The sequence below is a fragment of the Rhineura floridana genome, chromosome 10 (assembly GCF_030035675.1).
Source record: "Rhineura floridana isolate rRhiFlo1 chromosome 10, rRhiFlo1.hap2, whole genome shotgun sequence".
NCBI classification, from domain to species: domain Eukaryota; kingdom Metazoa; phylum Chordata; class Lepidosauria; order Squamata; family Rhineuridae; genus Rhineura; species Rhineura floridana.
In genome coordinates, this window is record NC_084489.1 from 51,007,989 (window position 1) to 51,080,077 (window position 72,089).

Sequence of the window (72,089 nt, forward strand, 5' to 3'; positions counted from 1 at the left end):
GATGTGAGAAAACACAGCTAATACCTGATTGGTCCATCTCCATCCCGCCTGCACACCTGCTCTGGTGTGTGTGTTCATCAAGTGCTTCCTGTCTGAAATAATTACATCATGGAGTGTGAGTTGCAAAATCCCCAGAGTAGATCTTTCTTTTATTTAAAGTGTTAACTGCTGTAAAATGCCAGATAGTGAAATGAAGACTTCTAGATGCACATTTAAATCTCTCTTTTCTAAAATATATACGTAGGCATGAAACGGAAAAAAAACATGCTGCAATGATACAAATATATTTTAGCTACAGAAATTACAGTACATTTTTTTTGCTATGAACACAAATTGAGGCACTAGACACCAGATCAAGTTGGCGTTGGTAGTGAAGCTGATACAATTGCTATAAATTAACAAAAGATTTTTTTATTTCTTTACCACTTTTTTTAAACATTTGGTTTAAAATGTTTAAAAAAGAATATCTCTTTCACAGAACATATCAAATAATGTGCTTTGTTATGAAACACCACTGATTTCTGTATTCCGTATGGAGTTGTCATAGTAGAATTCATCTACCACATACCTGCATACTGCATGTATCGCTACCACAACAGAAAAAAAATCATAATTTTTTAAAATTGAATTTACAACTAAGAAAAAATGTTCAGACTTAAATAAATAATTCCTTACAATGGCTCTTTTATAATACACTAACTTGGCCACTTAAACAATTTCAACAAAGAATGGTCTGGAAGGTCTCATTTACGTCTCCTGTCATACATCTGTGCCGTGTTCCATTCAGAAGATCCTGGGAGGGAAACAAAACAACAATCAAGTATGACATGTTACTCTGAATGTAATTTGAATATATGAGTCTCATATACTACAATAAATTGGTCTAGAAATATAAAGTGCAATGCAGTCAGTATTCCTCGGTATCCTGTGCATGTTAGGCCAGTTCTGGGTGCCACGTTTTAAGGAGGACACTGACATTTAAGAAGGATGGGGAAGGGCTGCAGTTCAGTGGCAGAGCATCTGCCTTGCATGCAGAAGGTCCCTGGTTCAATCCCCAGCATCTCCAGGTAGGTCTGGGAATATCTCCTGCCTGAAACCCTGGACAGCTGCTGTCAGTCTGTGTAGACAATACTTAGCTAGATGGAACAATAGCCTGATTTGGTATAAGGCACCTTCCTATATTCCTATCACAAACTGGAGTGTGCCCAGAGGGTGATCAGGCCAGTGAGGGGTCTGGAAACCAATTCTTATGGAGAACGATTGAAAGTGCTGAGTATGTTTTGCCTGGAATTTGCTCCCACAAGATGCAGTAATGGCCACCAGCTTGGATGGCTTTAAAAGAAGATTAGACAAATTCATGGAGGACAGGGCTATCAATGGCTACAAGCCATGATGGCTGTGCTGTGCCACCCTAGTCAGAGGCAGCATGCTTCTGAAAACCTGTTGCCGGAAGCCTCAGGAGGGGAGAGTGTTCTTGCACTCGGGTCCTGCTTGCAGGCTTCCCCCAGGCACCTGGTTGGCCACTGTGAGAACAGGATGCTGGACTAGATGGGCCACTGGCCTGATCCAGCAAGCTCTTCTTATGTTCTTATGTTCTTATGACAAGAGGACATTAGAACATATGAATATATGAGGAGCACTGCTGGATTAGTGGCCCATCTAGGCCAACATCCTGTTCTCACAGTGGTCAAACAGATGCCTATGGGAAGCCCAAAAGCAGGACCTGAGCACAGCAAACTTCTCCCATTAAGGACAGGCAGACATGGTAGCTGTCTTTATATATCTGCACATGATTTCGTATGAGTATTAGAAGGAACCTCTTAATGGTAAGAGCTGTTCAATAATGGAACAGACTGCCTTGGAAGGTGGTGATTTTTCCTTTGATGGAGGTATTTAACCAGAGGCTAGGATGGTTATCTGTCAGGAATGCTGTGAGGAATACTATGAGGTTGGACTAGATGACCCCCAAGATCCCTTCTAAGTCCATGATTCTTTAATTCTATGGGTGCCCAACTCATACCGAAATCAGTGTTGTCTTTATAGCTTGGCACTTAGAGAGGCAAGCAATGGGACTCAATTCCTTTTTGCATGGTTCTCAAAGGTGATAAAAAGTAAAACCAGAGAAACAGGTGGCATCCTAAGGCTTTGCCATCACCTTTCTACCTGTTATATGCATTACACACACGCACGCACACACGCACGCACGCACACCAATGCTATTAGCATTTACTACAATAATATTTGGACTGGCACAGCTCTTTGACATCCTCCCTCCTGCACCTCACTGCCAGTCAGACTTGATGAAGTCCAACAAAATGTTGCACACATGGCTTTTAGGATCAATTGTTTTTCAGATGAGAGTGCCCTTCCCACCAGTGAAACATACTGTTCCTTGCATTTTCTTTTCTTTTTTTTACAATAATGTTTATTCAAATTTTCATAAAACATAGAAAACAAAATCATAAAACATTCAAAGACAAAAAACAAAACAAAACAAAAATGATTAAACAAAAAAAAATAAAATGTTGACTTCCCATTTGTCACATATCAAATCAGTTATAGGTCTACAATATATAACAATCCTGTCTCTTAAATCATATTATAAAATCACTTTCCTCCAGTAGTTATCTTAATTAATCATCAAATCTCATAAACATTACTTTATTCTTTCCACAAAAAGTCAAAGAGAGGTTTCAATTCTTTAAGAAATATATCAATTTTTCTCCAAATAAACATGTCAATTAATCCATCTCGTTAATAATTATAATAATCTTATTGTCATAACCATAGTCCAAATAAACATTTTGATTAATCCATCTCATCAGAATCTGTTAGGTCCAATAATTTCAATAGCCATTATTCCATTATCCCTATTAGTTCCATCTTCCATCTTCAATAGTCCTGTTAAGTCCAGTAATTTCAGTGTCCAATCTTCCATTATCAGTATTCCATAATAATCTTGCTGTTGTAGCCATAGTCATATAATAAGAGTCTGATGGGAATTTCCTCTATCCCAAATATTTTCTTGCCATCCATTCTGAATAAGTTGCTGAAATACTGTTGTAAAGTCATATCTGTGTTCTTCTTTTTTACAAAATGCACTGGCTCATCTCTTAAGAGTTTTTCCATTGTCACATGGCTGCAGTTAATTCCATAGATTTTCTCTATATCAAGCTCCATCACATCATTCCAGTCCAGAAGATTATCCAAGCCATTGATAACTTTATCTCTAATATCTTCATTAATTTCTTCAGAGATAACGTTAAATTCCAAACAGTAGATTTTATTTCTAAAATCCATAAACTCCAGATCTTTTTCCAATTCCACATTTGTTCCAATCTCCAGGGCTTGTATCTTCCCTTTATTTTTTCTTTTCTCATCTCTGATCTCATTCTCCTCTCTCACAGGATCCCCTATTTCTTTAAGCTCCTGCGTCATTTTGCTCAGTTCAATTTTCAGCTCCTTACTACCCTGTCGCAGGGTTTGTTTCGTTATCTCAATCTCATCCATTATTTTCTGAAACATAATTACTTCCAGATTCTCAGCCACTTTCTTGATTGCCATTTTTAAAACCACGAAAACAAAGCAAAACAAAAATAAAGAAGAACCACTTCTTATTTCAGCAACAATTGGGTTAATATTCCAGGCTTGATGACATCACAGTATAAACAGAGCAACCTGCCTTATCTCTCTATGTTCAAGAATGCAAAACAAATTTAGTTCCCAGCATCAAAACAGTTAGTGGCGTCGTGAAGAAGCAGATTCGTCAAAATAAAATAGACCAAAAAGAGAATAGTCCCAGACAATATAATATTCCTCGGAATAGAAATCAGGAATAGAAATCCCTCTTCTGTTTATTATCTTTAGAATGCACTTCCAGGACAGCTTTTTGCGACAGAAACAGAGATAAGCTGTTAATTTCGTGAATAACAGAGAAGAGCTATATCTCACCCAGAAGTTGTCCAAAGCCGATCAATCTGACAAATCTCCTTTTGCTGCAACAATTTAAACCAAGTAAAAAAAATAATAGAAAGAAGGGTGCTTGCCTGTTAGTCCGTTCTCTCTTTAAAGAAAAGATAAACGTATCGCTTAAGCAGATAGAGCTTGTTAGGAAGTCCGTCCGGCATTGTTGGCTGGACCTTATCTCATAAATTAATGAAATCCAGTCCTCCCAACAAAAACAGGCTTTGAGGTTGATCTCTACGTTTCTCCCTGCCCGGGAGAAATTTCATCAGTCAAAAAAAAAAATGTTCTGACTGATTTATATCTGAATAAGCTTCTTTTGAGGCGGGAGCCCGTCCCAAAAGCAGGCACAAGCGAAGTCACCCTTCCCGGAAGTCTGTTCCTTGCATTTTCTATCTGATATCTCCTCTGTAGGTCTCAAGTTGAGTTTATATATCCCAACTGAAGGGTGCCTTTTCCAGTATATGAATTTTCCTGTGAACCAGCCATAGAGTTATTATACCAGCTATGGCCCACCAGGTGCTGTTGAACTCCAACTCCCATGATCCCTGACTATTGGCCATGCTGACTGAGGCTGATGGGAGTTGGAGTCCAACAATATCTGGAAGGCCACAGTGTCCCACACTCCTGCAGTAATGCTTGCTCCTAAGGGTCTTAGCACCCAAGCTGGAGAAAGGAGAGGGCCCCAGAATGGGGAGGAGAGAAAGTGGAAGTCAGGCAAAGAAGGACTGTTGGGGCATCTGAGGATGAGAGACCAGACAGAAGAGCCCAGGGAAAGCCACAGAGAGAAAACTGTTAACTAGGGATGGGCAAATCTGCCAATTTAGACTTCTCTCAGTTTTTCATTGCCTCAATCTTAACTTCCTTTTTTCACATTTCCACATCAGTTTGTGATTTTTTTAAAAGAAAAACATTCATCGTAAAAATTCATCAGCATTTTAGTGTGAATTCTCCAAATGTGCACGTTATTGTGAATTAGGTAGGCTTGCCTCTAAATGCAAACCGAATCAAATATATCCCCCATCCCTACGGACGTAACATCACTAACTCAAGAAATGCCACTGACTTTATTCAAGAAATGCCCAGTAGCCCAATTACCAACATTGGTTTGGGGTTGGGGTACTATGGGGTAAGTAATTCTTCATTCATTGCTGTAGCTGTTCATGTACTGGTTGAGTTAGTTAGTTGTTTATGAGACAAAGAAATACTTCTATATTCCAGAACGATTGAAGTCTGCCACTCATTTCAGATAGCAAAACCCCCCTGAAGCATTACAATGTTGTAAGAGCAGCTAATTCCCTTTCATGCTTGTTTTCCAAATCATTAGCTTCTGTGAAAATTCAGTTGGACATCATAGAATTACGAGGGCAATGAGAACAATCAGCCGGCATGCAATAGGCTAAAAGTAATTCCTATTCTTTCTCTGACCCCTTTCTTTGCCTTTCACGGTTATGATGTGGATTTTTAGAATGTCATACATTTAATAACAGTTCTAAGGACAGAACACGTAGCAGTTAAATGTTCACTCCAGAACATTGGTACAGTTTTACTTAAACACAAATTGCCCTACCTTCAACATTTTACTGCAAGATAGAAAATAAGCCTTAATAAGGGTCTGTATAGTTAAGATCATCCACAATCACCCCTTTGCTCTTAACAATTGGAGGTCAAGTGTATTTTCATGATCATGATACAGAACCAGAGATGGTTGCGGCTGAAAGTGAAAGATTAAATTTATTACTATTCATGATGTTAAGCAGTTGGAACTAGAGGGGGCAGGCCAAATGAAGTGCTTTACATACTGCCTGGGATCTGCAAAAAGCCATGCAGTTTGCAATCCTATGTACACTTACATAGTAGTAAGTGCCACTGAATATGGTGAGACTTCTAAGTAAGCATTGCACAGCATCAGATAGTTAGCTCCCTGGCTGTTATATTTGCAAGGTGTTTCCCACAGATGCTTCTGGCAAGATGTTCAGTGATCCTTTGTTGTCAGATACTCTCTTGATTGTGTCATCCCACAAGCCATCTTGAAATAAAAAAGTCACCTAATAAAGAAATCAGGAGGAAAATGCTCATGAATCTTAAGCTGTGTTCAGCAGTTTCCCAAATAAACTTAAAGGGAAAGGGGGAGGAATCTGTGATTAGGGATGGGCAAATCTGGCCATTTGGTTTCTCTCAGTTTCTCATTTTTCCATTCTTAAGTCCAGTTCTCCACATTTCCACATCAAGTTGTCACTTAAAAAAAAAAAGTTGTTCTGAAAATTTGCCAGCGTTTTAGTGTGCATTTCTTCTAATATACACATTTTATGTCATTTTGTCTAATACACACACTTTTGCAAAGCACTTTTCCCTAATATAATGCATTTTTGTATGTTATTGTTACTAATATATGTACTTTTATGCACATTTCACCCTACTATATGCATTTCTGTACACATAACGTGGCTGGAGAACTGCACTGTAAAATTTAGAAAAGTGCAGATTTCAGAGGATGACTGTGTTTCAGTTTGCATAGTATTTCAGAAAGCGTGAGTTAGGAAGGGTCATCTTTAAAGGTGAACAGAATTGAACTCCCCCCCCACGTGGATCTCTGTGTGAACCACCACAAGAACTGCATAGTGACCAAGAATTCAAGTCCTTCAGCTGTAATGGAATCTTGGAGAAGGAATGGAGAGATCAGTAGTAAATATAAACTTTACAACTGATTGACTCACACTTTGCCCATTTACCTAGAGGTAAGCGCCACTGAACTCAGTGGAACTGAATTGTGAGTAAATACATATAGGATATTGGTGTTTGTGAGCCACATGAGTTTAGAATCCTCCAAGGGTGGGGGGATTTAGAACAGAAAAGCTGTAGGAAGGTTAAGCATTCCCCCCTCTTGCTCTGCTACTCCCAGGTTATGGTCTGAAGACACATGGGGCCACCACATTGCTGAAATTAAGCTGGTCTGAGCCTGGTCAGTGCCTGGATGGGTGACCACTTGGGAACCACATATATGCCACCTTGGGTTCCATGATGGAAGAAGGCCTGGATAGAAGTGTATTAAAATAAATAAACAATATTCTTCAGTTCTAATTCCCCCCCTTGGACTTGCTTTTTAAAAAAGTAGTTCACCTTTTGATCTGTTCCTTTTATTATTATTTTAAAGAGTATGTAGCCCTTCATGGTGCTGTTGCTCTGTACAAGATGCACACTGAGTGAGGCTACAAGGAGGAATTTTGCAATGTCTCTCTCATCTCAGTCTTCAGAAAAGGGTATGTGAAAATGTAGGAGGAGAAGCACATGCACCCCTAGAGATTTGGCTAGTGGATGGACTGGGGTTGTCAGGTCTGGAGCTTAGCTCTGCAACAGGATGCAGCAAGTTCTGAGTCTGATGCAGGTAGGTTCTAGTCAAATGAGCCAGCGTCAGGAGCCATGATCATAGCTGCAGGCCCAGCTAGGCAGCAGTTCAGACTGAGAAGCTGGCTTGGAAGGAAAGGTTTTATAGTGCCTGGTGCATCTCCATTGGCTAGCAGTCAAGCTGTTGGATCAGCTGACAATATTCAGGCCATGACTGAATCCTGGAGGATGCCTTTGGCTCTATCAAGCTGGCTATGGGACTGGAGTACTAGTAGAGGGTAGTGTGATAAAGGCTGCCTACTGGAGGTCCTGATTCAAGACTCCCCTGGTGCCTTAGAGGGGCAGATGAGAGGTGAAAAATTAGGGGAAGGACTGTAGTTCAGTGGTAGAACATCTGTTTTGCATGCAGAAGGTTCAATCCCTGACATCTCCAAATAGGCCTGTAAGTGTTCCCTGTCTGAAATCCTGGAGAAGCACTGCCGGTCAGTATAGACATTATAGAGCCAGATGGACCAATTGTCTCAGTATACAGCAGCTTCCCACGTTCCTAAATTTTCTTTGGTTCCTGTCAAAAAGGAAGGGTACCACATATTAAAAGCTAAAGGATGTCCGGAACTTTGAACATTCGAAAGAGTCATAGACAACCCATCCGATACATCCGTGGTAAGAGTTACTAGGAGACTGTTATTCCCCTCACAGAGCTCCAATTCCCAGAATTCTCTGGGAAGAGGGGCTGACTGTTTAACCACTCTGGACATTGAAGCTCTGTTGGAGGAATAGGAGTCTCCTAATAACACTCAGAGCCCTTCACAAACTACCCAGGATTCTTTGGGGGAGGCCATGACTGTTTAAAATGGAATAAATTTCTGGTTTGGATGTGACTGTTGCCTGCCATTCTCATTAGATAGAACGGGCCTAGATCCCATAGATAACAGCATAGTTCTCATGGGGGCAGGGCCTTTGGATTCAAACTTATTTTATGGAGAAAGAGAACGCAGTCGGAAAACTGGGGTGAGGGAGTGTGAATTGGCTTGAGTCCCTTCCATCTCATAATATAAGTGGGCATATTTATCCATTTGTCTGCCTGGAACCCTGTTGCAGGTCTCACTTGTGAGATCTCAAATGTCCATATGATATCTTTCTGAAAGGAGATCTCCATAAGTCTCTCTTAGAGTCAGGCTACTATGGGATGATTTCTCATAAGACACTGATCCCAGCGTTCTGATGTTGCACAGGGAGCTTGGAGCCAGGCCAAAATCCAGCTCAGATACTTTGAAAAGGACTACTCTGACATGAGAAAACTGTGAATTACAGGGTATGTAACTACTATTTCTGCTTCAACATTTGACTGAACTCAAGCCTGGAAAATATCTTTTTAAAAAAGAAGACACTTCCCATGCTGAATTTTTTGGCATCACACTTAGGGCTTGTTCACACAGTAAGTTAATGTGAGATTGGTGCTGCTTGCACCCCCATTTAATTAGCAGGGTTCAAATGACATTGCAGGCAAAGAGAAGCTAGGATGCAGTTTGTCCCTTTAGATCCTCATCAAACCAACCTGGGGATAATGCAAAAAGTGAAGGAAAAACCATCTCTGCTTCACAGTGTTACTCCCATGTAGGTGCTTTGCTCCAATGCTTTTTGCTGGGGGGTGGATCGTCACTTTCGGATACTCCCCTTTCTCTGCCCACTAAACTCTCCATGAATTCCATTTTGTTTCCATTGGCTTAACAAGCGACTTCCAACTGAATGCTCCTGAATTACTGCAGTCCCTCCTTTCCTTCTCCCCTTTCTCCCCCAGTAAACTGCCTTCCTTCACTCCTGTTCTTTCTTTCTTTCTTTCTTTCTTTCTTTCTTTCTTTCTTTCTTTCTTTCTTTCTTTCTTTCTTTCTTTCTTTCTTTCTTTCTTTCTTTCTTTCTTTCTTTCTTTCTTTCTTTCTTTCTTTCTTTCTTAAACTTCAGCATGGTTTGAACTCTTTCCACCCAAATTCCCTCGGCTTTGCAAAAGCGAAGCTGAACTACCCCCTCAACTTTTCCACACAGCGCCACAGGTCTACAGGAAGGGAATGTTGGACTGGGAAGCATGTGGCATCGGCGTCGTCTATGCCCTGGCGTGATGGAAACGGGGCCGCCCAGAGTGCATAATGTTTTCCACTGAAATCACTTTTATGACCCAAGCTAACAACTTCAGCAGCTGCACGCGAAGTGCTGCTTTTCCCTTCCAGTTTGCTGCACACCACCCCAGTGGAGGGGGAAAGGAGCAACTCCGGGGGTAGCCTGAGCCACCTCCACATCTCTCCAAAACCTACCTGCCAATTACCAGCTATGTGACAGGAGGCACAGTCTCTCCCTCACACACACACAAAACCTGTCTCCAACTAGCTAATTAAAAAAAAAGGAAGAAAGGGTTTTTCTTGGAGGGGGGGTCTAGTCAGTGTCATGTCAATTTCACTCCGAGGGGCTCCCCTGGCTTCAACCTTGAAGCCGGAACAGTCGTGGGGATTGCAAATTGTTTTCTCAAGGCAAGGGGAAAAAATTACTCTGGAAAAAAGGGACCTTGTAGAAATGGGGGGCAGATGATGACCCCACTTATTTTCAACTGCCAAACTTCCAGAAGCAGTTGGGGGCAGGAGGTAGTTAAAATACTGCGCAGGTGAAGGATTTTTGCACATGCCCAGTAACTGAGCAACCAGAGGGAGTACACAAGTAAAATTAGACGGTGGGGCCAAAAGGAAACAGCGATGCTAAACCTTTCCAGATGAACGCAAACTAGTGTGAATGCAAAACAGCGGATTGGAAGGCAGGAAGGTTGGAAGTGTGTGAACCTTTCAAATCTATTGCGATGGAAAAAGCTGCATCTTTAATCTGAAGTTTAGCTCCAATGTGAACCAGTCCCAAGATGCAATCAGAGTTTTTTCTGGAATAAATCCCTAGGATTGATAGACACCATGCTACTTTCATTCTAAATCAGAGCTATATATTTAATTGTCTTCAGTACACCAGGCTCTGTGGCAATGGAGGTTGGTCTGTTAGGGTGAATGGGGCCTTACCCCACCACCCTCATTTTGTCCTTAGCCAGCCCCCATTTGTCTTCCTTCTTACTTGCACTGGGAGGGGGCACTGTCTGTCACCTTCCTCCTCCTCTGACTCAGTGTGGCCCTTGTACAACTCAGAAGGGAGGAGGAGGGGGACAAAACTGGAATTAGTTGGCTTTGCCTGTCAGTGGCTCTGGTTTCATCTACTGTTGGGGTCCCTGCTTTCTGCCCCACCAGTCCTAGTGGGCACCAGCCACCACTGTTCTGTGAATTTCATCTGTGTCAGATAGAAGAGCAATGAATACCAAGACAACTGAAACTGGAAAGTAATATTTCAGTTTCTGAGTGTGATGATCACATTATAACTATTGTTCATGTTCACGTTAGGGAACAAGCTGGAAATTATTCTATACATTACAGCAATTGTGAAATAATAAGGATTTAAAAAAAAACAAGCATGGTTATTTGTACTTCTCATATTTTCAGATTACAATAGGAACTGAATCTCAACTCAAGCTTGAATCTGTCAATTGGTATTTATGAGTGCCTGAGTATTTTAATGGCTATTCCACTCAGAGATAAACCGTTTACTCAATTGCTCATGATTCATAGCAATTTGTAAAACTAAATAGGATATAGACATAATATTGCAGCTATGAATACTGCTGGGCTGGAAATAAAGTAATTGACAATTGGAATTTCAGAAAAACAGTTTACAAATGCTAGCTTAAATAATTGCAAATAGCATTAGACAATTTGGCTTCCCAATCCACTTAAGGAAATAGCAGAGGGTGTTCCTTTAAAATCATTCAATAGTCTTTAGAACCTATTTAAATAAACCACTTTTTTGTTATTAGCTAAACACACATCTTGTGGACACAATAGCAGACATCACATTTTCAGTGGGAAAATTAAGCCATAATAAACTTCCAGCAGAGGAATGCCAGCTGAATGTGAGATTAGGTTTGACTGTAGTGATATGTACTGGAAGGTAGAGCAGTGGCTGCACTGGGAATGAAAAACAAGGATTGCACTTGCTGAGTAAAAGGCAGGGGAATGGGAATAAAGGTGCCATTGTGAGAGATGAGCAATCTGCAGCTTACTGGGTATTCTAAGATTTTTCAGTTCCTAAAGCAGGGATGAGGAATCTGTGGCCCTCAAGCTGTTGTTGGATTCCAGCTCCCATGAGCCTTAGCCAGCATTGTCATCCAGGATCATCCAGGGTCCCCATCCCTGCCTAATGTTATTTCCTTATAATAGCGTTGATTGGTTGGGTGTCTGTGACATCACATAACACCTTTCCCTTCGGCAAGCAGTTTTGCCACCTAAAAACAGGAAACTGGTTGTTACAGTTTTTTGTTTCATTTTAAATCAGGTGCTGTTTGATTGAGGGAGAAACTGTCGCTCAGTGGTAGAGCTCATGCTTTGCATGCAGGAAGATCTCAGGTTCCAGGTTTAACCCCCCCTTGTAATTTCCAGGTAGAGCTAGGAAAGGCTCTAGTCTGAATCCCTGGAGACCTGTTGACCATCAGAATAGACAAATATGCAAGATGGTCTGATTCAGTAGGATGCAGCTTCCTATGTTCAGATGGAAATATTATTAAAATACTTGAAAAACAACATAACAGATAAGAGAGGTTGTGCTTTTAGTCTCGGCTGTAGTTTATACATACCAGAATCTAAAGATCTTTTGCCCATGAGTCCAACAAATGAATCTGTTTTATGTCCTGAAAAATATATTTGGGGGTGTTTAAATACATTTGAAATACATCTGTCTCTCTCTTTTTGTGGTAATGTGCTTTCATGATGAATACACAATTAGAAACAGATGAGAAATATTTGAGCAAATGATGACATGTGACACCTTGCTGGGTCTTAGTACAAGAAAAGACAAATGTACCCTTGTCCATTTCTTCAGGTTCTAACCTATGCCCTGCTCAAATAATTGCCAGTGTTCATTTATTTAATATGGGTTTGAATTAACAGTTAAATCATGGTTCCTGAGCTACCAACTGGAGTTGAAATCCATGGTTGCTCTCCAGCTGTCTTAAATGAGAGCACATGTTCTTGGAGGCATCTTGCCATAATGTTTTCTTTTAAAATACCTTGGAATTTCCTGGGGCTTCGCTTCTGTAACAGTTTCGACATTCTCATTGCCGAGAGTCCCAATCCAGTAAGGTTTCCAGATGTGGGAGCTCAGATGCCCACACTGAGCTCTTCTGCCCAAAGGGTTCAGTGGAGAAGACAGTCTGTCCTCACACATGTAGAGCTACTGCTCTGTTGAACTGTGTAGGAAACCTTGCACTAGGGGGACGCATTTTAGGATGCATTTACTAAGTTCTGTAAGACAATGTTCCATTGCAGAATCCTTTCTTAGGATGACATGAACACATCTTTGTGTGTGCGGAAAGTGAAATTTAGAGAGTCACACAATCAGGTTCTCCATTGGAGTGCTGGGTTTGACTCTGTGGGTTCAAATCCCATGAAGTTTGTTGCCTTGGGCAAATCATACTTTCGGCCTAGCTGTTCTTACAGAATGACTGCAAGATGCATGAATTATAAAATACATTTGTAACAATGAGAACTATCTCTATGGATGAGATCCAGTGTTTATCTATTTTCCTGTTTCTGCATGGTTTGTTTTTATGTACACTGCTTAGAGATGTGAATGAATAAGTGGTATACAAATGTCTTAAAGAAATACATAATAATATAGTCCACTATTCTGTTTTCCAACAGTGGTCAACCAGTGGGAAACCCACAAGTAAGGCATAAATGTAACAGCTTTCCCTTATTGAGTGTCCCCAGCAGTAGAGGTTTACTGCCACTGAACATGGAGGCTCTACAGCAGGGATGGGGGACCTCTGGCCCTCCTGATGATGCTGGACACTCAACTCACATCAGCCGCAGCTAGCGTGATCAGTGGTACGGATGGTGGGAAATGCAGTTGAGCAGCTTTTTGAGGCTGGCAGGTTCCTCACCTCTGTTTTACGCTGAAAAGTGCTAAAGAAATGACTGGTAACTAGGGGGCTGGAGTCAAGGTTCTTGCTGGCAAACCCCATCACATACAATGCTCCCACCCCAGATACCAGAGGATTCTGGGAGAATTTGTCTTTCACTCCTGTTCCCCCTCCCTTGCCATCCCTAATGCATCCTCTTTATGTCATCTGACTCCTCCCCTGTCCCTTCTGCCTGTCTCTCTCAATGTCTGTCCTTTTTTAGCTTGCAAACTATCTCTGTCTCTCTCATGCCATCTGTTCCCCCCTCTTTCTGTTTTTCTCATGCTACTCCCCCTTTCTCCCTCTCTAAACATTAGAAGAATTCTGCTGGATCAAATTAAAGCTCCACATAGCCCAGAATTCAGTTTCAGTTCCCAATGGAAGCCAATCAGAAACAACCTTGCTGTGTTGTTTGACAGTGTTCCAGGGTCTGTTATGCCAAGGTATGCTGCCTCTGAACATGGAAGGTTCTATTTAGTCCTATTTTATTTTATTTATTTCTTATTGCATTTATATCCCACCTTTCCTCCAAGGAGCTCAAGATAGCATACATGGTCCTACCCCTTCCCATTGTATCATCACAACAACTCTGTGAGGTAGGTTAGGCTGAGAGGTGGTGAGTGGTCCAAGGTCACCGAGTGAGCTTTGTGGTCAAGTGGGAATTTGAAGTCTGGTCTCCCAGGTCATAGAAAGGTGCCAGCATATCTTGTGGCAGCGATTTCCACAACTTGTATGAAGAAGAACTTTCATCTGTACTTACTGAACCTACTGCAAGAGCTAGAAGTATGTATTTTGATTCTAGCAAGCTACTGCAATTCTCTCTTTTGCACAACTATTAAAGGTGCAGGAGCCTTGTCCTCTTCATTTGGCCACTGTAACCTATGGTCACACACGCACCTGCTAGCCTAGGACAAGGTTGGGGGACCTGTAAGCATTCCAGATGTTGCTGAATGACAACTCCCATGCTGAGAGATACAAGTTGTGGCATCCCGGGATATTGATGCTGCTTCAGGGCTAATTGGCTGGCTTCATGTTTGCTTCTGCTCCTAGTGAAGCCTGTGAGGACACTATCACTTTAAAGAAGGTTGTGCTTAAATGTACTGCTAAGCCCCCTAGAATCTCCATAGGGGATAATCTAGAAGCTACAGTGGTTGCTATAGTATTTCTCTCTTCTTCTAATTATGACTTCTAAGTTATGCAAATAGTTAATAAAAGTTTAGCTCTTGATTTACTGCAGCTTGGAGCTTGGAAGTTAGAAATACAAGGACACAGCAAAGCCTGCACATTTATCAACAGATTACTACAGAGGCACAAAAGTCTCTATTGGTCTTTCCTCCCAAAGGAAATGTATTTTGTAAAGGCTCTTCTGGGTTTCCCGCTGCTTACAGAAAAGAGACATTGCAACAATCTGAAACAGGCTAAATTGACCAGACTTTATAAAAGACTCTGCCATTTAAAAAAAAAAAGTTTTGGTATGAGTGACAACCGTACATTCCTCTTTGGGGAGAGTTTTGCCTATTGATCAATGCAAAAAAACCCTCAAAGCTTCCAGAATATTTAACTCAGCGCATCTCTCTGGGAAAACACAATTTAACTTTTGTAGCATTGACTAATATGTAATGGCTTGGGCATTAATTGGATAGATACTCTCTAGAATAACGCAAATAGAATGACTAGTCCAAGTTAGATTTAGGCTGCAATCCTACAATCCTCCCTACATGCTTATTTGGGAGTAAGTCCCATTGACCTCAGTGGGGCTTTATTCTGAGTAGTCATATATAGGATTGTACTGTTTGACCTGAAATCACAATTCGATCAGTTTTCATTAAAGTGTTGCAATTGCAAGAATTCTTTATGGTTGCAAGCTGCCCAGAAAATGTGGCATACGAATAGAGCAAATAAATACTTTTCAGCATTTTATCCTTATAATGTATTATTTTATGTATCCACCTGCAAACTCTAAAATGAGAGCCTGGGGCTATAAAGTTAAAATCTAACCTGTGGAGGCTGCTCCATTAGGTCAAATAGAGCACTGTCCCACCACCCTCAATCTGCTCTCAGCCAACCCTGCTTGCCTGCCTTCTTACATACAACCAGTAAGGGGTGGTGGCCCTTGCTGTCAGATTCCTCCTCCTTAGTGTGGCTGTGTACACACCATACGTTTAAAGCACTGGACTTCCCCCAAAGAATCCTTGGAACGGTCGTTTGTTAAGGGGTGAGGGGATTGTATCTTGGTGATGGGTAAATGACAGTTCCCAGGATTCTTTGAGGGAAGCCACATGCATTAAATGTATGGTATGGATGTGACCTGAGCGACAGCCCAGCCCCATGTTGGTATTTCCTATGGCCTGTACTTCAAAGCAATGTGCTTTCCAAGTATGAGATATACATAGCCTGAGTTGCCCTTGTAGAACTCAGCAGGAAGGAGGACGGGGGCAAAACTAGAATTAGTTGGCTCTGCCTGTCATTGGCTCTGGCTCCATCTGCTGTTGGCCTCCCTGCCTTCTCCCCTACCAGTCTCAATGGGTAGCAGCCAGCTACTGTGCCATCCTATGAAGGTCTACTCAGACGTTAGTCTCATTGAGACTTACTACTAGTTCAGCCTGTTTAGGATTGCAGTTTTAATCAAACAAATTTAAGAGGAGGTAAAGGACAACCTTCAAAGCATGGGTAGCCTGTCAGGAGAGCTGATTCTGCTCTCTCCCTCGGGGGTAGATTTTCATGTTTGAAGTTCTGATTCTTTCCCCCAAGTTAAAGCTGTGACTTTCTGAGTGACAGTGAAATAATGTCGATAAGGCTGTGCATAGGATGGTCAGGGTCATGAAAAGGACAGGGCTCCTGCACTTTTAAAAGCTGTGTAGAAGACAGAATTTCAGTAAATATAGCTTGTCATGTACATCATACCTGGTTAAATTCCCTCTTCTACCCAACTATTAAAGGTGCAAGAGCCCTATCCTCTTTCAGGTCTGATCACTCTAGCTGTGTAAACCTAAACAGGGATGGGAAACCTGTAGCCTTCCAGATGTTAATGGACTTCAAATCCCATCAGCCCTAGCCAGCATGGCCAATGGCCAAGGATTATGGGAGTTGTAGTCCAAAGAAAACCTCTGGAGGGCCTAAGCATTACTTTTGAGGTGCATACTGACATTCATAGGTACCAATAAGTGATACTGTGATTACTTTTACAAAGTGCCCATGATCCAATGACCTACTGGGGCACATTTGTGCCCCTATCCAGCTAAAGATAGTCATGACTAAGTCCTGTTGAAACCAATGGGGCAAGTTAGTATGAATTTGTGTTGTCATCGGGGGAAACAAAGCTGCAATCCTATGCCACTTACCTGGGGTAGGCCCTGTTGAACTCAATGGGACTTACTTCAGAGTAGGCAAGCTGTTGCCACAATGGAAATCACAAGAATCTTATGTGTACTTACTTAGAAATAAGTCTCACTGTGTTCAGTAGGGCTTAGGGCTACTTAGGTGTGGACAGGATTGTAGCTGTGTAGTCATCATCCTATTCCCTTCAGTGTTGGCAAATATTCTTTGTGAATATCATTACAATTACATGAAGTTGCTAACACAGAAAATAATGGAGCCCCTGAAAGCACACCAGCATTTTCCTGTGCTCACTGGAGATGGAAGCATTTAGAATGAGCTGTAAAATTGCAATCCTGGATATAAATAGCATTGAAATCAGTGGAAAATTGTGACCCGGGAAATTACTGGAGGGGAGGCAATCGGCATATTTCCAATAAAACCAGGTTCAACTTACTTTTATGGGAGAGAGGGCCATATCCTAGAAAATAATAAATAAGAAACAATTATCTAAACTAGTAGAGATGGCATTTTATTGTGTCATTTTCATGAAAAGAACAAAAGCATCTAGCACTAGCAAACTGCCATTTCATTGCAATTAATGTACTAATTATTTTCTGAATAATTCAGTGCCACAAAACACTTTTCAATACAGGCATGACACACCAGGTTGTTTCTTGTAGAAACTTCATTAAAAAATGCCTTTATACAATTGCCATCCCCACCCACTGCAAATACTTCTGCAAGGGATTTTCTTGATACCATGTATAGCAATCAAATGGTTTTTTTAATGCCTAGTTTTGTAAAATATCATTTAACAGTTTCACTGAGGACATTAATAGCATTGTTACAACTACTCCAGGGTGGGGTGGGGTAGGTTTTTTCAGCCTGGGGTCTGCATTCCTTTCCAGAGATTACATGCTTTCCAGAGATCATCAGTGATGGGAAGGGGCCAGAGACAAAAGTGGCTGGAGCAACAACTGCATATTTATCTTTATGTAGTGGGCTAATTTCTACACACCCCTTTCTATCCTCCAGTCAAGCAAGCAAATGCATAATCAGTGTTCAAAGACAGCCAGACAAAACACTCAAAGTGCAAAGCAGGCCTGCTTGGGGTGTGGCCTGGAGAGAGGAGGTATGGTTGGGGAGTCCCAAAGGCCAGAAAAAAGAAGCTTGGAGGGTCATGTTTGGTGCCCTGTCCTGAGGTTCCCTGATATCATGCACAAGAGGGCTGCAATCCTAACCCCAACTCATGCTACTGGAGGGGGTTAGGATTTAGCAGACAGCCCTGTCTGCTGGCCTCTGCCAGCTTCTGCCAGTGGAGAGGGTGGTATGTGTTATTTAGAGTGTCCCTCCTATTAATCCCATATTTTAATGCCCTGCAATTTATGAAAATCACAGGATCAAATTCTTCAGCCCAGCACTGAAAAGTACCTTGATTTCACGCACCAGGGACTTATTGTAATGAGAGCTCCCAGGGCAGGAAGGAAACCAGTCATGTCAGTGTTCTCTACAACACTTTGCACTGGGCTGTGAAATGTTAGTGGTGGCAGTTTGTTTGTTTTTTAAGTTGGGTTTTATGCATATACAAAGAGAACAAAAGTAACAAATACCAAATGAACAAACCAGCCAAAACAAGAAAGACAACAACCAATTCTATGTATATAATTTTGTCCCATGGGTGCATAATCAGAAGTACATTGAATTTTATTCATGCACCCCAAATTTCTAAGGATACTGCAGACTGCTGTTGGGGAAAGTTTGCACTGTTAGCTATATACAATAAAGTTCCACCATGTAATGTGGCAGTTTTTAAAATGATTCCTAAGAAAGGGAAGTTTAAAAGATGTGGCTAGACATATAAATCAAGTGAGCTGCATTAAACAGAGAGGTCTGAAAACAGTTCTTACCAGCATCTCGTTTGCCCATTAAGCCATAGAACTGCTGAGGTCTGGGTCGCCTGGCAATTCTCCGCAGAAAGTGTTCAAAGGGTAAAGGCAGCTCCTCCTGAAACAGATATATTATACTGTTAGTAGAGCAGTTAGTGTACATGATAGACAATGCAATATTGGGTGAACAAGAAAGAAAGAAAGAAAGAAAGAAAGAAAGAAAGAAAGAAAGAAAGAAAGAAAGAAAGAAAGAAAGAAAGAAAGAAAGAAAGAAAGAAAGGGGGGCAGTAAATCCAGAGCTCTTAGGTATCATTCAGCACATGATGCTTCTGTTTCCTCACTTTTCTTGCCTGCTACTTTCTAAAATCTCTGGGAAGAGATGATCCTATCCAAAAGAAAAAGGTATTTTCCTCCAAAGCCAGATCATGAATCCAAACAGAACTCTGCATTATAAATCCAATCTAGAATCAAAAACCCCTATGCCCTGTTACAAAAAAGCCACTAGGGGGCAGTGGAAACACAGAGCCAGAAAATATCAAGATTAGGGGTTAAACCAACCTGATACCAGAGACTGGTGATCAGCATTTTAAAACAAACTCAAAACAGGTGCAGGGAGCTCAGAATTTGGTCAGAGCCATGGCATTGGGCAGGTGTTATTTAACCCCTTTCCCCTGTTGTGCCTAGAGATGGCTGAGAATTTCTCAAAAATCAAACTTGGTGCTGGACTTTGATACAGTTGGCACATTTGCTAGCTTTATGGAACAACCTTGTTGCCTGTGACCTTCTGTAGATTTTTTTGACACTGGATTTTAAAAATGCATGGAATAACCAGCCTGTCTTGGTTTGCTAACGTGAAATTGACTAGTGGTGGGTGGGGAGAGACTGTGTGTGCATGAAACTGATTAGCCCATCTTTCCTTGCTAATGTGAAATTGACCAGTAGAAGGAAGGGAGACAGTATGTGAAACTGAGGCTGCAATCCTAAACACCCTTAGTAGGGAACTAAGCCACATTGTGTGTGTGAACAAAATAAAGACACTCTTTCCTTCTCTTTCATCCCCTTCCTCCCCTCCACTTCCTACTCTTCCCCCTAGCAACGTTGGTGTGAGGCACAAACAAATTGGCAGCCACATTATTCCTGGCGCAAGAGCCTTTTGCCTGGAGAACCAGAAGGTGGCATATGTGGTGGTGGTGACACAAGTGGAGGTGAGGCCTGCCCACATTTGCCTCTGCTTGTGAGCCTGCCGCTTTCTCTGTGTGCTGCTCTGGCTGTCCCTGGAGAAGAAAAATAGAAGGAGGCAGTATCCCCCCCCCTACTATTTCCTCCCTTGGCTGAGGAGCAGCCTGGAGGGAGAGCCAGACAAGTTCCAAAGGGTCAGCACTTGTCTGCCTGCCAGCTCTGCTTTGCAAGGATGTGGTTGTGGCGGCCCTGATGCTTTGACAGGACAGGAGGGAAGCTTTGTTTCGCCTTGCTGCCACTGAATCCACTCTACACCTGCTTCCTTACCCCTGAGGAGAGAGAAAGAGAAAACACCACCATGTGAAGTGGCAAGGCCGTTGGGATTTTGCCCTCTGAAGCTGAGTAAAGGTATCCTCAGCCTGTGTGCAAAGGGGTGGGAGTTTGAGGCATGTGCGAGCATACGCTCCATAGGCACAAAGGCAGGCGGGCAACCTCTCATTTTCCATGGCTGGGGGATATGATTCAGATAGAATAGGGAGGAGACAAAGGGGGGGGATTGGGTGGGTGACACCAGCCACTAGAGAGAAAGCTACTTTCCGTTCCTTTGTCAGAAATATTGATGGAAATATTGATATTTTTCCAGGAGGAAAAAAATCAGGACAGTATAAGCGGAATAGAATGGAAAACAAGCTAAAATGAACCACGTGTCAGTCTGATGGGGTGTAGTCAGATCGGCTGCAATAAGCAGATCCCTTCCCTAGACTTGTGTTCCTTATTCAATTCTCATACCGAAGGAATAAACTCATGGGGTGTGTGTGTGAGGGGGAGAGACAATTTCAATTAGGGGAATGTGTGTGTTTTAAATTTCACCCAGGGCTGCTGTTTCAGTTAAATTTAGAGCCTTGTGAAAATATCAAACTGTTTACAAGAACAACAAGAACTGTTGTATTTTGTGTTGTGATATAATGTTATTATAAAAACAGAAATAAAAACACTGATTGTAAAAAAGAACAAGAACTACACCTTGTTTTAAATCCCCAGAGGGTGATCTCATGCATCACCTGCGGTTTGGCCTTAAGGGCCCACATTCATTTTGGGACAAGCTGATGGTTCTCATAAGGAATTCTTACATGAGAAGCTCACATGTGCCTTTGGGCCTCTCTTGCACTGTTTCTGCCATATATGGATGTTGTTTATGTGGGTATGAACATGGAAGAGAATCAAATGGATGAGCTTTGAAATTCAGGTGCCAGGCTGATTCAAACTCAAATTATTTTCACATGAGGCACTGAAAAGTCACCACTACTCCACATTTAGGAAGTTTTATTCTGGTATGCCAAAAGCTGAGTTCAATACATAATGGTGGATATGTGCAACATGGCAGATGACAGATGCATGCAACATGATGCATACAACATGTTCCCTGGACTGAAGCTGTTGGCAGTCAGACTGAGCTAGACTTTTCTTGGAGCTGAAATATGCTGAAATGGTCTTGAGAACAGACTCTTAAGCATATCAGAAGGAACTGGTTATAAAACATGTAGACTTTCCTTTGGAAATATGAAGCGGCATAGAAATGATTTAAATAAATGAATAAATTGCATGACTGTGTTAACAGGTCCAAAACTCATAACCCACTTTCAGCATATTTACAGCACCATATGGAATGTGTAGGGTTCAAAATCATAGCTCAGGGATAAAGCACATATTTTGCATGCTGAAGATCCCATATTCAATTCCTGGCATCTCCAGTTAACTCAGCCAAGAGAGCAGATGACAGGAAAAACCTCTGACTCAGACCATGGTGAGCTGCTGTCAGCCATAGTAGGTGATATTAATCTGAACTGCTTTAAGTCAGCTTCCTGTGTTCCTATGTGTGAGCTATGTGCAACGATGCTAAACACTACACACGAAACCCTGCAAATATAGACAAAACCATTCACGCTGGGAATTTTGTTTCTAAAGAGAGAGAGTCTGCTGGGTATATAATGTTTTCTAACCTGAAACCTCTTCCTCCAAATCCCAGCTGTATTGTTGCTCAGCATAGTGGAAGGGGGACTCTATAGATGCATAAAGGAACTTTTCATAATTATTTCAGACATATCCAAGATCAACCCAGACCTTCAAAGCAAGTTCTGGAACTAAGCTGTGATTCACATTCAGCACTCAACTCACCATTTATATTTGAATTACTTCTTATGATCAGTGTTAGGAATATTCAACACGTTAAAAACAACAACACCAAAGGAACCCATATTCGGCCCCCCTCATTTTGTGACCTTTAAAATGATGGAGAACACACACACACACACACACACTTGACATCATTCTCTCTATTCCCAATATTCAGAGGTAAATGCCAATAATTATGTAGCCAAAATGGCACCATCCATGCTTATGTACAAGGTATCGGAAGGAACCCCCAAAATATTGTAAAAATACAAAAAAAGGAAAATAAAAAGCCAGGTGGTGGAAAACTGCAAAAATAGCCCAATGAGGACAGAGCATGCTTAGTGTCTTGGAATGCTAATTGAATGGCCGGGGGGAACAAATGTGGAGGAGAGAGGGAATGGAATGGAATGGAGTATTGTGGAAGAGGCATGGCCGGCTGAGTAGAACAATGAACACAGAGCTGGTCCACATGACGTTTGCTATCTGGGGCAAAGGAAAAGATTGTGTCCCTACCTGTTCTATGTACTGTGAAGGTGAGCAGATTAGCAATTGAATTTTATTCAGCACTGGTGATTGGACAGTTCCCTTTGGGGAGCACTGGTGATTGAGCAGCAGGGTGGGTTAGGAGGCAGGCAGTAGGCTGTTTGGGACACACACCTCTATTCCACTCTGTGGAATTCCCTCCCAAACGATCTCCGTCATGCCCCCGCTATGATGAGCTTCCGCCAGGCCTTGAAGACCTGGCTCTTCGGACATGCTTTTGGAGTGGGTTAGGTTTATTACTACTGTTGAGATTTTAATGTGTTAATGTATTTGTATGTTTTTATTCTGTACGTTGCCCAGAGTGGCTGGACAGCCAGCCAGATGGGCGACTAATACATTTAATAAATAAATAAATAAATAAATAAATAAATAAATATTCTCCAACATTATTATTATTAGAATTAGAATTTATATACTGCCTTTCATTTCAAGAAGGTGGTTCACAAAAAATTAAAAGCTAACAGCAAAATAATAAGAATAGAACCAAATATAAAACACAGCTACCTGTTATTAAAACACATAAACAACTACATTTTGCCACTGCTCTCCACCCTGCAGCATCTGTCACCTGAGGTGGCCACTTCACTTTGCTTAATGATAGGGCTGGTCTTGATGAACAGATGCCCTCCACACTGCAACATTACATTGCAAGCACCACTTGTTTATTTTGTTAGTTGGGGAGAAGAGCAAGACAGTATGCACAAGAAGACCCACTCCCTCCAGCTGCTGGAAATCTGTCAGCCCCTTACCAACCCTCTGACTTCTGAGGTTTTATTGAATGTTGCCTACATACTTTCAAAGGTACCGCCAGGGCCAAGAAGATGCCAGCATGGTTAACGAGCAAAGTCAAGGATGCTCTTAGAGGCAAAAAGTCTTCCTTCAGAAAATGGAAGTCTTGTCCGAATGAAGAAAATAAAAAAGAACACAAACTCTGGCAAAAGAAATGCAAGAAGACAATAAGGGATGCTAAAAAAGAATTTGAGGAGCACATTGCTGAGAACATAAAAACCAACAACAAAAAATTCTATAAATACATTCAAAGCAGGAGACCATCTAGGGAGGCGATTGGACCCTTGGATGATAAGGGAGTCAAAGGTGTACTAAAGAACGATAAGGAGATTGCAGAGAAGCTAAATGAATTCTTTGCATCTGTCTTCACAGTGGAAGATATAGGGCAGATCCCTGAACCTGAACTAACATTTGCAGGAAGGGATTCTGAGGAACTGAGACAAATAGTGGTAACGAGAGAGGAAGTTCTAGACTTAATGGACAATATAAAAACTGACAAATCACCGGGCCCGGATGGCATCCACCCGAGAGTTCTCAAAGAACTCAAAGGTGAAATTGCTGATCTGCTAACTAAAATATGTAACTTGTCCCTCAGGTCCTCCTCCATGCCTGAGGACTGGAAAGTGGCAAATGTAACGCCAATATTCAAAAAGGGATCCAGAGGGGATCCCAGAAATTACAGGCCAGTTAGCTTAACTTCTGTCCCTGGAAAACTGGTAGAAAGTATTATTAAAGCTAGATTAACTAAGCACATAGAAGAACAAGCTTTACTGAAGCAGAGCCAGCATGGCTTCTGCAAGGGAAAGTCCTGTCTCAGTAACCTATTAGAATTCTTTGAGAGTGTCAACAAGCATATAGATAGAGGTGATCCAGTGGACATAGTGTACTTTCAAAAAGCTTTTGACAAGGTACCTCACCAAAGACTTCTGAGGAAGCTTAGCAGTCATGGAATAAGAGGAGAGGTCCACTTGTGGATAAGGAATTGGTTAAGAAGCAGAAAGCAGAGAGTAGGAATAAACGGACAGTTCTCCCAATGGAGGGCTGTAGAAAGTGGAGTCCCTCAAGGATTGGTATTGGGACCTGTACTTTTCAACTTGTTCATTAATGACCTAGAATTAGGAGTGAGCAGTGAAGTGGCCAAGTTTGCTGACGACACTAAATTGTTCAGGGTTGTTAAAACAAAACGGGATTGTGAAGAGCTCCAAAAAGACCTCTCCAAACTGAGTGAATGGGCGGAAAAATGGCAAATGCAATTTAATATAAACAAGTGTAAAATTATGCATATTGGAGCAAAAAATCTTAATTTCACATATACGCTCATGGGGTCTGAACTGGTGGTGACCGACCAGGAGAGAGACTTCGGGGTTGTAGTGGACAGCACGATGAAAATGTTGACCCAGTGTGCGGCAGCTGTGAAAAAGGCAAATTCCACGCTAGCGATAATTAGGAAAGGTATTGAAAATAAAACAGCCGATATCATAATGCCGTTGTATAAATCTATGGTGCGGCCGCATTTGGAATACTGTTTACAGTTCTGGTCGCCTCATCTCTAAAAGGATATTATAGAGTTGGAAAAGGTTCAGAAGAGGGCAACCAGAATGATCAAGGGGATGGAGCGACTCCCTTACGAGGAAAGGTTGCAGCATTTGGGGCTTTTTAGTTTAGAGAAAAGGCGGGTCAGAGGAGACATGATAGAAGTGTATAAAATTATGCATGGCATTGAGAAAGTGGATAGAGAAAAGTTCTTCTCCCTCTCTCATAATACTAGAACTCGTGGGCATTCAAAGAAGCTGAATGTTGGAAGATTCAGGACAGACAAAAGGAAGTACTTCTTCACTCAGTGCATAGTTAAACTATGGAATTTGCTCCCACAAGGTGCAGTAATGGCCACCAGCTTGGACGGCTTTAAAAGAAGATTAGACAAATTCATGGAGGACAGGGCTATCAATGGCTACTAGCTATGATGGCTGTGCTGTGCCACCCTAGTCAGAGGCAGCATGCTTCTGAAAACCAGTTGCCGGAAGCCTCAGGAGGGGAGAGTGTTCTTGTCCTGCTTGCGGGCTTCCCCCAGGCACCTGGTTGGCCACTGTGAGAACAGGATGCTGGACTAGATGGGCCACTGGCCTGATCCAGCAGGCTCTTCTTATGTTCTTATGTTAAACCTATCTTTGTACCTCTGTAAACAGAAAGAGGGTTTTTTGTTTTTAAATGAGATTCTTAAAAAGTTCAATTCTGCAGCTAGCACCAAATTCCATGCTCAGTTTTGATTACTAAATTAATCCATCAGACATTGAAGTGGATGTGGAGAGAGACAGAGGAAACCAAAGAAATAGGTAGAATTTCTGTTTCTTACAAGGATACTTATTTAATTATCTTCTGTAAACCTTCAAACCTCACAAGTTGTCATTAGTTATTCATAGCAAAACTTAACTACAATGGATTTCTGATGACTTCTAATAAGCCAAGGAGGTTCAGGGGCAAACTAAAGGCTGATTCATACATGTATGTAGTTTGATTTCTCATCTCTCAAGCAGTTGTCACTTGATGTCTATCACCTCAATGTTTGAGCAGGCTCCTTTGAGCCCTATGTTTAAGGTTTTGTGGGATGTGATATGAAAGCTGTCATATTTGGTCCTTGATTTCAGCCATCACTTGATATTGTGATGATGGAACGTAACATGTATGAACTCTCTTTTAATTTGATTATAGTTGAGAATGGAGGTTGGGTAGTCCTGGTGAGAGACTGCTGAGGGTTAAAGATCATGTTAAAATGGACTTTAGATGCTACATTTGTTCTAAGAGGTCCTGTTTCTCCAAGCCTCCAGAGAAGACTGCGCACTTCTGACTATGTAATAATGAAATACTTCTACTGCCCTAAAATTAGTAGGCATTTATTCAAGAGCACCACAGTCCCTAGCTTTTCCTCACCATCACTTAAAGACTTGCCACTAAAAGGTAGTTTTTTAACAAAAAATTAAAGAGTAGCATACTTTATGCATGGCACTAAACTGAAGTATGGTTGCGATTCTTAAAATCCTGTCCGTTGGTACCATCTTTCCTCTCAAGCCAAGCAGCCTGTCTCACAGGCAGAAGATGATCTTATTCCAGGGGACTTATTCCAGAATAAGACAGAGGTGGGGAAGCTGTGGCCTTCCAAACGTTTTCAAACTTCCATCAGCCCCTGCCAGCATGGTCAATGGTCAAGGATTATGGGACTTGGAGTACAACATCTGGAGGGCCACAGCTTCCCCACCTCTGTCTTATTCCCTTCCTCTTCTCTCCTCCCAGAAATGATGTAAGGGAGATTCAGTTTCCCCATTTCAAATTGTTGGGGAATGTAGAGCAAACAAACCCCAAAGTTCAGTCCAGATCCATCTCATTTTATTATGCAGGGGTGAGGAACCCTGAGAAGAACTTCAGACAAGCCTGATTTCACATTCTAAAACAGAATTCTGAGTGAAACGCTGAAGATATCACCAAGCCTTGAAACTGACTTACACACCATACATTGAAAGCACATTATTTCACCCCAAAGAATCCTGGGAACTATAGTTTACTCCTCACAGACCTACAATTCCCAGCACCCTTAACATACTACAGTTCCCAGGATTCTTTGGGGGGAAATAATGTGCTTTCAATGTGCTTTAAATGTATGGTGTTGTATGCAGCCTTTATCTCACATGATCCCACATTACTTCTTAGGAAACATGCCCATGGAGAACAGGGCTATAGAGTAAAAAACCTTTGCAGTTATTTTATTGTCTATATCCATTTCTACTGAAGTTTTCACAGAACCCCAATATGACAAGGTAAAACAAAAACAAGCATCGGGCAGTTACAAAGTGTGGGAATTTTTTATTTATTTTATTTATTTAATTACATTTTTAAACCGCCCTATAGCAACAAGCTCTCAGGGCGGTGTACAAAAGATAAAAACAGGTTAAAACACAAATAAACATGAAAACAATACAGTATAAAAAATATATAAACAAAATTAAGACAAAGACAAATTAAAGTAGAATTTAAAATGCCTGGGCAAAGAGGTAGGTCTTTACCTGGCGCCGAAAAGATAACAAAGAAGGCGCCAGGCGTATCTCATCAGGGAGGGCGTTCCATAACTCGGGGGCCACCACCGAGAAGGCTCTAGCTGTAGTTATTACTCTCCGGGCCTCCATATGCGTTGGAACCCGGAGAAGGGCCTTCGACGTCAGGCGCAGTGAACGGGCTGGTACATAGCGGGAGAGGCGTTCCACCAGGTATTGCGGTCCAATGCCGTTAAGGGCTTTATAGGTAAGAACCAACACTTTGAATCTGGCCCGGAAACATATTGGTAGCCAGTGCAGCTGTGCCAGGACAGGAGTTATATGATCATATTTTTTAGTCCCGGTAAGAACTCTGGCCGCAGCATTCTGCACTAGCTGAAGTTTCCGAACCGTCTTCAGAGGTAACCCTACGTAGAGTGCATTACAGTAGTCCAATCTAGAGGTTACCAGAGCATGGATAACTGTGGCAAGGTTCTCCCTGTCCAGATAGGGTCGTAGGTGGGCTACCAGCCGAAGCTGGTAGAACGCATTCCGTGCCACCGAGGCTACCTGAGCCTCCAGTGACAGGAGCGGATCTAATAAGACCCCCAAACTACCGACTTGCTCCTTTAGGGGGAGTGTAACCCCATCTAGGGCAGGTCGGACATCAACCATCTGGGCAGAGAGCTCCCCCACCAACAGCATCTCAGTCTTGTCAGGATTGAGTTTCAGTTTATTAGCTCTCATCCAGTCCATTATCGCGGCCAGGCAGTGGTTTAGTACATCAACAGCCTCACCTGAAGAAGATGAAAAGGAGAAGTAGAGCTGCGTATCATCAGCATATTGCTGGAAACGCACTCCAAATCTCCTTATGACCTTACCCAGCGGCTTCATATAGATATTAAAAAGCATGGGGGACAGAACCGAACCCTGCGGGACCCCATATTGGAGTACCCAGGGATTCGAGTAATGCTCCCCAAGCACCAACTTCTGGAGACGATTCTCGAGGTAGGAGCACAGCCACTGCCTAATTATTCCTAATTCTCCTCATGGCTAACACTCTGCCCCTATTTCTGTCTGCCTCTGCTTGTGCTAGGGAAAGCAGAGAAAGGCTCTTCTGTGCATGATGCAAAGATAAAACATTCCCCTTTTGCAACCTCTGCTGGACCAAAAAGCAAATGTGGCTCTTTTTCCTTCTCCATTTTAAGGGGTTTTCAGATGCAGGAGGCAGGATCAGTTATGGGGGAGGAATTGGGAAGGGAAGGAATTATGGGCAAAATGGGAGACTAGAAGGCAATATTATCAGTAGGAAGGAAGAAAAGATGCCAACTCCAGCAGAACAGCCACGGAACTCTGGAGACAAAACATGCCATAATTGGCAGGAAGCACTGGAACATAGGATACCGAGTCAAACCATTGGTCCATGTAACTCAGTACTGTCTACACTGACTGGCAGCGGCTCTCCAGGTTTCAGACCAGAGTGTCTCCCAGTCCTACCTAGAGATGTTGGGAATTGGACCTGGGACCTTCTGCAAGCAAAGCAGATGGTCTATAATTGAGCTATGGCTCTTCCCTTCAAAGTGAGTCTTGGACGTCTTGGAGTGAGTGGATCTATGAGGAGGGGGTAACTGCTCCCTGCAGCACATGCTACTTCTGGTTAGCATCTCACAGGATCTCCATTATTTCTTGCCTTTCCATTTGGGACCATACCACTTGCTGTACCTTATTTAGTTATTTAAATTCTTTTTTTTAAAAAACCTACAGCCTCTCCTGCAAAACAAACTGATGGGATTTTACAAAGAAGACCCATGCTTATGGATCCACGGAGTCCTGCTGAAACTGTGGCTTTTACAATTTAGTTTAATTCAGAGATCTTTTCCATAATAAATCAGTTTTGTAAAGGAAAGTCCTACATGGAGGCCACTTTCCAATGAGAGGGCATGCAGGGGCAGCAGACTGCATAATTTTGGATCTTTCTGATGGCTACCTTCTGTCTGGGTTTCATGGCATTAAGGACCATTCCACACATTACATTTCTGGTACACCTACAAATAAAGTACATACATATTGTGAAACACATGTACCATAAGAATACACCCATCAGAGAGAACCAGGTTGACTGCAGTCCTCAGTCAAATGCATTTGCTGCTTCATTCCATAGGGTGGATTCAGCCGACTATGCATACCCAAGCAGGGCTCTATGCGGAGGAAAGAAACTGATCACCTAATCTTGTGGTTTGTTACATCATCTTGGAAAACAGGTGAAAGTCAGCACTAAAACACACTCATTTCAAGGTAGGTTTTACCCTTCCTGATGGAATTCAGTTGCTAAGACACATAGTACTCTTCCAGACTGTCACTATTTTTGGGTGGGATTTAATCACATGCCAACCAATTCAGATTATATAATCATAACTGATTGGTCAGTTTTGCACAACAAACTCCCTTCCCCAAAAGATTGGACTTTTTGCAATAAGAGAACTGATGAGAAAATGCACCAGACATTGCAATGTCATCTCATGTTCCCACAAACAAATGAGCGTGAATGCTCAATAAACAAGTAATCTCAAAGCACCCTCTGTCTCTTTCTGATTTTTAATTTATATCCAGAAAGGTGGGGAGAGAGGAAATTAGATAAGATGGAGATGCATGATCAAATCTCCCATCACATTTTTGTAAAAAGCAGCCTTGGAGATTCATATTGGGACCATGGCCCTAGGGGGAAAAGAATGAACGCTTCCTTTTCCAGTGCCATTTTCCTTGTGAAAATTGCCTACCCCAAACTGGTACTTGCATGGTTAGAGAAAACCTAGGTGTACAAGGAAAGTGGGAATAGACAGATTTCCTCCCTGTCAATCCAATTTCTCGCTCCCTGCCTGGCTTCAAATTGAAGATCATTTTATTGTCAGAAAAAGTTAAAGAAGCTTCAGCAGAATACAGAGAAACCAATAGCTGCAGTTCAGCTTTGATATTGTGAGGCTTAAAAAAAAAGAATTATTTTTAAAGAAATATACAGCCTGCCCTCTCCTATTATCCCATGCTCCATACAGTTCCCACTGGCAATCACTTCGTATTTCTCACTCCATTAAAATTTACATTATAGTTCAAGAGCATCGTGTGTGTTAGTGAATAGGTATCCACCAGTATGGTGACAGAGAGAGAAGAGTGCTGGTCATTGTCATCCATCATCCATAAAAACACCACAGCGGCCGGTGATGTATCCAATATTACAAGGAGAAGGGGAAATGATAGTACTAGTAGTAAACCACGGATCAGGGGGAAAGCCCTGGACCTGAAACAGACTAGGACATGGATGTAACTGGCCTGAGAGGGGTGGAACAGACCCTGGCTTCTTCAACTAATTTGGAGGGATGTCTCAGAAGCCTCCTGCTGCGTCTTTCCTGGTGCAAAGATGGAAGCAGGGCCAGGAAATGACACAGGATGCATGTTGCATGGGGTCTGAAACATCTTTTCATTTTATGGGCTTGTGTTACCTGCATGATCTAGATCAGGGAAAGTCAAAGTGGTGTCCTCTGGATGTTGTTGGGACTCCAACTCCCATCAGTCAGAATCCACATGGTCAGTGTTCAGGGATGCTGGGAGCTGGAATCCAATAACATCTGGACCACATTGGCTACCCCTGGTCCAGACACTGCGTGTTCCCACATTCTACTGTTGCAGACAACCCTGGATGGGAGATCTGCTCTAACCTTAGCATGCATGTGGTTGGGGTGGTCAGATAAGCTGAATGAGTAAGTGCAAGAAGACCCACACATTCTTTTCACCACACCAAATGACCAGGCACAACCTGGCAGTGTTTAATGCTGATTTTTCTCCCCCACCCCACCCCACCCCACCCCACCCCACTCCATATGCCACTTAATGTAACCAGTCTTAATGTAACTATATTTTTAAGTGGGGAGGCAGCGCAAATATAAAACAAGTAGCCTCTCAGCTTTGCTAACTATGGTTAGACAGCCAGAATAGCCTTTTATCTCTGGTGGGGATTTGACAGGTAAAGCTGGGCATCCTTAGGATCTGCCTCCAAACGACCCCATCCCCTTCACAGAGCAATCCTGTCCGAAGTTAAGTTCCTGAGGTGTGTGGGTATAGGATTTCAGGAGTGTATAGGAGCATGGGTAAGGCATACTGTTGCTTCAGTATCTGAAAGGATCCTTAGAAATAAAGTTTCCCATTCTCCCAAATGCAGCTGTGCAGTCAGCCTGATCCAAAGTGTGCTTACACCGAAGTGAATTCCCATGGACTTCAACTGGACTTACTCCCAGTCCAGATGTGCATTGGATTTCAGCCTTACCATGCAATCCTTTGCATGTTTCCTTAGACATAAATCCCTCCTGTGTCCATTCCAATGGGGTATACTCTTGTGCGAGTGCATTTAGGACTGCAGACTTTAATAATAATAATAATAATAATAATAATAATAATAATAATAATAAAAGATTCACTGGGTTGCATGCAAGTAAGTTCTTGTCAGAGTAGACCCGCTGAAATGAATGGAGCTAAATTACTCATGTCAATTACTTTCAACGGGTCTGCTCTCTGGCTAACGTTGGATACAAGCCATTTTCTCACTATCTAGCTAAATTTCCTGTTAAACTGTGAAGTTTAATTGTTGGCGGAGCAGAAAGCGATCCGCTCCGCCAGCAGAATCGTAATGCGTTTCTCCGACGGCGCTGGACTCCTTTCCTAGGGAGGAAAAGGTTTGCAAGTTGCCTGGATTGACCGAGATATGAAGACCGGCTCTCGCTGCCTAACTAAAAGTCACACAGAAGCACCGGCGAAAATCAGGCACGCCCCTGAAGTCGAGAACTTTCCCCATAAACCTCTTCCCAAAGTCGACAGCTATTTCATCGCCTACTTTCAGAACCAGGGCAATCTAAACACCAACAAACCAGCATCATCCCGGTATCTCTATCCCCCCCTCCCCGCATGCCGCCGCTTCTCTCCCCCCCCCAGCATCCATGTACTTCACTGTCGAAAAAAGCCATCCTTGAACTTACTGTCGAGACTGAAAAAAGCGCCTGCCTCTCTCACCTTGTTTTGGTCGCCCTCGGACCAGTCGGACCAGTAACTGAGATCCTCGTTGTCTCCCAGCTCTTCCGCAAAGGCTTGCGCCGAGACGAGGAAGAGCACGGCCAGAACCGCCAGGAATTTCATCTTCGCCGCCCGCTTTTCGCCGCCCGTCGAGGAGCAGCCCGGGGAACGGTTGCGGGAAGGACAGGAGGAGGTGGAGAGATGCCCTCGAGCAAAAGCCTGAGCGTCCCTTCTCTCGTCTTCCGGCTGCTGAAAAGTTCTGAGAAGCTGTAGCAGAGAGAGAGAGAGAAAGAGATAGAGAGAGAGAGGTGTGGGGGGCGTCTTAATAAAGGCTTTCCCCGGCTTGCAAGGACATCTCAGCCTAGACGCGGTGAAAAGAAGGCAAGGCGGGTGGGCTTCGCCAGCTGGCCCTCACTCTGGAGCCTGCAGAGTGAGGGATGCGTGAACCTGAATGAAAGGGCTGCTGAGGGCTGAGTTACAGTATAGGGAGCACTTACAGCGATGGCTCTGCTGCTTTTCTGGATGCCTGGCTGAATGAATGCACAAGCCAAAGGAACCAGCCACTTTATATTCCTGGAGGCGGGGAGGGCCAAAGAGCTTCATCTGCCTCACCTCTAATTGCTCCCTTGTATTTATCATGTGAGTCACATGACAAGCCCCCACCCCTGCACACGCCATCCCAAGGCGTGATGGAGCGTGATCCATATTCAGTCACCTCAAGGCTCACCTCCTCTCTTTTTCCTGTCAAAGGAACTGACCCCCTTTCTTGGGTAGCCATCCACACAGTTTGCCATCTTCTGTGTGGCTTTCCATATTATGCAATCTGGATTTTTTTTTAATCTATGTAGGAGGAAGCCCTCTCCTCCCAGCCTCTCAGAGATGCCTCTTGTGCCACTGTCCCAGGAGACCCAAAGATGAATCATCAAAGCCGAGCAAGTGAGTCATCCTGGGCCACTTTGTGTGAGAATATTTCAGATGTCAGGCCCAATGTGATTTGAAGAGGGACCCCATTTAGTGGAAGGCTGCCTTCTTTTCCCCCTCAAAGTCCCAAATCAACCCCCAGATCATGAAATCACATTATTATTATTATTAGTCACTAAGAAAAGAGACATCAAATTTGCAAAGGAGTGCACAAACTATGTGACTTGGCTGTGCTTATGCTATTGATAATGCAGACGCAGAAGAAGAAATCAATCTGAGGTTGCTTGTCTGCAGACTTTTTCATTGCTTTCTCCATCATTTATTATATCCCAGGCTCCGTCTGCTAAATGTCACAATGCCACATAGCTAAGGACATTCATTTGCAGCAGAAAACATCCCCAGTCCACAGTGCCCCACTGCTACTTCAGAACTTGGACTGCAAAGAGAAGGAAGCATAAACCATCTGTAGCCCAAAGCCTGATATAACTCTGTCCCAGTTACATCAAGGTACAACTCAATTTCATCAGGGTACTTAGATTTCAAATACTTAGCCCCAATCAGCTTTCAGAGGCATAAACTGCTCTGAATCTTAAGTGTTTCAGCTTAGATGGGTTATAACGAATGTAGCAAACTCAACTCAGAAGCTGGGGGGAATGGAATGAATCCATCTAGTGCCATGTCAGGATGCTAGGTTAGGATCTTGGTTCTTCATCAGGAGCAAGACCAGATATATGGACCAGTGGGTATAATTAAGTAAGTATAAGGCAGCTTCCTATGTGTAAGGCTGCAGTCCTATACATCAGGGGTTGCCCTCTAGAAGTTGTTGGACTTTAATTCCCATCAGCCCCAGCCAGTTTGACCAGTGGTAAGGGATGATGGGAGCTGCAGTTCAACAAATATCTGGAGGACCACAAGTTAGCCACTTCTACTATACATGTTTATCTAGGAACAGTGTCATTGAACTCAGTTGGGCTTACTTCTGAATAGTAAGGATATAGGATTGCACTGTTGGTGTACACTGCCATGATCTTCTAAATTGCACAGAACTGCTTATCAGGTCTCAAATAAATCATTTAATTTGGCTACATGGCAAAGTGCTGGTTTCAGCTCTTGAGATATGTGTAATCTAATTAGGAGTTCTATGTAACATGGAGACTCACATGCTCTTGGTGCCATTTTCCGTGTCACATTTAAAATTGAAGAAGTGTGCTGTTGAATCAGCACTGAGGTCCATCTAGTCCAGCATTATGTTTCTAACATCGGACAGTCAACAGGGCCCCTCTGTTGGTTCCCAGCACCTGCACTCAGAGCTCAAAGCCGTGCATCCATATATCTGTGGGCTAAGATGTGAGAAAAAGCTTTCTCATGTCTTGTTCTCTAATGGCAAGAGGCATATGAATATCTGTCCTTCTTTCCTCATCTGTTCCTTCTCTTAGTCCTGGCATCATTCATATAAATGTGAGATGTGGCTGGCACCAGAAGCATTACAAGTATTCTGGAGAAGGTGGAGATTTTGTACGCCAAGACACTGCTTAGGAAACTAAGCATGCATGTTGTATTTGCTGGCTTGGGTTGAAGCACCTGCAGAGTTTGACTACTAAGATGGCAAGTACTGAAATAGCAATTTCAATCCCCAGGACTTCCCCAGGCACTAGCGGGAAGTACAGCTGTCTAGATAAAATTAATCTAGAACATAAGAACTTAAGGAGAGCCTGCTGGATCAGTCCAATGCCCATCTAGTCCAGCATCCTGTTCACACAGTGGCCAACCAGGTATCTATGGGAAACCTGCAAGCAGGACCTGAGTGTAATATCTCTCTCCCCACTTGCGATTCTCATCAATAGGTATTCAGATGCGTATTGCCTTGGACAGTGGAGGGAGAACATAGCCATCATGGCTGGTAGCGATTGGTAGCTTTATTCTCCATGAATTTGTCCAGTCCTCTTTTAAAGCCATCCAGGTTGGTTGCCATCACTATACCTTGAGTGAATTCCATAGTTTAACAATGCTAGTATTATGCAAGGGGGAGAAAAACTTCTCCCCCTCCCTACTCTTTCTATACCATGCACAATGTTATACACCTCTATCATGTCCCCCTTACTTGCCTTTTTTTTCTAAACTAATAAGCCCTAAATGTTATAACCATCCTCATAGGGGAGTTGCTCCAATTCTGATGGGGTCTATCTCAATCAAACATGTTCTGAGCCCAGTGATAGCTGTGTTTACATGCAGGCTCTCCATTCCCATCTTGGAATGAGTATTGCATGCAAATATCTGAGACCTGGTTGACCTTTGGGACATAACAAGAGGGACTCATGTAACAAAGTGATGCAGTATTTCCCCCATCGCATCAGAGGAGTCCTTCTGTTCAGGGCTCCAGTTCGCTCTGAACAGGAGCCTTGTAGTTCTATTTGAGGCTTGAAAGAGGAGGGGGGAGGTTCAGAAGGAGGAATGCAGAAAAGGACTTTGCAAATCTTACATCACAGCTATGCCAGGCAGGTGGAAACTCTTCCCATTCTCCCACCAAGGCTAAAACCCATCCCCTCCACACCCTCTCCAGTAACTCTCCAGGGTGCTTCTCCCTGGAATTTAGTACTGCAACCTCGAAAACTCGTCATATGCCAACAGAAGGATTCTGGCAATCGGTCCTCCTACCCGAGTATTCCCTTCTTGGACTCCTGTTTCAGCCGGGCCCTTTCCGCCAAACAACGTATGAGTTATATTAATCATCTGGTTAAACTGACCTCTTATTCACGCACTTGGAGATTAATTGCTACTTTCCATTCAGCGACTATTGCCAATCGGATTTACAATGCAAGGGAGAAGTTACAAAAGTTTGGCATTTCGCTGCACCGCTATTTTTTAAACGTATCTCCCCCCAGGTCGTTAATAGTCACTCTGGCTGACGCTCCGAGAGCAATCAGAACCATGCCCCCCAGTCCTAAGCCATCCTGCCCCCATTACGATCGATTTCTTTCCGGCATGTGGCAGGACAGGAGGGCCTGTAATCAGTCAATCACAAATGATCGAGTATTGACAGGGCCCTCATCTGCATCTGGCCCTACCTCCTCACCTCCTCTTCAGGTGAGTCCCGTGGACAGGACCTTAGATGTCAACCACTCTACTAGTACTCTCGAGAGCTCCCTCAATGGTGATGAGATTGTGGTGTCCCGCTCCTTTGCCACATTACATCCCCAGGACCAATTAGACATCTTGCTGAGACTTGAACGCCTTAAGGACCACTTATTAAGCATTTTCAGAGAGGGAAAACCAACAGTGGATCCGTGTACATCTGAGACTGACTCTAACTGTAATTACTTCCCTGAGGTTGGAGTGGCAGATCGGGTTCCGAACCTCCAGCCACCTCTCCAAACCCTCCCTGGTCTCTTGAACACCTTATGGACTTCAGGGGCACCTTTTGCCACGCCCGCCTTACCTTTTTCCGATAATTTGGGCAATTTGAATTCCCTTCCCCCACATGATCCCCATGCCATTCCTGCCTCACTCAACGCCCCACCCACCCCTGAGGTGATCCACTGACAACCTATAGCTTGCTCTCCCGACCTACCTCCTCTCCGCCCTCCTCCCCAGCCCCCCCTGCCCAACCTTGAAAGTTTTAATGCTCCGCTTAACCTTCTATCATGGAATATTGCTGGCTGGGCCTCCAAGCGCAACTTGCCGGATGTGTTATCCTTCCTGGCTAATTTCAATGTGATGTTTTTACAGGAAACCTGGGCAATCGATACAATTATCTTTGATGGCTTCTCTTCTATTGATCTCCCAGCCACCTCCCCCAGGGGCAAAGGCAGACCTAGGGCTGGCCTTGCTATCCTTTTCGCAACTTCCCTGGCCGTTTCACTATCCAAGCTTCCCTCTTGCAGCAATATGGCTATGGCCGCCTTGCTAGAATCCAGTGCCCTATCCCTCCTTTTGATTAATGTTTATATCCCCCCCTTTTCGGCCAGGAGGGATGTCTCTTTGGCCTGGGAGACCTTGGAGAGCTATATTCTTGATATTGAGTCCCACCATCCCCACATACCTCTTATCATTATGGGCGATTTCAACGCTAGGATAGGCCCCAACAACTCCAGCCTTTTTTCTTCCAATCTTTGGGAAGCCATAGATCTTACTAACATAATGTCCCCCCACGATTGGTCATCTAAAGACCAAAAGGTGAATTATGGTGGCACTCGCCTGCTGCTCTTGGCGGGCTGTTTTAACTCTACAATTTTGAATGGATACCACAGGTTTGACAGCCGCGCTGAATTCACCTTCATCTCGGGGCGGGGCAGTAGTGTGGTCGATTACGTTTTGGTTTCTTCCTTTTTACTCAACTTTATTGCCTATTTTTCAGTGGGTAATGGATTGGACAGCGACCATCTCCCATTAATGTTGTCACTCTCTCCTCCGGAATCTGTCCATCTAAAACCCAACATCATCTATACCCATAATTCCTTCTCCCCTAGACATAGGAGGATTAAATGGTCTTCGGACATTTCAGCTAGGATAGCTGCCTTCTTAGAATCCCCTTCGGCCCTTGCTCATAAAGAACGTATTATGAATGCTACTGATTCCCAATCCAAATTAGCTGCCTATTCCAACTTGGCCCTTGCCCTGGACCCCTTCCTAAAATTTAACTCTCACCATTCAAAGCCTCGCGGCTCCTTCTGCCCCACCCGCTGGTTTGACAATGATTGCGTCGCTGCCAAGAAAAATTTGAGGAGGATCTATCTCACCTACAGAAGCAATAATTCCAACTATCTGCCGACGGAATATTACGCTGCCAAGCGCTTTTACAAATCCCTTTTGGTCTCTAAAAAGAGACAAGCTACTCTCGCCGGGTGGAAGGTGCTAATTAACGCCTCTAAACTCAATGATTCTAAGCTCTTCTGGGTTCTGGTCATGGATGCCCTGTCCTCTTCGAATCCAGTTGCTTGCCATATTCCTTCCCACGTTTGGGAAAAACACTTTTCCGATTTGTTTAAGGAGCCCACATCCTTTTCTTCCAATAGGTTAGACAGCTTTGACTTCCCGGACCTTCCTCTTTGGCCCCCTGTCTCGCAGAATGAGATTATTTATCTTATTAAAGGCCTGAAGGCTGGTAAAGCCCACAGCCCTGATGCCATCCCTCCTGACCTTTTGAAGTCACAATCAGCATGGTGGGCCCCTCTCCTCTCCAAACTTTTTACGTGGATAAACAATTCTGGTTTTATCCCTGCTTCCTGGCTCGATGCTATTGTGATTCCCATCCATAAAAAGGGACCTCAGGATAACCCTCAGAATTTTAGACCTATTAGTCTGCTCTCTACCGTTGGGAAACTATATGCTAGGTACCTTAACGGTAGATTTACCACCTGGATTGAGGAGGAGAATATCTTAGGCCCCGAACAGGCTGGTTTTAGAAAGTCCAGATCCACTCTCGACCATTGTGCCCTGTTAAACCACCTTGCGGAAAAGTATACCGGCCCCCTAGGGAATGGTCTTTATGTGGCCTTTATCGATCTTAAATTGGCCTTCAACTCAATTCCTAGAGACAGGCTCTGGGCAAAGCTTCTGCAAACCACCATTGACAAAAGACTCCTTTTCCTTATTTTTCAACTTTATCAACCTTCCACTCTACGGGTTCGGTGTGGAACAGATGGCTCCCTTACCAGCCCTATTCCAGTTACCAGAGGGGTGAGGCAGGGCTGCATATTGGCCCCTACCCTCTTTAATCTTTATCTAAATGACCTTAGTTCATTCTGTCACTCTGCCATTTTTCATCCTCCCAAAATAGCAGACCATGCCTGTCCTCTGCTACTTTACGCCGACGACACGGCTCTTCTGTCCCTATCTAGAATAGGCCTTAGACAGCTCTTTCGCGCTTACATGGCCTATTGTGATGAAAATTTCTTGACCATTAATTTTTCAAAAACTAAAATCTTGGTTTTTTCTTCTCGGCCTTCTATTTCAGATTGGCGAATTAATGGTCAGAGGATTTCCCAAGTCAGGGAGTATAAGTATTTGGGGATAATGTTCCACTCTTCACTCTCCTGGACCCCCCACCTACACTCCTCTGTACCCACGGCCAAGTTCTTGGCTAAAGCGCTACTCCGCTATTTCTTTTCTAAAGGCGGGCAATTCATACCTGCTGCCACCAGAGTCTTCTCCACTAAAATTGCCCCCCAGCTCCTCTATGGAAGCCCAATTTGGATCGCGAATTTCTGCCCCAAAATTGAGGCTGTTCTTTCCAATTTCCTCTGCTCCATTTTTGGAGTGTCCCGTTGTGTCCCTAATGCAGTCTTAAGACTCGAGGCCGGGCTCTCCTCTTTAGAATGCCTTTCTTGGTCCTGAACATTGTGTTTCTGGTCCAAGATAGCATTCGCTGATCCTGCGCCGGGATATCTCAATGTCATGTTGATTGACCGCTTCATCAGTTCCTGGGCCAAAGTGGTTCAGCACAAACTTTCTTCTCTTGGCCTCTCTACGGAGTTTTTAGCCACACTCGATTTTGGCACTGCCAAAATGACCATTAACAGGTGCCTAAAGGACATAGATCTTCAGTGTGACATAGCCAACGCCGCTAAAACCTGTTCCCCCCTCCACTCTGGATTGAGGTTCTTTTCCCCCCTTCCTGCCCCATATCTTGAATTTTTAGATCTGCCGCGCTATAGATTAGTTTTTACCAGGGCTAGATTTAACTGTTTAGCATCAGCCCTTCTTGAAGGTCACTTTCGGGCATCCCACATGCTAATCGCCTTTGCCCCTGCCGACTTAATGAAATTGAATCTCTGTTTCATGTTCTTTTTATTTGTCCTCTTTACTCCACTGAACGCATCAAGTTCCTAAATCCCTTGATCATGAATTTGCTTGGAGGTACAACCTTGGACAAACTGAAGTTCCTTTTATCCGGCACAGATAAATCAATATCGCTTGGGGTTGCCAAATTTCTCCATGCGGCCCAATTTTTACACAGTAAATACATTTCTAGTATTTCGTGTTGATTTTCTTGTGCTAAATGTATCTACTTGTTTATCCTTTTTTATCTTGCCTGTTTTAATTTTCTTATTTGTATAACGGGTCTATGACTGTACAATAAACTGTACAGACTTTGCAAATCTCAGTATAGGATTTTAGGTTTGTACACTTCCCACCCCTCTGAAGCTTTCCACTAATGTGCTGAAAGATCAGGTAGCAAACGATGTCAAAGACCTCTGCTGAGCCTTTGGAGAGGTCCTGCCAGTCATAAACGGTAACACTGGGATAGATGCACACATAGTCTGACCTAGCATAAGGCCACTTCCCATGTTCTTATAGTGCTGAACATTTCGTATCTATGTGGTTTGTGTATATGCAGGTGGTGGTCTGGAGCCTGGGAAAGGGCAAAGGATGCACCTTTTTCTTTCCTTCCTCCTGAAACCTCCCTGTATAATGCAAGAAACCAAATGGAACAGATCCCCTCCAACTCATAACTCCCCCTTCTAGGATACTTACTGTGCAATACAATGCACTGTTAGCAGTCTGAGTTGGCAATTTGTTTCCTCATGGCCATCCCTGCACTTTTCCTTTACCCCCTCAGCTGACATCTCAACACTCTGTCCATCCTAGAAGCTCACAGATCCTTATCAGGATGTTGTTAAAGGTTTTTTTTTTAATTCTTTTAAATTGCTATGTTATACATCACTGCTCACATAGGAGGTTCCCTATGTATCCCTCCCAACTACCTTATTTTCAAGCACTGCCGTATGCTTCCAAACTGATAAGGCACTCAGCTGCCGAAGTTTGCTATTAGAGGGAATGATAAACCCATTCCACTGTGATAGGCTTTCTTGGTCATTTTGCAAATCTCAGTATAGGACTTGAATGTTGTGTGCTTTGTGTTTCCAAAAAAAAAAAAAAGCAAGCATGCATTTTATGTCTTTCTGTTTTGTCTCTCTGATAGATGATGGAAGGAAAATAACCCCCATTTGATTTGACCTATGAGTCAGATATGATATAAGGTACTCACAGAGCTTGGAAAAGTTACTTTTTTGAACTACAACTCCCATCAGCCCCAGCCGCATGGCTACTGGATTGGGCTGATGGGAGTTGTAGTTCAAAAAAAGTAACTTTTCCAAGCTCTGGCTCATCCAAAAAGTTTTTTTCTGGCAGGTGGTAGCAGCGTGATGGAAACTGAGCAGGCTTACCTGTCTTTACCTGTAGATTGTCCCTATCCCTGTTGTTTCTATAAAGAACACAGTCTTGATAGTAATTTATACTTGATAGCTCAGGGTGTGATTGTCAGCAAGAAATTATTATACCAACAAAATTGTCCAATTGGGAGAAATATAACTCCCAAGTGGGAAGAAAAAAAATTAGTCTGGGCAGAAAGTTCTTGCTCTCTCACTCTGTCTTCATCTCTGTGCCGACAACACCAATTCTAATCCTTGACTAGAATTTTACATGCTTTAGTGACTTTTGCTAGTCCTCTGCAAGGGAGAAGGCTAGGCTAGAATTGTTCTCTCTAACATGCTTATTTTCTATGCACAGGGAGCTTTAATGCAAGCACCTCCCCTCTAGCTGCTATCTGTGGTGGTACTGTCTGGAACAGTTTTATCCTGTTTGTCTACAATACTTCTCATATTATGTTCCTGTGGTTTGCATCTCTAACGACACTCTTGTGCCATTTCCCCTGTGTCTGGTTTAATATGGAAAATTGCATTCAGTCATTTGTACATCATCATCTTAATGCACCTTAATAAACTTTAGTCTCCTTCCATTTATTTGCAACCGCAGCTTCACCAGTGTTACTTATCCCTGGGATAAGGTTCCTTTGTTCATCAGGGTCTTCTAAGAGACACCTTATCTTATCTTACTATATCATGTTTTTGTAAGCATCGTGCTACCCGTGAACATTTCTGCACAGGCGTGTGCCTGTGCTGAAGTGTTTACAGGTAGCCTGATGCTGCCAGGTGAGGCAGGCAAAATGAGGTAGTGGTGGTGGTGGCAGTGAGAGGGACTGGCAGTGGCGAGAGGGGGCAGCAGTGGGAGTGGGAGAGGTTGGTGGCGGAAGGAGGAGGCAGTGGGAGGGGGCAGCAATGGGGAGGCGAGCAGGCTGGTGGGTGAGCAGCAGCAACAACAAAAAGGCAGTAAGATAAGTGATGGAGGCAGGGAGGTGACAAGTGCCAGGGCAGTTTAGGGAGCTGCCTGGGAATGGGAGAGCTATGGCAACCATGGGGGTGGAGGAGTTATGGCAACCTGTGTGTGTGTGTGGGGGGGCTCTGGTGGTGGGATGGGTGGGTGGGGCTCTGAACACCTGTGTGGAGTGGAGTTGGGGTGGGTTTGATAAGGGGGTGGGGGGAGTGCTAGGATGCATGGGATGGAGGGAAAGCTAGGGGGTGCCTGGCAGAGGGGGGAAGGCTTTGGGGTGCTGTAGAGTGGGGTATAGGGAGTGTTGGAGAGCAAAGCAAGCAGGGGTGGCAGCCTCTAATAAGAACATGAAAAGAGCCCTGCTGGATCAGACCAAAGGCCCATCCTAGCCCAGCATCCTCTTCTCACAGTGGCCAACCATGTGCCTATGGGAAGCCCACAAGCATGACATAAGTGCAATAGCGCTCTGTCCTTGTGATTCCCAACAACTGGTATTCAGAAGCATCCCATTTTCAACAGTGGGGGAAGAACATAGCCATCATGGCTTGCAGCCATTGATAGCCTTGCTCTCCATGAATTTTTCTAATTTTCTTCTAAAGCCACTGAAGCTGATGGCCATCACAGCATCCTATAAGAACAAATTCTATAGTATCGCTGCATGAAAAGGTACTTCCTTTTGCCTGTCCTGAAACTTCCAACATTCAGCTTCATTTGATGTTCTAATGAGACAGGCTATCCACTATCCACTTTCCTCCACACTATGCATCATTTTATATGCTTCTAACATGTTCCCCCTTACTCACCTTTTCTCTAATGTAATCAGCCCCAAATGTTGTAACTTTCCCTCATAACCATGAATTTATTTAAACCTCTTTTAAGCCATCCAAGTTGATGGCCCTCCAGATGTTGCAGGACTACAGCTTCCATCATCCTTAACCATTGGCTGTGCCAGATGGAGCTGATGGGAGTAGTCTTAAAAATGTGAAGGACATCAGTTGGGGAAGGCTATGCTATAATAATGCTATAATGGGGGTTGCTTGACAGACAGAGAGGCAGACAATAACATTGCAGCTACTTTCCCAGACAACACAGGACTGGACAGACTGTAGCAGAAGTGGGAGTCTGTGGCTTTCCAGATGTTGCTCTCATTATTCCTGTTGGCTGGGGTGGAAAAATCTGTCAATTTTTATGCTCTCCATTTCTCATTTTTCCAATCTTAATTTCAGTTCTCCACATTTCTGCAGCAATTGGCATTTTTTTTTAAAAAAATCCAGCATTTTAGTGCTAATTTATCCTAATAAACACATTTTTGTTGGCAATTTTGATTAATGTACACATTTTTGCAAGCCATTTCTTATCATATAATTATTTTTGTATGTTATTTTCATTCATATGTTCATGTTTGTGCACATTTTCACCTAATATATGCACTTTTGTAAACATTGGTTGGTTGACAAACTGCATCATAAAATTTGAATAAGTGCAAATTTCAAAGGATGTTTCAGAAAGTGCAAATTTGATAGATTCAGCTTGAAATTCAAACTGAATGGAATTTCTCACCCATCTGTACTATTGGCTATGCTGACTTGGTGCCAATGGTGCCATCTGTAGGACCATAGATTCCCCACCATTACTTGAAAGCAATTTTTAAAAAATGCACATCAAATAGTATATAGTATATACAGCACTTGCACGCTGTTCATGTCAAATAAATATTAAGTAATAATAGTGCATAAAGTAGAGTACAGCTCAAGTCTGATGTACACATGCATATGCATTACTGAGTGGTTTGCGACTTAATGTATGAATTCCTTCCAATTGGATGTACAGCGTCTGAAAGTACAGCGCTGTCAGGACACCTGAACTATCCATCCAAAGTGTTTGATCAGTGACGGCTGTTTCACTCATACGTCATCTTTGGATGTCGCAGTCATCATATGATAAATGTGTCCATGTGTGAATTCACTCTCAATGATGAGAGCTTTGAGGGAGGGTGGATCTGATCCTGTGTGTAAATGTAATACAATTGTTTGCCCTGACAGAGAAGGTTGTTTGAGATCTATCCCCCCCCCCAGTATGACAGTCCTGTGTGAGTTATGGCATGCAATTGGAATAATGACTTCAGTTCCCTTAACAGATCTTGGAGCTGTTCTGTCTTATTAGATTCAAGGTTACTTAAGCATGATTGCGCTCATTTAACCTTGGCTCTTTTCCAGCATATGCATTGCCAGGATGTGGAATATTTCCCTCTAGACAAGTCATTTCCTTCAAGGCTTGGCAGTAGTTAGTGTAAAAGAAAATAGGAAGTCTTCACATTAACCCAGTCTTTGCCAACCTGGTACTTTCCAGGTGTTTTGGACTATTACATCATCTAGCACTAGACTGATGAAGGCTGCATTTTTATAGCTTTTAATAGATTATTTTATAGCTAAGACAAACCTTTGAAGAAAACCTACAGCCCTAAAGATCATAAACTTGCCTCTTCTCGTATTTACTGAACCATTCCGAACCATTTTGTCCATGTATCAAGTTCAGAGGAACAAGTATATCCTGGGTAGGTTTGCCAGGTTCTTGGCCTGAGACTGATCCTGTATCTTTAGGAGAAGAGAAAGTCAGCCAAGTGCAGGTGTTCTTGCAACAATGTAACGGGAAAAACCACAAGGTGGAATTCTCCCTTCCCCCTGTACAACTTTTAAAGATACAGAAGACCTCTTGGAGGCTGATAACATACCAGCAGTTTTATTTTCAATACTTATTATAATGATCCCTAGCATGTAATTATGCCTTTTTCGCAGCTGCCACACACTGGGTTGACATCTTCATTGAGCTATCCACTACAACCCCAAGGTCTCATTTCTGGTCAATCACTGCCAGTTCAGACCCATGAGTGTATTTGTGAAATTGATTTTTTGCCCTGACCTGCACCACTTTACACTTGCTCACATTAAACTGCATTTGCACATTTTACCACTCATTCACTCAGTTTAGAGCGATCCTTTTGGAGCTTTTCGCAATCTCTTTTTGTTTTAATGACCTTGAACAATTTAGTATAATCAGCAAACTTGGTCATCTCACCATTCACCCCTAACTCTAGATCATTTATGAACAAGTTAAAAAAATATCCAGATCCCAATACCGCTCCTTTGGGGACTCCACTTTCTACAGCTCTCCATTCAGAGAACTGTCCATTCATTCCTACTCTCAAGTTCCTGCTGCTTAACCAATTCCTGATCCACAAGACGACCTTTCCTCTTATTCCATGTCCACTAAGCTTACTCAGCAGTCTTTAGAGTGGTACCCTGTCGAAAGCTTTTTAAAAATTCAAGTACACTATGTCAACTGGATCACCTCTATTTATATGCTTGTTGACACTCTCAAAGAACTGCAATAGGTTGGTGAGATAAGATTTACCCTTGGTGAAACCATGCTGGCTCTGCTTCAGCAAGGTTTGTCCTTCTATGTGCTTGGTTATTTTATCTTTAATAATACTTTCTACTAGTTTTCCAGGGACAGACGTTAAGCTAATTGGCCTGTGATTTCCAGAATCCCCCCTGGACCCCTTTTAAAGATTGGCATTACATTGGCTACTTTCCTGTCCTCAGGTAAGGAGGGAGATCTGAGGAACAACTTACATATTTTTCTTAGAAGTTCAGCAATCTCACATTTGAGTTATTTCAGAACTCTGAGGTGGATACCATCCATACTCGGCGATTTGTCAGCTCTAATTTTGTGTATTAAGCCTGTAACTTCATCTCTTGTCACCACTATCTGCCTCAATTTGTTTCCTGCAACATTAGTTCAGGCACAGGGATCTGTCCTATATTTGCCATATTTGTGTGCGGCGCAGTCAAACTACAAGAGTAATTTATGTTGTATGCCAATATGGTTATGCATAGTTTTTTAGAGGTGCTGATCTCTAAGACTCATCACAAAAAGAAAATAGTTTAGTCTTATTTGTGTGTTTTTATGAGGGTGGAAGACTATTGTTCATATCACTCATGTTCCCACACTCAGATTTTATAAGTGGACTAAAGGTGTGAGTGATGCCATAAATGCCAACTCATTATAATTGCATGGACTATTGTGCCCGCCAATTAGAGCAGATAGTTCCTTTTCAGAACCAGCCTTCTCTGCATAGAGGAAAGCATTTGAAATATCTAGATAACTTCTATCCTGATTTGCTGGACATGGAACAAGAAGGAATTGGGATTTCCGCACTCCTTGCCCTTTCCAAACAGGGACAAAAACCTTCACACATTTGACATTTAATTTTACTTCTAGGTTCTGCATATGGGATATAAACAAGAGGAGAGGCCTGCACTTTTATGTCTGGTGACTGTTGAGAACAGAATGTTGGCCTAGATGGATCTTCTGAGCTAGATGGCTTTCTCATTCAGCCTCGCCAGAAGCAAAGCATACTCAGAGTTTGTTTTGTTGTTGTTGCTATAATTATTTATATCCCTTCTTTCAGGATATAAATTCTATCAAGGTGGTTTACAAGTAATGTTCCCATACTTATTTTAAAGATATAATGAAAATATTAACATATCAAAAACACATCCAGATTCTGCCCACATGATAGTTGATGGTAGATCAACTGGTGGTGATGGGTCCTGAGGTGATAGTCCAGCTGGGGCAGGCCTTGAGGTGGTCTTCACCTGTCTTCCTCTCTCTCCCTTGGAATACTTCCCACAAACAACTGATGGTAGTTCACTCTGTTTTTTGCAAGAGGCATGGAAGATGTTGGCAATCTTAAATCTCAGTCTCAGCGAGAAACATCAGACTTGGATGAAGATGGAAATGAGATGGAAGAAGATCACATCAATGAGATCTATGGGTAATCATCTCTTGAGTGGTTGCCTGAGTAGAAACAAAAGCAACATGGTGATTGTGATGCATTACAGGCAGTTGCTACAAAGGATGTTACTTGTGACAGGGGCTCATTGAGTAATTTAGCAAGGGTACCATTTGAAGGGGTGGTTTTCCATGCATCAGTTAGACTCCTCATTCTCTAGTGTTGTTTCATACCACAATCACTCCCTTTGTTTCATCTGTTCAGGCATATGTAGTCAAAACAACACTACCTATGCACAAGAAGGAGGTATCAGCAGGCTTGGGGAAACTCCAAGAGTTGCAAAAGTACAAACATGCTATAAAAAAAGCCCTCTTAAGGTATGTAAATCCAAAAACACCCAATGATGAATGAGTGCACTTAGTGCCTATGGGCTGCTGACAGATTGGGGTGGTAGTGGCTGTAAAACCAGGTAGGGAGAATAGAATGGAATAGCTGAAATTCTGAACAGCAGCATTGCACAGAATCCATACAGCAACATTTTGCTGCAGGTCCCTCTTGTTCTACACTGTAGTGCAAACAATGAATACAACAATGGTCTTCAAAGTGAGGGTGTGAGATGTATTATGTGAAAACGTAGCTAAGTTACCTTAAAGTAAACCCAAATACTTTATTTTGAGTTTCTACACTGGAATTGTTCCAGTCAGCCAGGGCTCCCATGTGTTCATACATTATATAAACTGTGATTGGTTTCTTTTTAATTTCCAATCCATAAGTGCCTAAAATATAAGTAGAAAGATACTGACTATGGATCAGAAGTCCTAGCAACACAATGACTTTATTTTGATGTCTTCAGATTATTTATTAGTGAAGTATCTGATTTTCATTTTACCCATGGAACATGGAGAAGTTCTTAAAACTTTTTTTTTTAAAATAAACATCTATCTGGCTTATATACATATATTCTCAAATTTCACCATTATCATCTCTCCTGGGAAGTAAGAGCGCCACTTTAGAGCTACAATCCTATGCCTCTTTATCCAGAAGTAATCCTCACTGAACCTCAGTAAACTGTCTTCTGAGTAAATATCCACTGGATCAGTGTGTTAACTTAAGCAATTATGTGATCCTATATACTCTTACTAGACTTAAGCCCCACTAAACACAGTGGGACTTACTTTTGATTAAATGTGTATAAGGATGCACTACAGGACATGTTTGATTCAGAACATCTGATACCTGCAAAGAACACAGCAATCATATCATGAAGAATTGCATTGGGTTGTTTAGAAAAATGATTGGCTCTGTCTTGCTGATGACAACTGAGCAACTTTTTCAACATGACAGTTGCTTGTCCAGGTGCCAGTTGCTTGAACTGTAGTATTCCCAAGCAGACTGGGAAATGTACATCAGAGCAGTGCATTAGGAACTGCAATCAATGAAGAAATATTCACCATCCTTTTTACACCTCCCACACGCCTATATATGAGATGCGTCAGAGAATCTTGTGAAATTTGCATTTGAAATGTTTTCATTTGCATCTTCTAGAATTCATTTTGATGTTATGGATGAAAGAACTGATGGTGCTTTTGAAGGATCCAGCAATTAGGTCTTCCTGTTCCAAAAAGGGTTGCTCTGATCCTATGATTCTGTTGTATCTACAGCAATGAACCTGTGACTATAGCTAAAATCTCATCCCGGATCCGATAAAAAACGTGTGTGGGGAGGGAACTTGCTCTGTGCTATTTGCAAGGAGACCCCCATGAGAGAGTAAGGGAGGTAAGGAGGTTCCTGGAGATTTATAACTTCATGAGCTTATACCTTCAAATCAGTAGCGGATGGTGTGATGGGGCAGAGGCATTTAACTAATCTCTCAGCAGGTGAGTTGCTGCTGTTTACCAGGAGGGGGAGGGACAAAGCATCAACAAGTTTGGTGCAGTGCAAACACACCAGCTCCTGTTGATGTGTTTGCACTGCAGTGCCTGCCCTGCCACCTTGCCCCTCTCTCTTTCCCAGTAAGCAGCAGCGACTCACTTGCCAAGAGGTCAGGTAAGCATCTCCGCTCCGTCCTGCCATTCACTACTGTTTCAGGTATGAGTATAATTAATTTTTCAAAAATACTCTCAGTATTTTTTGTCATTGAGTATTTTGTCAATTCTAGTACAAATGAACTGAATCTATAGATCAGAGATGGAGAAACTGTGCCATCCACCCCAAATATTGCTGGGCTAGAATTCTCATCTTCCCTTACCATTGATCCTGCTGGCTGGGACTGAAGGGAATAGGAGTTCAACAACATCTGTAGGGCAGGCAACAGGTTCCTCATTCCTGCTATAGGTGGCCCCTCTCTCATCATCAGTTAATGGCGTTTACTGTATAATGAAGGATTTAGATCTTTCCTTATTAATGTCCTCATATATAATTTAGATGCGAAAACAAAGGAAATATTCCTTTCATGTACTGAGGAATTTATGCACCAAACAAGCATGGTAAATGATCTATGCAGTTTATATTGGGCCACATCAAAGGAGAAGAGGGTAATCCTAGAACGTTGGTTTATAACCTCAGGATATACAGTGTATAACACATTCTGTTTTTTCTCTTGTTCAGCTTCAGTCAAACTAGCACATTTTCCTCACCCACCTTTCAAACTTTTTTCTTAGAAGAGAATAATCCTTTCTGTGTCAGAGATAATAAATAATTATGTCTGCTTATTAGTGTTTATAGTGGCAGATGGGCTTCTTTCATCATCTCTGTCTAAATATATGTATTTTTAGAATGTACGATTATGGCACAGTTTCTTTCAATATGGCCATTTGGTCATAATAACCTAACAATAATCTTGGTGGGTCAGTCCAAGTTCCAGTCTAATTCAGCAGGCAGCAAGATGATTACTGTTCTGTGTTGACAGTATCTATTTTTCAGAGTACACCATCTCTGAACATGGAAGATTCATTTATGTAGCATTTTATTTAGTTATTTTTTAAAAAATCTTTCCCTTGTCCCAAAAAAGCTTAAATTAGAGTAGAATGTCGCAAACTGTAAGAATAAAATAGCACATTATATGTATAATAAGGAAAAGCTCAGCTAAAACACCACATCTTGGGCTGGCTTATGGGTGGTTAATAAGAAATGGTCTCGGTAGTGCTTTCTGAGGAGTGCAGTGAGGGAGCAACTGCTTATGTAGGGCACTAAATGTTCTCCTGCTTTGAGGTAGTGTTTTCTCCAGGATTCTAGCCTGCAAAAAAAATTATTTTTTCCCTATCCTGTTTGCTGCCATTGTTTCTCTTCTCTGCAGCTGATCTGGCATGATTTTTCACCTTCTCTTCACTGTACCTTCTTCTTCCTTTATAAGCCACACAAGCAATCCCAGCCAATCAGGATTCATCCAATGCTATGTAGCCAGTTAAGTTTGCGGTATAATCTCATTGCTGAGAGCAAACAAATCCAATGAAGAGTTATGGTAATGCATGCTGGGTCCATTAGATCAGTGGTTCCCAAACATTTCCCCCCCACGGACTGCTTGAAAATTGCTGATGGACTTGGCGGATCACTTAATGATTTTATGCCTGTTGTAGCAACTGTAATGCACTGCGCAAGATGCTGTATGATTTTTAATTGTATTTTTATTGCTTCTTTTATTTCTTATCTTGTATTTTATTGTGTTTCAATTTGCAGTCCATAGAATTCTTTTTGTAATACAATAATATACAATATAAGATGCAATACAAGTACAATTAAGAATAAATATGGATATTTAATGCAGACACACCACGGACCACCTGAATGAAGCTTGTGGACCATTGGTAGTCCATGGACCACAGTTTGGGAACACCTACATTAAATGGATGATCCTAGCCAACCAAGGATCATGGAATGCAAAGAATGCTGACAAAAAGCTGGTTTGTAGTCAATTATATTTCAGTATGGGCTGATGCCACTGAAGGCAAACAAAGCCAGGAAGGGTACTGTTTTCACTCTGTATAGGTGAACACTTTCACCTTCTTCTGACGCTATTAAAAAGATGCCAAAAAAGAGACACTTTTTGATGTTTTAGGAAATGTTTGAAAAGTGTTCTCCTTTGGCTTATCCCCCTGATTTTTAAAGAAGGCCCTATTCCTTGTAGCTTCTAACTTAACCTCAGAAGGCAGACATACTCTAAGCAGTGCAACAAACTTCCCTTTGATGGAATCTATGAGTCAACCATCTTCAGAGGACCAACAGCCTCAACTGCAAGGTTTGCCCTGAAGCAGGGGCACCAAATAGTATAAATTACTATTGAATTTGATTTATTTATCACAATTTGAGGAGGTTTTTTGCCTATCGGTGCATTTCTCTACTTTTTAATCCGGGAGGTAAGAAATGGGATCCTGTGCAAGCTTGCTGAGGGTGGATTTATCATTTGCATGCTTATTGAGTTCAGTGGGATTTGCTCCCCTGCAATCATGCTTAGGATAGGTGAAACTGACCACAGGGGATGGGGAGGGGAGGAGGAGGAGGAGGGAGGGGAGGGAGGGCAGAGGGAGTAGGAAGGAGGGGGAGGGGAGGAGAAGGACATGTTTGATCATTTGCATGTTTATTGAGTTCAGTGGGATTTACTCCCGTGCAATCATGCTTAGGATAGGTAAAACTGACCAGAGGGAGGGAGGGATGGCTGGAGTGGGCAGGAAAGGAGGAAGAAGGAGGATGAGAGGGGAGCAGGAAGGGAGAGGAGAAGGGAAGGGGAAAGCCAGGTCTGATCATTTGCATACTTATTGAGTTCAATGGGATTTACCCCTATGTAATCATGGTTAGGATAGGTAAAACTGACCATGGGGGAGGAGCAGGGGGAGGGGAGAGGGGAGGGAAGGAGAAAGGGAGGGGAGAGGAAGGAGGGGAGGGGGAAGGAGAGGATTGGAGGGGGAGGGGCAAAGGAAGGGGCAGGGGAGGGCAAGTTTGATCATTTGCATGCTTATTGAGTTTAATGGTATTTACTCCAGTGCAATCATGCTTAAGATAGGTAAAAACTGACCATGGGGAGGAGGAGGGGCAGGAGAGGGGGAAGGAGGGGATTGGAGAGGAAGGTGATTGGAGGGGAGGGGAGGGGCAAGAACGAGGGGATAGGAAGGAGAAGGGAGGGTGGGTTTGATCAGTTGTATACTTTTTGAGTTCAATGTGATTTATTTCTATGCAATCATGTTTGAAAATGGAAATAGACTGCCTTCAAGTCAATCCCGACTTATGTTGACCCTATGAATAGGGTTTTCATGGTAAGCAGTATTCAGAGATGGTTTAACCATTGTCTTCCTCTGAGGCTGAGAAGCAGTGACTGACCCAAGGTCACCCAGTGAGCTTCATGGCTGTGTGGGGATTGGAACCCTGGTCTCCCGGTCGTAGTCCAACATTGACCTGGCGGAGGGGCAGGGAGGGGAAGAAGAGGGAGGAGGAGAAAAGGTGGGTGGGCACTGGGCAGAGGGGAAGTCCCTTTCCTTTCCAAAAGGAAAATATTGTGAACATTATCATTGCTTTTCAAGGTTTCCCTCACCTTTTTATTCCACAGCAGACACATATAGCCTCCCACCCAGAGCTGTCCAAGGCCACATCCACACCAGACCTTTATTTCATTTTGGACAAAGCATCCTGGGAAGTGTAGTTAGTGAAGGGTGCTAAGAGTTGCTAGGAGACACCCTGTTCCCCTCACAGACCTTCAATCAGAGTGGCTGACAATTAAACCAGTCTGGCCACTGGAGCTCTCTCAGGGGAATAGGAGTCTCCTCTCAACACCTTTCACAAACTACACTTCCCAGGATTCTCTGAGGGAAGCCGTGACTGTCTCACGTGAAATCAAAGTCTGGTGTGGGTGTGGCCCCCTGATTAGCCAAGCCCAGCAGCTGTGAGTCTGGCTTTTAGAACACTGAGAATTGGTTCTTACTGAGCATGCCCAACATTATCATTCAGTTCAATGCAAAATTTATTAAATTGATCAAAAATCAGCCAGCCATATTTTTTTTACTTTTAAACTGCAGAAGATGAAGGTCAGTGTCAGTAACAGGATTACGGGTACTCTGTGAACATGGCTGATTTTTAATGAATTTCAACAGATTATGAGAACTCAGACAGAAAAAAGTCCAAAAGGGCTCTGGTTTCTGTCTCTCTTTACACTTTGAGCTCTCGATTCTTTCTGACTGTTTTGTTTATCGTCATGTAAATTGACAGGGTTGTTTAGCAAGCATTTCTGAGTTCAGGAGTATAAGTTTGTAAGGTTTTGTTTTCAAATGAGCTTATGGGAAGCATCAGAATGGGAAGGAGGTATTTTCAATTTAACATTGCAGAATGTGAAAAATCCATGCTGGCTATAGTATATAGCCACTCTTGTGGCTGTATAATTTGGTAATAACCCTTGACACAGCTGGTACAGCACAGTGAGGAGGAGAGCCTGGCTGGGAGTCCAGAGTCTGTGAGTTCAAATCCCCGCTCGTGTCTCCTGGGTGTAAAGGGCCAGCTAAAGATCACCCCCACAGCTCAGGGGTTACATGCCCTGCCACCTGTGCACCCATGGGCAAGCCACATAGTTCCAAGGAGCCCAGTTGCTCCCCAGCTGGCAGTTGCATACAAGGAAGGGGCTGGCTTGTGTAGCTGTGGCAAACTGAGCAGGCCCTAGCCAGCTGGGGAGGACTAGCCTCAGAGGGAGGCAATGGTGAACCCCCTCTGAATACCGCTTGCCATGAAAACCCTATTTATAGGGTCGCCATAAGTAGAGATCTACTTGAAGGCAGTCCATTTCCATCTCAATAACCCCTGAAATTCAACATATTACCAGTTAGTTCACAAAAATGATGTCCATTTCCTTCCCTGTTAGCATCACGTTGTGGTTTATATTTGACAAAGTGGATCATATACCAAAGATCTCCTTAATACAGCAATAGCAATGCCAAATTTATAATAATATCCATAGATTGTTCCCCTGGCCCCAATATATGGCGTAATCCCTGCAGACTGTGTTTATACCAGCAGGAACCACAGGAATAAGAGAGCTGTTTATCAGACTTTACAGGAAGCAACAGAAACATGCAGATGCCTTGTTTTGCCACATGTGAGGTGATATATGTGGGAGTAGGCATCCCTTTAACAGACCAGTAATAGATGCATCTTCCTTCTTTATAGCCTCGGGGAGAATGAATTTTGGAGAAAACTGCTATTAAACTAAAGTGTTAGTTTGCATTTAGTTTGTGTTTTCTCAAGGTACATTAGCTAAATGCTAAACTGCAGTGTCGTCATCCAGCTCAAGAGGAAATTACCACTTGTGAATTCAGGAATTGTACATATACCATCTTTTTGCCCACAGAGTATTGGCCATCCGTCCCTAATATGTTGCAGAGGTTGTCAGGACCTGTCCCTTATAGATACTGATTTACCTTTAATGAATATCCTGCTTGGGGTAGGCTTGAGGCTACCAAGAGGGGGTACAGCCCCCAGGAAGCAAGGCCTGAAAAAACAATATATCCGCCATTAAGTATGATGAATGAGAACAGTGCCCATAGGATGCAATTTGCTTTAATAATAATAATAATAATAATAATAATAATAATAATAATAATAATAATAATAATAATAATAATAATAATAATAATACACTCTTTCCCTTCACTGCATCTGTGACAACCTTCGTTCAAGTTTGACCTGCTAGGCTTCTGTCAGGACATTTTCTTTCTTTCTTTAGAAATGAAAATAATAATGTCAACATGAATGACTTCACAGCTTGATACTGTTGACTTGGGGAAAAATAATTCACAGCCTTACCAACTTGTCACAAGGGTACTCGGGTAAATCTATTAATCTTTCAAAACTTAAAAATGCAAAAGGTTGGTAATGACCACAAATTCTGCCCAGGCATTCAAAGAGAGGAATGATTAAGAGTAACACCCCCATTCTCCCTGTTATCCTTTGGACAGGATTTTGAGTAAATATTCCATCAGATCTACTTTTCTTTGTGGTTCAGAAAAAAATGACGATTTGTATGCTTGTGCCTCTAAGCTACTCTGATAGATAGATAAATAAATAAATCTGGGACACTGATGGGAATATTCCTGGCAAGTTTGTTTTGTATCACCTAGAATCATTCCGTACGCAGTCAACAGGCATCTGAATCAAGTGTTACTTGTTTTAACAATGCCATACTTGGCAAATCATACTTTCAAAATGCACTTTCTGTTATATATATCTTGAACCATTGCACAGAAAATATACACTGCCTTGTGTTTGTAATGGCAGATCATCATATTCAGAAAAAATCATTTAGTTTATAATGAGCACAGTCTGCTCCCTTGCATAGCTCCGACGGAATTTTAAGGAGTTTCACAGTGGACATTCCAAGTAGATTGTGCAAACTGTAAGTGCAAAATGGTTTGGTTCAATCAATCTGTGTATTGCATTTATGGTAGATAATGGTCATATTTAAATAACACGGTTTGGATTAAGTCAAACTATTCTTTTGTAATGTACACAATTTTCATCTTAAAGTGCCCATCTTTGCCACATACATAGTGGCTCCAGCCCAACTAATGCTAGTTGTACTTAAACCCAAACTTGGTTTTCTGGAAGGATATCACTCCTGGGAGAGTCAGTGTGGTATAGTGGTTAGAGTGTTGGACTAGGACCTGGGAGACCAGGATTCAAATCCCTGTTCAGCCACTAAGCTCATTGGGTGAATTTGGGCTAGTCACTGCCTCTCAACCTAATCTACCTCACAGGGTTGTTGTGAGGGTAAAATGAAGAATGGATGACGCATGTATAGCACCTTGAGCTCCGTGGAGAAAACGTGAGATAAACATGTCATAGCAAATAAATGGCTGACCACTGTTGGGAACACAATGCTGGACTAGATCGGCTTTTGGCACACTCCAGCAGGGATCTTCTTATATTACTATGTTGTTACCTGCCTCTTATGGTGTAACTGCATGAGACAACAGTGGACAGAAGACTTCAAACTCAGTTCACCACCAAACAGCAGCAAATTAAAGCAGCAGATTGTGTAATTTCCAGAGAAGCTGCAAGAAGGAGCTTCCACCCACAGCTCCCCTTCCCATCTTCTCCCATTTACTTTCCCCCCAGCTGGAAATGTGTGTGGCTGACGGGGGTGTGTGTCCTGGGGATGAGGCACAGTAGTTGCTGGCAAAACAGAGTGAGTGGGCAAGAAACTTTCAGTACCCACCTGCCACTTCACCACCGGAAAAAATCGTCTCTGAACAGCATATCAAAAGAACCCAGGACAATTCAGAAGAATAAATTCAGAGTAGAACTTGCCCCATAAGCCACTGCTTTACTATTTTTTGGGGTGGCGGTGGAGGGTGACCTGCTTTCAAAGATTTAGATTTCCTTGTGCAATTCAACTTATTTTATTTATTTATTTATTATTTCATCATCATCATCATCATCACTGTTTATTTGTATGCTGCCTTTCCATAACAATTTATGCACAAGGCGGCTCACAACAAGAACAGAAAAAAAGTTACACAACTCACTGTAAGAAATAAATTTGATTTATATCCCGCCCTTCCTCCCAGCAGGAGCCCAGGGTGGCAATTTACAATTCAACTTACACAAGTTAATCTTAGGAAATCTTTTTAACACCATATTTACAGGTATATCTTTATTAGAAACACAAAGGATATCGCAAATATTAAGATCTTAGTAAAATATTCATCTTTTGACATTGAAAAGCATCTTGAATGTGTGATTGATACAAGGGGATGGTTAGCTAATATGCTAAAGTCTCTTTTCAGTATCTTTCAGATCATTTTGAATCCAGCTGCTCTGAGTTCATATTTCTGAATCACCTTGCATTCTGTTATGCTCTGGAGATACCATCATTCATTCATACAGGAACTGCTCCAGGCAGTGAATATTCTCATTGAAGAAGGTTGTGTTTGAACCGAGAATGAGCAGCAGATCTTTAAAATGTTTGAATGTCATGCCATGTTACTCTAATGGCGAGTTGTCTTATGTAACATGGCATGGTGAAGCGTAATATTTCCTGCTTGAATCAGTATCTTTGAAAAGTTTACTTTTCAGACACTGCTAAATAGACAGATCAGATTCAGAGGTTGTTCCAAACCTGGGCGTTCCATCAGTGGAGAAATAATGAGTCCCTATTAACTTGAAGCAAGTGTTGGCATCATTCCCATATACTGAAGAACTACATATATTAGTATGCAAATAGGACCTGTAACAAAATGTTGCAGTGTGAAGTGCCATTTTACTCCATTCCTCTCCCTCAGTTTTTCATTTCCCCCCTGGAAAGCCAGTCAGCATTCCATGGCCACTGAGCATGCTAAGTCCTCATTGGGTTGCTTTTGGGGCACCTTCCTCAGCCTCCCCTCCCCTTTAATTCTGCAAACCATGAGGTTCTTCTAAGTCTGCTGATACCTCCCTCTAGTGCACAGCTGGTGTCATTTCAGCTATGTAAAGATTGGCACTCATTCACAGCATGAACATTGGGAATGGAGGGAATTATATATAGCTTGGGGGGGGGAGAGTCATAGAAGACATTCCCAGGACACTGGAAGTGCTTCCAGATAGGGGGCATAATTTGAAAATGGATCATTGAGATATCACAAATGGGTTATTGGCCACATCTCTCTCTCTCTCTCTCTCTCTCTCTCTCTCTGTGATTTCCCCTGGAAAAGATAAATCCATCTTGGGGGTGGGGGGAAATTCCTTTCAAGGGAAGGGTCATAGCTCAGTGGTATCTGCTTTGCATGCAAAAAGTTCCGGGTTCAATCCCCGGCATCTTCAGGTAGGGCTGGAAGAGGCCCCTGTCTCAAATCCTAGAGGTTCACTGCCCGTCAGTGTAGACAATACTGTGCTAGATGGACCAATGATCTGACTCAGTATAAGGCAGCTTCCTTGTGTTCCTATGAGCTGGCATTTTGATGGCAATGGCATTGCATGGATGCTGCAAAAAAACTTGAGAAGCATTGATCACAAAATACACCCGTCTGGAAGCACCCTCTGTCTAGGGATGCTAAAGAGACGGTAGAGTGCATCCAGCAGCGAATAATTACATGATGGCATAAGGATGAGGAGAAATGTCTCAAAATATTCCAGTTTTTCTCCATTTCTCATTTTCCCAGTCTTAAGTTTGGGTCACCCCATTTCTGCATATGTTTGTGACTTTAAAAAAAGTCCAAATGAACCTTCATACACATTTCCATGCTCATTTCTTCTAATATACATTGTATGCAATGTTTTGCCTAATATATGCACTTTTGCAAGCTGTTTTTCCTCCCTAACAGAATGCATTTTGTACATAATTTTGTACATAATTTTCACACATTGCAGTGAGCACTTTTCACAAATGTATGCCCTTTTGCATGCATTCTTTGGTAGGAGAACTGCATCACAACGTTCAGAGAAGTGTGTTTTGAAAGAGGGGTGTGTTTCAGTTCGCATATTGGTTTGGGAAGTGCAAATTTGATGTGTTCACATCAAAACATGAACCGAACAAATCCCTCTTCCATCCCTACAAGTGCACGAGTCGTACCCCTAACACAGCCTTTCCCAACCAGTGTGCCTCCAGATGTTGTTGGACCACAACTCCCATCTTTCCTGACCATTGGCAATGTTGGCTGAGGCTGATGGGAGTTGTGGTCCAACAACATCTGGAGGCACACTGGCTGGGAAAGGCTGCCCTAACAGCTGAACATTTGGATTTGCGAGAAGAGTCCCTCTGCACATACCGATGTATACATGTAGAGGTCCTCCACCCAAGAGGGGATCCTTGCATGGAGAAGCTCAATGTGCTGTCTGTCATCATCTGAGAATACCTTCTTCCAGAATGTGAGGCAGGGTTTTTAACTCTTTGCTCCCAACATGGCCCCAATTGGCACTACGCCTCCCCACGCCTGCTATTCAATTATTTCTTCCTGGATAGAATACTGCTTGCATTCTTAAAGCATTACATTCATGCTATTGGGTGCTTCCTTTCCACTGTAAATAACAGGTATACCACCCCCACCATTCCCAGTTATGTTTGGGACTATGATGGGGTCATAGGGTTAAAATACCTCTCCTTCAACATGGCCCCAAGGCTTCAGGTAGGAATGATATTCTCATCCAATGTCAGGCGTGAGCTGAGCATTCATGAGATTTATGTTAATTTTGTTCGGTCTTCCTTGATCTTCTCATTCATGGAGTTACAGACCAAACAAATTACAAATAAACCACCCCCTGTATCAAGTATCAACGTATTTCTCTCTCTCTCTTTTTTTTTAAAAAAACTCCTTTCTCTGCCTTCAAAACACAGATGGGGAATTTCATGCTGGAAGATGAAACATGGCCCTCCAAACCTCTCTATGGCCCTTGGGGGTCTCCCCAGGCAACATCCCTCCTTGATTCTGCTTTGCACCCTCCTTGAGTGTTTTTGCCTGGCTGGAATGTGTCCTTTAACTCTGATAATGTCTTTTGCTTGCCTGGATGGAGGATAAAGAGGTATCAGGGAGTGTGTGTAGAAACTAGACTATTGTACAAAGGTAACCACCGACTTTTCTCTCTGGCCCCACTCACCACTGGCATGTGGCCCCTGGCAAGTTTCCCAGAAGAGAATATGGCCCTCAGGCTGAAAATGTTTTTCCACCTCTGCTTTAAAAGATGCTGAAAATGGACATTGTGACAAATCGGATGAACTTGGGAAACAATGGGAAGATTCCATATGGGCATTTTGGGGGATTTAGTGTTTAGGATCTCAAGCACAGACAGGCCTTTGTTGAGAACTCTGAGAAAGTCAGATGGTAAAAAGCACCCAAAGTTGCTTCTCTTTGCTACAGAACAACAAAATAACTGTTTAGACTGATAGAAGCAAATAAATCCACTCTGTTACAAGAATATCTAAGCATTTCCTGAGTGCTTTGCCTGCATTGCTACTGTTCTGAACTACTGCAGTAAGGGCTGCAATAAATGGGAAATATATCTCCATTAATCTCTCTAAACTGATAACACTCTGACTTCTTTTTGAAGAAGTGTTCTTCATTCATCCTGTTGATGGAAATTAGTAGTTACTTGAAGGATGCCACAGCTAACCTCTGCATCTTTATGTGCATAAATGAATAATAATAAAACGTTCCACAGATGTACTCCAGTTTTATCAAAAACAAGAGTGATTTTAAAAAATGAGGAAAACATGCATTTTCAATTATCAAGCACCTCCTATTCTGAAACACCTCCCCAATGGCAGAGGGAGGATGTATTATAACCCTGAAGTTCAGCAGTGATCTGGACAGAGAGACTACACGGCCACTGGCCAAGGAGCTGGACCATGTTCCTGGCTTTGAGCCTTGCACTGGTAATCATGGGCCCACTGAACCTGAGACAGACAAGAGGCTGCTGAACCAGCTTCCACAGTACCAGGGCCAATAAAACCAGAGTTGGGACCCACACAGGTGCTTTTCCCTGGGCTTGAGGAGCCAAGTGCTACCTTGCCAGTCCAACAGCAAGAGGCCATGGAGCAAATACCAAATACCTATCTTCAAGCTAGAGTGATGGCCCTTTACGTGTCTGCAGTTGTCTAACAAAGGGGTCAGAGTATAGGAGAGGCAGACTGGAAGCCAGAAGCTCAAAAGTTCTCGGTTCACCTCCAGCAGTCACTGGAGCAAGTTGTTCATTGGGTATCCTCTGTGGTGCTGCAACAAGTGGTCTGCCTTGTTGCTCCCTGTGGGTTTCTCCTTAGGGCAAGAACAGGACAGTATGAAACCACGATGAGACATAGAAGTGTTTACTTCCAGACCAGAGGGTTGTCTCTTTGAGAAACAATACTTCTGAGACATGGGAGGGTGGAACCTAGGAAGTTAGTTTTGGCCAAGGGAGTTCTAAGGCCTAGATTAGCCTCCAGCTTTCCTTAGAACCAAGTTGTTCACATGGTGCTCTCCAAGATTCTGCAATCCTGCCCTACCTTGCGGTGTGTTCTGAGGGTTTGTGTTCAGGTCAGGGCATGAAAAGCCAATCAGTGGATGCTGAATCTAGCCTTTATTCAAAAGCTGGCCAATGTACCTCAGTGTCCTGCCTAATGCCTAGTTATAGGAATGCTGAAATATATTCAATTAACAACAACAACAAAAAACCCTTGCAGATTAACATTTTGTGTTAAGGGCTTTTCATGTTCATTCAAGCTCCAAAATGCTGGAAAATGACTGCTGTTGAGGGACATACCCTTAACAGATGTGTTAAGAGAACATGGTTAAACTATGGCATCCTATCCTGTGGTTAATTCCGGGTTCACCACCACCTGGATGTCTGACAGTGGCAGAATGATGAACCGTAGTCCAAAATTTGTCTGTTTACTGAAACCTTTCCTTGTAGGCTTTGGTCTCCACGCCTGTTACCATCTTCTCAATGGCCTCTCTCTCTAGTTTCAGTGTGAAAAGGTCCCCTTTCACACCATCTTGTTTCTTCTTAATAATTTTCCTTCTGTTGATTCTCTTTCTGTCTCTTAAAACCATACAACCATGTTCATTTATTTACTTGTTCATAGCAATGCTGATATCTGGAATAGCACACTTTCTTTCTTTTGAGCGAATGTATCCAAAGAACAACCCAAGTCTCCTCTATGTTACTCGGTCACATGTTCAACAGACCCTCTTAGATCTTACAGAAGCCCAGGACTATACGTAAGTGTCTGGCTTGGGGCTTCTTATGTGTCTGAAAGCAAGAAGCAGATGCTGAAAAGCACTCAGCTCCTGCTGTCTCTGCCAGGCGAGAGTTTCAGAACACACACAGATGTCAGGCAAATGGGAACCCACCCCCTTGGAGAATTATCCCATTGGAGGATCCTTTGTTGGTCAAAACTGGACACCACTACAGCCCACTGAGAAGAAATGAAGCATCTGGTTTACCAAATTATTATTTTCTATTGGGTCTAACAGTACTCTGGCCAAATGTAAGCTTCTGTTTACCTGAGAAAAAGCAAACACATTTTCTCTCTTCTCTCTCTCCCGGACCCCTTTATCATTTAGCCACTGGCCATCCTAATGGGGCTTGAAATTCTGGAATGAGGAAACCCAGTCATTTCAGTAAAAGTTTCCAGATTGCCTTGTGAATGCCTTGTGCGCCTGACCTCATAAACAGACACGAGAAAATTCCCTGAAGGATTAATGACTGATTCACTTCACAACTTTACTGTTTTATTCCACTTGCTTTCATGGCGTACCACTGAAGTTGTGAAGTTTATGCCATCATATTTTATCCCACATGTAGGCAAAGAATGCCGTAGAGGCGTGCCTACTTAAAGGCAATCTTATACGTAGTCACAGACGAAAAACTGTTGCTAACTTCAAATAGGGACTCAGATATGGATTCAAATATGTTTAGTGTCTCTGTCATTACCCATTATGAATGATATTCAGAGGTTCAGCTGAGCTGTCTCAAACAGATTTTATATAAAAAAATAAAAACTCAGCAGTGGAGGTTTTGAAATATTGAATTACATCTAACAAGGAGGAGACTGTCCAAATGTATTACATATGAAGACACCTTTTGCAGGGTATTAATGCTGAGCAAAGAAATGAAAAAATCAAATGACACTGAACAATTTGTTTTCATTATAAACATTGCTGCTAGACAATACATGCTAGTTTCTACATTTTAAAAGGCTGCAGTCCAGTAGTGATCCACATGTGCTGTATAAAGTCAGGCCTATGTATAAACTGGCACAAGGTTGTGAGTCTCTTAAAAAATGCTGTGCATGGCAATTACTGCTAGGGACAAATTCCATTCAATTTGCACTGAAAGGTGAACCTACCAAATTTGCACTTTAATATATATATATATATATATATATATATATATATATATATATATATATATATATATATATATATATATATATATATATATGGAAACACAGCCATCCCATTCTTTGAAATTTGCACTTCTCCAAACTTTGTGATGCAATTCTTCATCCAAGTAATGTGTGTTAAAATGCATGTATTCATGAAAATAACAGAAAAATGCATTATATTAGGGGAAATGGTGTGCAAAAATGTGTATATTTGTCAAAACTACATACAAAAATGTGTTTATTAGGAGAAATTCACATTCACTGATGCTGGTCATTGGTCAACATGCCTGAGGGCTTATTCACATGGGAGCATAACTTCATGCTAAAGAAGCGATTTTTACCTCTGTTTTCTGTTTGCACCGTCCACAGTAAGGGCTCAGTGCCAGCTGCAAACAAAGTGTTTTCTATTCATACTGAGGGGAAGGAACAATCACACAGTTTCCTAATGACCACGTCCTCTAATTTAACATTTCTACTCCCTCTGGTTACCTGGCAACCGAGCATGCTCAGTTTGTTCTACCAGTAAGTTTCATTAAAAAACAACAACCTGGAAGTGGAATTATTTGTATTTTCACTGGTACAATACAGCTGAGATACAAATGTTTGTTTGAGCAGTGTTATGCTTTTGTGCACAAGTTAGGGGGAAAAGAAAAGGCACCATTTGCAGCAACATAAAAAAGCCTTGCAGAATGGGAGAATGGCTCTCAGGACTCTCGCCGGCCCATAGCCACATCCCTCAGCAGCCCTATTTCATATCCTCCTTGAGGGGTTTTGCCTGGCTGGAACGTGTCCTTGAACTCTGAGAATAGCTTTGGCTTCCCTAGAGGGATGATAAAGAAAGGTGTGTGAGTGTACGTAGAAACTACCCTACTGTACAAAGGTGGCAATTGTATTTGTTGCCTTGCACACTTTTCCTCTGCCTCCACCCACCATTGGCATTCCCAGGAAAGTGGGACTGTGACCCTCAGTCTGAAAAAGGTTCTTCTCCCCTGTTCTGGGGAAAGATGGGAAGTTACAGATGGTGGCCAGTAGGAGTAAGGTGGCAGAAGGAGCACTAGTGTGTTTTAAACTCCTGACCTCAAAATTTGTTCCTCTCCTGAAGATAACTAATCCCTCCCATTTTTGCCACATGCAAATGCATCAGTGAAATGAGGTATGGTGGCCTTGCCTGGAAGTAAGTCCTATTATTTTCAGTGAAGCTTCTTCCCTTGTTGGAGCATTTAGGACTGCAGCCTAAGTATGGAACTACAATATACAAGAATAATGTATTTCTTGTTGCTAAACAATGTGTTCATGATATTAAACTGCCTCCCCTAGCAGACTGATTAAAGTTATTGCTTTATTAGTAGCTGACAGATCGCTGGGAGCCCTTGTGTTATTCCCTGCAACAAGAAAAGACTGAGAACAAAACAATCCCCAAGGCAGACTACACTGAAGCAGTGTAATCTCACAAAGGAAACTGTAAAATGGTTTTTTTCTAAAGTCATCAGACATCAAGTTCTCCGTTTATAATTCATTTGTTTTGAAGTACCAACAAATTGGCACTTTTTCTTGTTAAGGCCAATCTTGTTCTGCTATAAACAGTGATGGAACATCAGCTGCTCCTGGGAGTTGTTCAGGAAGGGCCAGCTGATTGATAGAAGATGCTCAGGCTAATGAAAATGGCTTCTTACTGACATCTGAATCCTCTAATTAATTTCTGCCTGATCAGCCATCAAGGATGAACTGAGCTTATGCCAGTTAACAGCTGACTTGTGGGAAGCAGTTAAGTATGATTTGTGTGTCTTGGAAGTTGAGTTCAGAGGGTGGGCATGCCATTAATTCCAGAGCTGCTCTATCTGGTGATCCCTTCCCACTGCCCTTTGCTGGGTTATGGCTTGTGGAGTCATCTGTCCTCCATTTCCACATCAGCATCTGCTGGGGTCTCTCTTCTATACCCATTGGCCCCTGTTGGTACATTGCCCATATAGTAGGAGAGGGCCGAATGCAACCCTCTGTGCATCTCTGTCCAACTCTTGGGACTCTGTAGGCCATGCCCATTTCCCTGGCCGTGCCCCTCACTGGCCCTGCTCCGCACTCTCCTCAGGTGCTTTTGCTTATCTGGAATGTGTCCTCAAATGCCTCTTGCTTGCTTGGATGGGAGACAGAGAGGTATGTGGGTGGGTGAGTGTAGAAACCTCTGGTTTTGTGTGGGGTGGAATGTAGAATAATGGACAAAAGTAAGAATCACACTAATTGCTCTGCCTACTGTAGGCTATGACCCCATCCATCAATGGAATGTAGCCCCCAGAAGGATTCCCATAGGGCCCTTGAAATACCACTATTCAGACTACAGGAAAATTGAAGGTGGGCAAAGGGAGATGGAAGGGCAATTTCCCTGGTGACCCCTGGCCTTATCTCAGAATTCTTAAGGATGAATACCTTCAATAATAAATCACAGACAATAAATAGATATTGGGAGAATCAAGCCCACTACTCTAGGCCCACCTATTGCAGACCAAAAATTTGTCACAGCACAGTGTGCCCATTCTAGTCTCCTTGCTGGACCAGCTGGACCAATGTTTTTACTGTCACTGGGAATATGACCACCGCTTACTCCATTCAGTGGTGACCATAAAGCTGGCATGTTCTGAACAGCAGTAAATTTTTAAAGAAACCAAAAATAGGAGATGGGAAAGAGTCATTCTCAGATATGTACCTTACAGAAGGAGACCCAGGTTTGCGGCAAACTTGGGGCCACTTCTCCTCCTGCATTATTTTGTGCAGGAAAGAGATTCTGTGAGTCGCACTGGTGGCTCTAAAAATTAAGGTAACAATGGTGTGTGTGTTGGTGTGTGTGTGCGCACGTGTGTGGACTTTCCTAAAGGTAAAGGTAAAGGTGTCCCCGCACTTGTAGTGCAAGTCGTTTCCGACTCTTAGGGTGACGTCTTGTGACGTTTACTAGGCAGACCGTATATATGGGGTGGGATTGCCAGTTCCTTCCCTGGCCTTTCTTTACGCCCCAGCATATGCTGGGTACTCATTTTACCGACCATGGATGGATGGAAGGCTGAGAGGACCTCGACCCCTTTTACCGGAGATTTGACTTCCTCCTTCCGTTGGAATCAAACTCCGGCCGTGAGCAGAGCTTTCAGCTGCGTTACCGCCGCTTACCACTCTGCGCCACTGAGGATCTTGCGGACTTTCCTAGGAAACCCTTTTTTACAAGAGGAACTATGAGATCTGGATTCAAACTGTGGTGAGATGGGAAAGGGAATGCCAGGGCCCCCAGTGTTCAGTGCTGCCAGCCCCCACATTCCCTGAAAGGAGGTAATCAGTGGATACTTTAACAGAGGAGGAAAAAACAGGAGTTAAGGTTTATTTAACAGGGAGGAGACAAGAGGGGAGGAAGCAAGAGGCAGATATACAATACAGGTATACTCAGGCAGGTATACAATTTTAAACACTGCGTACACACTAGGGATGGCAAGTTCTGTCAATTTCAGTTCTCTCTATTTCTCATCCTTCCAATCTTAAATTCAGTTCTCCACACTTAAAAAAAATCCTCATGAAAATTCTCCAGCATTTCAGTGCAAATTTCTCTTCATAAACACATTTTTGTAGTCAGTTTAGACTAATGCACACATTTTTGCAAGCAATTTCTTGTCATATAATGCATTGTTGTATGTTTTTTACCCATATATTCATTTTTATGTACACTTTTCCCTAACATATGCATTTTTGTAAACATTGGTTGGTTAGCGAACTGTATTGCAAAAGTTGAACAAGTACAAATTTCAAAGAATGGCTGTGTAACGGTTCTCATATTGTTTGGAAAGTGCGAACTTGATCAATTTGGTCTGAAATGCAAACTGATTCAAATTTCTTGCCCATCCCTAGTACACATCATACATTTAAAGAATATTTAAAGCAAATTACTTTCCCCCAAAGAGTTATGGGAACTGTAGTTTGTTCGGGGTGCTGGTAATTGTAGCTCTGGGACGAGTAAACTACAGCTCCCAGGATACTTTGGGGGAATTCTTGTGCTTTAAATGTATGGTGTGGATGCATCCAGTCAGCCTCTAAACTCATAACAAGAGAGGATGGAGTCCAAGAACTGCGTCAGACACAGGTGAGTGTTCAAAGTCTCTGAGACCTGGGATTCAGAGGTCTCAACTTGATGGTGGAGCTGCTGTTAAATCAGTTCTGCTAGTATGTGAGGACAGAAGGCAGCAGGCAGCAGTTTTTCTCTCTCCTCCACTGATTTCTAGTGATGGCTCCTTCTCTCACACTCCTTCTCTGTAACCTTCTCCTCAACATCTCACTTCCCTGTTCTCTGTCCAGTTTTATACTCTCCTCAGAATCCCCTCAGAATCTCTATGGCAGCTCCCAAGGGCCAAAAAGGGCTGTGCTCGAGGCATCTCCCAGTGGCATACAGTGCACAGGATTACACATATGTGCACGCATGCATGCATGAGGGTGAGTGCATATGTTGGCATGTAGGCTGTGTGTCTGCATGTGGACACCAGTTTGACTGTAGGAATGTGCGCAGGTTTATACAAGAGTGTGGCTACGTGAGAGAAACGGTGTGAGCGTGGATATGCAAATGTGTGGGTGAGGGAACACGTATGTGTGTAAGGCTCCTTCAGATGACCGCTTCATTAAGCATCCATCCTGATTTGTTTGCATAAAGCTTATGTGGAGTTAGACTCGTGATTCCCAAATGTTTTCCCCCCCATGGACCGCTGGAAAATTGTTGAGGGTCTTTGCAGACCATTCAATATTGTTCCTGCCAGTTGTAGCAATGATAATGCGCTGTGCTAGATGCTGTACCATTTTTAATTATATTTATATATTTATTATCTCTTATATTGTATTTTATTGTATTACTATTTGAATTCCATAGTGTTCTCTATAGTGTTCCTCACAGACACAACACGGACCACCTGAATGAAGCCTGCAGACCACTGGTGGTCCATGGACCACAGTTCAGGAACCCCCAGGTTAGACTATGTCCCATCTTTACTGAGCATTCGTTCAGGTTTGTTTGTGGGGAGGTTATACGGCAATGAGCATTCACCAGGGTTTCCTTACGTTATGGTTATATATGCCTTGCCATTCATCATTCATTCATCCCACACTTTTTGCTGCATTTCAAACGTCCATTTCCCAACCTTTGGTACCCAGATGTTGTTGGACTACAACTCCCATCAGTCCCAGCCAGCATGGCCAATGGTCAAGCATGATAGGATTTGTAGTCCAGCAACGTCTGGGGACCAAAGGTTGGGAAAGGCTGATTTAAAGAAAAGAAAGTGGTTTGTTGTCCCAGAGCAAGAGAGCACTTTAATCCACTTTAATTGTACAAACCTACATTTCCACTATTTGCTTTAACACCATCTGCAAAATATAGGCAGTCTGGAAGTGACCTGCAAGATACAGACAGAGACAGAGAGAGCATGAAGAAGAGAGGGGAGAAGAAAGCAAAAGGAGGAAATCTTTGTCTGTTTATCCTGCTTTACCCTCCCCATCTGCAGGTTCCTACAAGGTCTTCACTTTTATTTTCTAATTTTTAAATGACTCCTTTAATGAGGATTCTGCCTGCTCCCACTGGAAGCTTATGCCACCACCTAACATTTTGCTTGTTCTCTTCTAATACAGTCTTTAGTCAACAGCACGTTTTCCCTTGTTTAAGTTTCAGTTCATTACATCTAGGTACTTCGCCCTAAAATGGATGGCAATTTTCCACAAGAAAATTACAAGCTGCCACATGGGGGAAATGCCCCTTTTATTTTCTGTATAGAATCCCATATTATTAAACAGTTTCAGACGAGGTTTTCAGAGTAGCAAACTTCCGCATTTTGCTACAATAGACTGTGCAATGCATCTTGTGACAAATTTAATGCCCACTGGGACAAATAAAGTAGAACAAAATTGCACCATTCACAGCCTTACTCTTGTGCTTTAGAGCTGCTTTGGATGCTATGATATGTGCACTGGTTTCATATTGGAAAACTGCCAGAAGCTGCAATAATTGCAGATGAATGCAAATTACCTTTTCTTTCTTTTCTCTAATTTAATCCCTTAATGCAGTGAACAATGCCCATGGGAATATCCACACAGCAGCTCTTATTTCAGAGCTGTTTTGGTCCTGAATCTACTGCCAATGAATCAGCATGACAATGACACCAAATACTGTCCGTGTGCAAATCCAAAGGAAGTTCATCACACTGAGGTCCTACTGAAATTAATGAGACATAAATTAACTTCATAGCAAACTTGTCCTGTTGATTTCAGTAGGACTTAAGAACATGTTTCTCTGGATTTGACCAAAGTTTTCACATAATCTCACCTTGTGGCTTCATATACACAGTGGACTTAAGCACCACTTGCACTTTCACCATCCCCTCTCCTCATCCCATTTTGATCCTCTGTAAGCTACTGGGACATGGTGGCCAGAACCCTAGTCCAGGGGAAGCTAATGTGGTGTCCTCCAAATGTTGCTGTACTACAAGTCCCATGAGCCCCAAGTCAGCATTGTTAATAGTCAGGTGTTGAGTGGGCAGGCATACAGATCTTTAATTAATAAGATCTTGGCAGTGGTGCCATCATCAGGGCAGGGCTTTGAGATGTTCAGAGCCCCACTTGCCCGAATGTGCAGGAGGGCCAGCACGTGTAGCAGAGCTGGCTTACCACATTTTGAAGCACGTGAAGTAATATGCATTACCATCGAAAGCCCCTTTCCATAAAGCCATTAAATCCTGAATCTAAAATTCCTTACCTACACTACCAGACTTAGGAGAGCCGCTACCATTCAGAGCACATAGTGCTGGGGCATGATGCATCAGTCATCTAATTCAGTATAATGCAACTTCATTTCCATACGCACAGATGACAATGATCCTAACTACATGCTTTCATAAGAGATTGTGCATGTGATGATCAGTATTTGGTCATGGGTCATTTGACTCATATGCCATGAGTAAAATCTGCAGTTTCATAGACCACTGAAAACATCTGTGTGGGTTGAGCTGGAGCACACATAATTGCAGGCTCTGCTTATACTAAAGCAGCAGTCCTGAGCAGAACAATCAGTCATCCAAACTGCTAGCTTCATTGATTTCAGGAGAACTTATGTCCAGTAGAGACTGGTAGCTTTGATGTCAGTGGGGCAGTGAATCCTCTGTGTTTTAGTCCAAACTTTCAAGGAGCACACACCTTGGATAGCTCCTTGAAAGTTCTGACTAAAACCTGGAGTGCTGCCCCAATGACATCAGAGCCACCAGTTTCCACTGCTTATGTCCATCTTCTGGATCACAATATAAGCCATGTCCTGTATATAATATGCATACTCTTAAATTATTTGTGGGTTGCCCTGCAAAGTATAAAGAAAAAGAAGAGAAAAGTTATGGATTTTAAAAAAATTGACCCGCACTAAGATTGTTCAAAAGATGTACAATTTCAGTGGGTGAAAGCCAATGATTGTCTACCTTGGTAACGCAGGTCTTACAAAAATCCATAAATCTGTCCTCTGTCCAATTTTTCTGCAGTGTAGTTTCTGATTAACTGCATTGCTGGAAAAGAGAAACAGAACAGAACAGAACACAGTTAATGAAAAATAAATAAATGAATGTGCGGTAAACTTAGCTTGTGTGCTTAAGAGATCTCTAAATATATTTCATTCAGGGTTGGCGCTAGGCATGCTGGGGCCCTTGGTCACCAGCCTGCCATGGGCCCTGGCACCCACACACATGCACGGACGCCCCACCTACCTGTTTCTCCTGTCTTTTGCAGCTGTGCACGCAGGGCTGCCATTAACCAAGATGGCGGCTGAGGTTTCCGTTAGAGGCTGAAGCCTCTGCTGCCATCTTGGTTGATGGCACGCATGCGTGCTACGCACACCCATCCCTGCCATCAACCAAGATGGTGGCGGGGCATCAGCACCCTAAGGAAACCTCAGTTGCCATCTTGGTTAATGGCAGCCCTGTGAGCACAGCACATGCAGCTGCAAAAGACAGAAGAGACAGGTAAGTGGAGCCAGTGAACGGGCAGGTGGCTTGGAACCTCCCTTCCTGCGATCTGCGGCAGCTACTCTGCCATGGATTGTGGAAGGGGAGTGCTACTGCTCCCCCACCCTATCAAGGGGCCCCTCAGGGGCTGCTGTGGTCCCAGGGTCCCTTGGCCAGGGCCCGACCTGGCCGCCCTTTGGCGCCAGCCCTGATTTCACTGATATTACTTGTGGCTGAAAATGTAACACTGATAAAAGTAATTCAAAGGCCACATTCAAGGACTGACTGACTCTACACTCTTTGACAGATAGTGTTAATTTGTTTCCTATCCGTCTTTGAAGAAGCTCAGTTCAGCAAATACTCAGAAGTGGCTCCCTGTGTGAGATTTATTATTAATTTATTTATTTACTGCATTTTTAACCCACCTTTCCCCCAAGGAGCTCAAGGGGGCATACATGGTTCATTATCTCCTCATTTAATCCTCATCACAACCCTATGAGGTAGATCAGGCTGAGAGACTGTGATTGGCCCAGGTCACTCAGTGAGCTTCATGGCTGAGCGGGGATTTGAACCCTGCCTCCCACACCATTGTCCAACACTTTAACCACTACACCATATGGATATTATGTAGATGGGGATGGAGTTGCTATGCTAACTTCCTGATAGGTCAGCTGCTGTTACTTGGGGGGAGAGGAAGGGGGGAAGCAGCAGGGAGGGCAGTGCAGTGCAAACACACCGGGAGAGCCACTCTGGTGCTCCTGCAGCTGTGTTTGCACTGTGCTGAACTCCTTGATGCCTTCTCCTCTCCCTCTTGGGAAGCAACAGCGACCCACCTGGCAGGAAACTATCCTAGTGGCTTTGCTCTACCTTTCTATCCTCACAAAAAATGAAGTTGATTATGCTGAGATAGTGACTATCCGAGGCCATCCAGCGAGCATCATGACTGAGTGAAGAGAACCCTGCTGTTTATAATCTGGCCCTATCCACCGTGCCATACTACCTACCCCACAATTTTGCATGCATTACGCTAATGCTGGCTTAATGCCAATGCCCAGCTGGTCTGCATATTGGCTGTATGTACCTGTGCTAGGCAAGGAGCAAGAGAATACACAGGGCTGCCAGGGCTGGCCACGCACAAGCTACTACACTGCTCCCTCTAACCATACGTT

The 72,089-nt window shown here is 42.8% G+C and overlaps 1 protein-coding gene across 2 annotated transcripts; it reads right to left on the reverse strand.

Moving 5' to 3' along the window:
* Nucleotides 1-207: 207 nt before the first annotated feature.
* TAC1 (tachykinin precursor 1) lies at nucleotides 208-32,885 on the reverse strand. Of its 2 annotated transcripts, XM_061586211.1 has the most exons (6): nucleotides 32,804-32,885; nucleotides 32,307-32,573; nucleotides 18,568-18,664; nucleotides 17,115-17,138; nucleotides 12,017-12,070; nucleotides 208-793 (listed from the first exon to the last, which is right to left on the reverse strand). In XM_061586211.1, exons 2-6 carry the CDS (start codon nucleotides 32,427-32,429, stop codon nucleotides 744-746), a joined length of 348 nt encoding a protein of 115 aa, XP_061442195.1. In that variant the 5' UTR covers nucleotides 32,430-32,573; nucleotides 32,804-32,885; the 3' UTR covers nucleotides 208-743. The 2 variants fall into 2 exon arrangements, with proteins under 2 accessions (XP_061442195.1, XP_061442196.1); XM_061586212.1 differs by lacking the exon at nucleotides 12,017-12,070.
* Nucleotides 32,886-72,089: the final 39,204 nt, after the last annotated feature.

What these genes read in the sequence shown, in the direction of transcription:
- TAC1 (XM_061586211.1), bottom strand. Translation starts at nt 32,429, where the DNA reads ATGAAATTCCTGGCGGTTCTGGCCGTGCTCTTCCTCGTCTCGGCGCAA. An exon ending in CCGAGGGCGACCAAAACAAG is followed by an intron (nt 18,665 to 32,306) that starts GTGAGAGAGGCA and finishes TATCTGTTTCAG; the next exon opens with GAGGAGCTGCCTTTACCCTT. An exon ending in CAAAAGATCTTTAGATTCTG is followed by an intron (nt 794 to 12,016) that starts GTATGTATAAAC and finishes TTTCCCTCCCAG; the next exon opens with GATCTTCTGAATGGAACACG.